The 72089-nt window shown below is 43.6% G+C and overlaps 2 protein-coding genes and 1 long non-coding RNA gene across 3 annotated transcripts; 2 read left to right on the top strand and 1 right to left on the bottom strand.

The window, feature by feature from the left end:
• Positions 1 to 34028: 34028 nt before the first annotated feature.
• On the top strand, positions 34029 to 35662 carry LOC124658433. The gene is made up of 3 exons (XR_006989192.1): positions 34029 to 34128; positions 35077 to 35191; positions 35600 to 35662. It is a non-coding gene; the product is annotated as an uncharacterized LOC124658433 (long non-coding RNA).
• A 7699-nt stretch (positions 35663 to 43361) lies between these two features.
• LOC124652837 (serine/arginine-rich SC35-like splicing factor SCL30) lies at positions 43362 to 47748 on the bottom strand. The gene is made up of 8 exons (XM_047191879.1): positions 47709 to 47748; positions 46629 to 46875; positions 46463 to 46540; positions 45350 to 45514; positions 45228 to 45274; positions 44453 to 44519; positions 44162 to 44341; positions 43362 to 43673 (listed from the first exon to the last, which is right to left on the bottom strand). The coding sequence occupies exons 2-8, from the start codon at positions 46865 to 46867 to the stop codon at positions 43550 to 43552; spliced, it is 900 nt and encodes a 299-aa protein (XP_047047835.1). The 5' UTR covers positions 46868 to 46875; positions 47709 to 47748; the 3' UTR covers positions 43362 to 43549.
• A 13737-nt stretch (positions 47749 to 61485) lies between these two features.
• Positions 61486 to 62421, top strand: LOC124655984. The gene has a single exon (XM_047194802.1). The coding sequence runs from the start codon at positions 61486 to 61488 to the stop codon at positions 62419 to 62421; it is 936 nt and encodes a 311-aa protein (XP_047050758.1).
• The last annotated feature ends 9668 nt before the right edge of the window (positions 62422 to 72089 follow it).

The following is a 72089-nucleotide window of genomic DNA, read 5'->3' as shown; positions in this document are numbered from 1 at the left end:
CCAAGTTGATACTTGTGACTCAAAGAGGGAGTATTTATGCTCGATAGTGGGTTCATGCCTCCATTAAATCTGGGACGGTGACGAGAAAGTTCTAAGGTTGTGGATGTGCTGTTGCCACTAGGGATAAAACATCGATGCTTTGTCTAAGGATATTTGTGTTGATTACATTACGCACCATACTTAATGCAATTGTCCGTTGTTTACAACTTAATACTGGAGGGGTTCGGATGATAACTCTGAAGGTGGACTTTTTAGGCATAGATGCATGTTTGGATAGCGGTCTATGTACTTTGTCATGTAATGCCACGATTAAATCTCATAGTACTCATCATGATATATGTATGTGCATTGTTATGCCTTCTTTATTTGTCAATTGCCCAACCGTAATTTGTTCACCCAACATCTGCTATCTTATGGGAGAGACACCGCTAGTGAGCTGTGGACCCCGGTCCTATTCTTTACATCCGAAATACAAACTGCTGCAATTGTTCTTTACTGTTCTTCGCAAACAACCATCATCATCCACACTATACATCTAATCCTTTGTTTACGAGCAAGCCGGTGAGATTGACAACCTCGCTGTTACGTTGGGGCAAAGTTCTGTGATTGTGTTGTGCGGGTTCCACGTTGGCGCCGGAATCCCTGGTGTTGCGCCGCACTACACTCCTCCGCCATCAACCTTCAACGTGCTTCTTGGCTCCTCCTGGTTCGATAAACCTTGGTTTCTTTTCGAGGGAAAACTTGCTGTTGTGCGCATCATACCTTCCTCTTGGGGTTCCCAACGGACGTGTTAACTACGCGCAATCAAGCTCTTTTACGCGCGCCGTTGCAGGGAGATCAAGACACGCTGCAAGGGGAGTCTCCACTTCCAATCTCTTTACTTTGTTTTTGTCTTGCTTTACTTTATTTACTACTCTGTTTGCTGCATTATATCAAAACACAAAAAAATTAGTTGCTAGTTTTACTTTATTACTGTCTTGTTCTATATATCAAAAACACAAAAAAATTAGTTACTTGCATTTACTTTATTTAGTTTGCTTTATTTACTACTGCTAAAATGGGTACTGTTGAGAATACTAAGTTGTGTGACTTCACTAGCACAAATAATAATGATTTCCTATGCACACCTATTGCTCCACCTGCTACTACAGCAGAATTCTTTGAAATTAAACCTGCTTTCTTGAATCTTGTTATGAGAGAGCAATTTTCCGGTGTTAGTTACGATGATGTTGCTGCCCATCTTAATAATTTTGTTGAACTATGTGAAATGCAAAAGTATAAGGATGTAGATGGTGACATTATAAAATTAAAATTGTTTCCTTTCTCCTTAAGAGGAAGAGCTAAAGATTGGTTGCTATCTCTGCCTAGAAATAGTATTGATTCTTGGACTAAATGTAAGGATGCTTTTATTGGTAGATATTATCCTCCCGCTAAAATTATATCTTTGAGAAGTAGCATAATGAATTTTAAGCAATTAGATAATGAACATGTTGCTCAAGCATGGGAGAGAATGAAATCTTTGGTAAAGAATTGCCCAACCCATGGATTGACTACTTGGATGATCATCCAAACCTTTTATGCAGGATTGAATTTTTCTTCGCGGAACCTATTGGATTCAGCTGCTGGAGGTACCTTTATGTCCATCACTTTGGGGGCGGCAACAAAGCTTCTTGATGATATGATGACAAATTACTCCGAATGGCACACGGAAAGAGCTCCACAAGGTAAGAAGGTAAATTACGTTGAAGAAACCTCCTCCTTGAGTGATAAGATTGATGCTATTATGTCTATGCTTGTGAATGGTAGATCTAATGTTGATCCTAATAATGTTCCTTTAGCTTCATTGGTTGCCCAAGAAGAACATGTTGATGTGAACTTCATTAAAAATAATAATTTCAACAACAATGCTTATAGGAATAATTCTGGTAACAACTATAGGCCATATCCTGCTGCTAATGGTAATAGTTATGGTAATTCTTATGGGAATTCTTACAACAATAATAGGAGTGTACCCCCTGGTCTTGAAGCCATGCTTAAAGAATTTATTAGTACACAAACTTCTTTTAACAAATCTGTTGAGGAAAAGCTCGATAAAATTGATATTCTCGCTTCTAAGGTTGATAGTCTTGCCTCTGATGTTGATCTTTTAAAATTGAAAGTTATGCCTAATAGGGATATTGATAATAAGATTGTTACTACAGCAAATGCCATCCAAGTTAGAATTAATGAGAATATTAGATTGATGGCTGAATTGCATGCTAGGTGGGAAAGAGAAGAAAACGAAAAACTTGCTAAAGAGAATAATGTAGCTAAAGTTTGGACTATTACCACCACTAGTAATGTTAATGATTCACATGTTGCTACACCTCCTACTATCAATGGTAAAATAATTGGTGTTGGCAATGTTACTACTCCTAGTGCAAAGCGTGCAAAATTGCTGAAACTGCTAAAGCTGCTGAAATTGATAAAACTCGCTGAAATTTTTCAAAATATTGGGGATAATGATCCCATTGCTGTAGATCATAATGGTTTAGACTTTGATGATTGTCACATCTCTGAAGTTATAAAGTTCTTACAAAAGCTTGCTAAAAGTCCCAATGCTAGTGCTATAAATTTGGCCTTTACAAAACATATTACAAATGCTCTCATAAAAGCTAGAGAGGAGAAACTAAAACTTGAAACTTCTATTCCTAGAAAGTTAGAAGATGGTTGGGAGCCCATCATTAAGATGAGGGTCAATGATTTTGATTGTAATGCTTTATGTGATCTTGGTGCAAGTATTTCGTTATGCCTAAGAAAATTTATGATATGCTTGACTTGCCACCATTGAAGAATTGTTATTTGGATGTTAATCTTGTTGATAATGCTATAAAGAAACCTTTGGGGAGGATTGATAATGTTCGTATTATGGTTAACAATAACCTTGTCCCCGTTGATTTTGTTGTCTTGGATATTGAATGCAATGCATCTTGTCCCATTATATTGGGAAGACCTTTTCTTCGAACCGTTGGTGCTACCATTGATATGAAGGAAGGTAATATTAAATATCAATTTCCTCTCAAGAAAGGTATGGAACACTTCCCTAGAAAGAGAATGAAGTTACCTTATGATTCTATTATTAGAACAAATTATGATGTTGATGCTTCGTCTCTTGATGTTACTTGATACACACTTTCTGCGCCTAGGCCGAAAGGCGTTAAAAAAGCGCTTATGGGAGACAACCCATTATTTTACTTCTGCACTTTATTTTATATTTGAGTCTTGGAAGTTGTTTACTACTGTAGCAACCTCTCCTTATCTTTATTTTATTGCATTGTTGTGCCAAGTAAAGTCTTTGATAGTAAAGCCAATACTAGATTTGGATTGCTGCGCGAGAACAGATTTCTTGTCTGTCACGAATTTGGACAGTAGTCCCCGTAGAAAAATCAAAAAAATCTGCCAATTTACGTGCGTGATCCTCGGATATGTACGCAACTTTCATTCAATTTGGGCATTTTCATCTGAGCAAGTCTGGTGCCACTTTAAAATTTGTCTTTACGAACTGTTCTGTTTTGACAGATTCTGCCTTTTATTTCGCATTGCCTGTTTTGCTATGTTAGATGGATTTCTTTGTTCCATTAACTTTCAGTAGCTTTGTGCAATGTCCAGAAGTGTTAAGAATGATTATGTCACCTCTGAATATATGAATTATGCACTGACCCTCTAATGAGTTTGTTTCGAGTTTGGTGTGGAGGAAGTTTTCAAGGGTCAAGAGAGGAGGATGATACAATATGATCAAGAAGAGTGAAAAGTCAAAGCTTGGGGATGCCCCGTGGTTCATCCCTGCATATTTTAAGAAGACTCAAGCGTCTAAGCTTGGGGATGCCCAAGGCATCCCTTCTTCATCGACAACTTATCGGGTTCCTCTAGTGAAACTATATTTTTATTCCGTCACATCTTATGTGCTTTACTTGGAGCGTCTGTTTGTTTTTGTTTTTGTTTTTGTTTGAATAAATCGGATCCTAGCATTCTTTGTTTGGGAGAGAGACACGCTCCGCTGTTTCGTATGAACACATATGTTCTTAGCTTTATCTTTAATGTTCATTGCGAAATTTGAACTACTTCATTCATTGTTATATGGTTGGAAACGGAAAATGCCGCATGTGGTAAATGGTTTAATGTCTTGAATAATGTGATACTTGGCAATTGTTGTGCTCATATAGATCTTGTTTAAGCTCTTGCATCATGTACCTTGTACTCATTAATGAATAACTACATAGAGCTTGTTAAAATTTGGTTTGCATGATTGATCTCTAGAGTCTAGATATTTTCCGGTTGAGGTGTTTGAACAACAAGGAGACAATGTAAAGTCTTATAATAGCTACAATATGTTCATATGTGAGCTTTGCTGCACCTTTTATACTTGAGTTTGCTTCAAACAACCTTGCTAGCCTAGCCTTGTATTGAGAGGAATTCTTCTCGTGCATCCAAATCCTTGAGCCAATAACCATGCCATTTGTGTCCACCATACCTACCTACCACATGGTATTTCTCCGCCATTCCAAAGTAAATTACTTGAGTGCTACCTTTAAAATTTCTATTCTTTGCCTTTGCAATATATAGCTCATGGGACAAAATAGCCTTAAAAACTATCGTGGTGAAGAATATGTACTTATGTGTCTTATTTCTTAGTAAGTTGCTTGTTGAGCGGTAACCATGTTTTACGGGGACGCCATCAACTCTTTTACCTTTGTTGAATATCATGTGAGTTGCTATGCATGTTCGTCTTGTACTGAAGTAAGGGCGGTTTTCACAATCAAATGGTTTGAGTATGCATACTGTTAGAGAAGAACATTGGGCCGCTAACTAAAGCCATGATTCATGGTGGAAGTTTCAGTATGGACAGCTAATCCTCAATCTCTTATGAGAATATTAATTGTTGTTGAATGCTTATGCATTAAAGAGGAGTCCATTATCTGTTGTCTATGTTGTCCCGGTATGGATGTCTAAGTTGAGAATAATCAAAAGCGAGAAATCCAATGCGAGCTTTCTCCTTAGACCTTTGTACGAGCGGCATAGAGGTACCCCTTTAGTGACACTTGGTTGAAACATATGCTATGCAATGATAATCGGTGTTAACCCAAGCTAATTAGGACAAGGTGCGAGCACTATTAGTATACTATGCATGAGGCTTGCAACTTATAAGATGTCTTATACATAACTCATATGCTTTATTACTACCGTTGACAAAATTGTTTCTTGTTTTCAAAATGAAAAGCTCTAGCACAAATATAGTAATCAATGCTTCCCTCTGCGAAGGGCCTATCTTTTACTTTATTGTTGAGTCAGTTTGCCTATTCTTTCTATCCTAGAAGCAAACACTTGTGTCAACTGTGTGCATTGATTCTTACATGTTTACCTATTGCACTTGTTATATTATTTTGTGTTGACAACTATCATTGAGATATACATGTTACAAGTTGAAAGCAACCGCTGAAACTTTATCTTCCTTTGTGTTGCTTCAATGCCTTTACTTTGAATTTATTGCTTTATGAGTAACTCTTATGCAAGTCTTATTGATGCTTGTCTTGAAAGTATTATTCATGAAAAGTCTTTGCTATATGATTCATTTGTTTACTCATTATCTTCATCATTGCTTCGAATCGCTGCATTCATCTCATATGCTTTACAATAGTATGATCAAGATTATGATAGCATGTCACTTCAGAAATTATCTTTGTTATCGTTTACCTACTCGAGGGCGAGTAGGAACTAAGCTTGGGGATGCTTGATACGTCCCAAACGTATCTATAATTTCTTATGTTCCATGCTACTTTTATGATGATACTCACATGTTTTATACACATTATATGTCATATTTATGCATTTTCCGGCACTAACCTATTGACGAGATGCCGAAGAGCCGATTCTTGTTTTCTGCTGTTTTTGGTTTCGGAAATCCTAGTAAGGAAATATTCTCGGAATTGGACGAAATCAACGCCCGGGGTCCTATTTTTCCACGAAGCTTCCGGAAGACCGGAGGACTTACGAAGTGGGGCCACGAGGTGGCCGGACACTAGGCGGCGTGGCCCAGGGCCGCGCGGCCTAGCGTGTGGGCCCCCGTGGCGCCTCCTGACCTGCCCTTCCGCCTACTTAAAGCCTTCGTCGCGAAACCCCCAGAGAACCTTCCAGAGACGCCGCCGCCAATCCCATCTCGGGGGATACAGGAGATCGCCTCCGGTACCCTGCCGGAGAGGGGAATCATCTCCTGGAGGTCTCTTCATCGCCATGATCGCCTCCGGATCGATGTGTGAGTAGTTCACCCCTGGACTATGGGTCCATAGCGGTAGCTAGATGGTTGTCTTCTCCCCATTGTGCTATCATGTTAGATCTTGTGAGCTGCCTATCATGATCAAGATCATCTATTTGTAATCCTTCATGTTGTGTTTGTTGGGATCCGATGAATATTGAATACTATGTCAAGTTGATTATCAATCTATCATATATGTTATTTATGTTCTTGCATGCTCTCCGTTGCTAGTAGAGGCTCGGCCAAGTTGATACTTGTGACTCCAAGAGGGAGTATTTATGCTCGATAGTGGGTTCATGCCTCCATTAAATTCGGGACGGTGACGAGAAAGTTCTAAGGTTGTGGATGTGATGTTGCCACTAGGGATAAAACATCGATGCTTTGTCTAAGGATATTTGTGTTGATTACATTACGCACCATACTTAATGCAATTGTCTCGTTGTTTACAACTTAATACTTGGAGGGGTTCGGATGATAACTCTGAAGGTGGACTTTTTAGGCATAGATGCATGTCTGGATAGCGGTCTATGTACTTTGTCGTAATAATGCCCCGATTAAATCTCATAGTACTCATCATGATATATGTATGTGCATTGTTATGCCTTCTTTATTTGTCAATTGCCCAACCGTAATTTGTTCACCCAACATCTCGCTATCTTATGGGAGAGACACCGCTAGTGAACTGTGGACCCCGGTCCTATTCTTTACATCCGAAATACAAACTGCTGCAATTGTTCTTTACTTGTTCTTCGCAAACAACCATCATCATCCACACTATACATCTAATCCTTTGTTTACGAGCAAGCCGGTGAGATTGACAACCTCGCCGTTACGTTGGGGCAAAGTTCTGTGATTGTGTTGTGCAGGTTCCACGTTGGCGCCGGAATCCTTGGTGTTGCGCCGCACTACACTCCTCCGCCATCAACCTTCAACGTGCTTCTTGGCTCCTCCTGGTTCGATAAGCCTTGGTTTCTTTTTGAGGGAAAACTTGCTACTGTGCGCATCACATCTTCCTCTTAGGGTTCCCAACGGACATGTCAACTACACGCATCAAGCATTTTTTCTTGCGCCGTTGCCGGGGACGAAGAAAAGTTACACCGCAAAGATTTCTAACTCCCACGTCAACTACACGCCAGCATTTTTTCTGGCGCCATTGCCGGGGAGATCAAGACACGCTGCAAGGGGAGTCTCCACTTCCAATCTCTTTACTTTGTTTTTGTCTTGCTTTATTTTATTTACAACTTTGTTTGCTGCTCTATATCAAAAACACAAAAAAATTAGTTACTTGCATTTACTTTATTTAGTTTGTTTTCTTTACTACTGCTAAAATGGGTACTGTTGAGAATACTAAGTTGTGTGACTTCACTAGCACAAATAATAATGATTTCCTATGCACACCTATTGCTCCACCTGCTACTACAGTAGAATTCTTTGAAATTAAACCTGCTTTACTGAATCTTGTTATGAGAGAGCAATTTTCACGGTGTTAGTTCCGATGATGCTTGCTGCCCATCTTAATAATTTTGTTGAACTATGTGAAATGCAAAAGTATAAGGATGTAGATGGTGACATTATAAAATTAAAATTGTTTCCTTTCTCTTTAAGAGGAAGAGCTAAAGATTGGTTGCTATCTCTCGCCTAGAAATAGTATTGATTCTTGGACTAAATGTAAGGATGCTTTTATTGGTAGATATTATCCTCCCGCTAAAATTATATCTTTGAGAAGTAGCATAATGAATTTTAAGCAATTAGATAATGAACATGTTGCTCAAGCATGGGAGAGAATGAAATCTTTGGTAAAGAATTTCCCAACCCATGGATTGACTACTTGGATGATCATCCAAACCTTTTATGCAGGATTGAATTTTTCTTCGCGGAACCTATTGGATTCAGCTGCTGGAGGTACCTTTATGTCCATCACTTTGGGGGCGGCAACAAAGCTTCTTGATGATATGATGAAAAATTACTCTGAATGGCACACGGAAAGAGCTCCACAAGGTAAGAAGGTAAATTCTGTTGAAGAAACCTCCTCCTTGAGTGATAAGATTGATGCTATTATGTCTATGCTTGTGAATGGTAGATCTAATGTTGATCCTAATAATGGTCCTTTATCTTCATTGGTTGCCCAAGAAGAACATGTTGATGTGAACTTCATTAAAAATAATAATTTCAACAACAATGCTTATAGGAATAATTCTGGTAACAACTATAGGCCATATCCTGCTGCTAATGGTAATAGTTATGGTAATTCTTATGGGAGTTCTTACAACAATAATAGGAGTGTACCCCCTGGTCTTGAAGCTATGCTTAAAAAATTTATTAGTACACAAACTGCTTTTAACAAATCTGTTGAGGAAAAGCTCGATAAAATTGATATTCTTACTTCTAAGGTTGATAGTCTTGCCTTCGATGTTGATCTTTTAAAATTGAAAGTTATGCCTAATAAGGATATTGATAATAAGATTGTTACTACAGCAAATGCCATCCAAGTTCGAATTAATGAGAATAATAGATTGATGGCTGAATTGCATGCTAGGTGGGAAAGAGAAGAAAATGAAAAACTTGCTAAAGAGAATAATGTAGCTAAAGTTTGGACTATTACCACCACTAGTAATGTTAATGATTCACATGTTGCTACACCTCCTACTATCAATGGTAAAATAATTGGTGTTGGCAATGTTACTACTCCTAGTGCAAAGCGTGCAAAATTGCCCGAAACTGCTAAAACTGCTGAAATTGATAAAACTGCTAAAATTTTTCAAAATATTGGGGATAATGATCCCATTGCTGTAGATCATAATGGTTTAGACTTTGATGATTGTCACATCTCTGAAGTTATAAAGTTCTTACAAAAGCTTGCTAAAAGTCCCAATGCTAGTGCTATAAATTTGGCCTTTACAAAACATATTACAAATGCTCTCATAAAAGCTAGAGAGGAGAAACTAAAACTTGAAACTTCTATTCCTAGAAAGTTAGAAGATGGTTGGGAGCCTATCATTAAGATGAGGGTCAATGATTTTGATTGTAATGCTTTATGTGATCTTGGTGCAAGTATTTCTGTTATGCCTAAGAAAATTTATGATATGCTTGACTTGCCACCATTGAAGAATTGTTATTTGGATGTTAATCTTGTTGATAATGCTATAAAGAAACCTTTGGGAAGGATTGATAATGTTCGTATTATGGTTAACAATAACCTTGTCCCCGTTGATTTTGTTGTCTTGGATATTGAATGCAATGCATCTTGTCCCATTATATTGGGAAGACCTTTTCTTCGAACTGTTGGTGCTACCATTGATATGAAGGAAGGTAATATTAAGTATCAATTTTCTCTCAAGAAAGGTATGGAACACTTCCCTAGAAAGAGAATGAAGTTACCTTATGATTCTATTATTAGAACAAATTATGATGTTGATGCTTCGTCTCTTGATGTTACTTGATACACACTTTCTGCGCCTAGTCGAAAGGCGTTAAAGAAAAGCGCTTATGGGAAACAACCCATTATTTTACTTCGCACTTTATTTTATATTTGAGTCTTGGAAGTTGTTTACTACTGTAGCAACCTCTCCTTATCTTTATTTTGTTGCATTGTTGTGCCAAGTAAAGTCTTTGATAGTAAAGCCAATACTAGATTTGGATTACTGCGCAGGAACAGATTTCTTGCTGTCACGAATTTGGGCAGTAGTCCCTGTAGAAAAATCAAAAAATCTGCCAATTTACGTGCATAATCCTCAGATATGTACGCAACTTTCATTCAATTTGGACATTTTCATTTGAGCAAGTCTGCTACCTCAATAAAATTCGTCTTTACGAACTGTTCTGTTTTGACAGATTCTGCCTTTTATTTCGCATTGCCTATTTTGCTATGTTAGATGGATTTCTTTGTTCCATTAACTTTCAGTAGCTTTGTGCAAAGTCCAAAAGTGTTAAGAATGATTATGTCACCTCTGAATATATGAATTATGCACTGACCCTCTAATGAGTTTGTTTCGAGTTTGGTGTGGAGGAAGTTTTCAAGGGTCAAGAGAGGGGGATGATACAATATGATCAAGAAGAGTGAAAAGTCAAAGCTTGGGGATGCCCCCGTGGTTCATCCCTGCATATTTTAAGAAGACTCAAGCGTCTAAGCTTGGGGATGCCCAAGGCATCCCTTCTTCGTCGACAACTTATCAGGTTCCTCTAGTGAAACTATATTTTTATTCCATCACATCTTATGTGCTTTACTTGGAGCGTCTGTTTGTTTTTATTTTTGTTTTTGTTTGAATAAATCGGATCCTAGCATTCTTTGTTTGGGAGAGAGACACACTCTGTTTCGTATGAACACATGTGTTCTTAGCTTCATCTTTAATGTTCATTGCGAAAGTTGAACTATTTCATTCATTGTTATATGGTTGGAAACGGAAAATGCCGCATGTGGTAAATGGTCTAATGTCTTGAATAATGTGATATTTGGCAATTGTTGTGCTCATATAGATCTTGTTTAAGCTCTTGCATCATGTACCTTGTACTCATTAATGAATAACTACATAGAGCTTGTTAAAATTTGGTTTGCATGATTGATCTCTAGAGTCTAGATATTTTCTGGTTGAGGTGTTTGAACAACAAGGAGACAATGTAAAGTCTTATAATAGCTACAATACGTTCATATGTGAGCTTTGCTGCACCTTTTATACTTGAGTTTGCTTCAAACAACCTTGCTAGCCTAGCCTTGTATTGAGAGGAATTCTTCTCGTGCATCCAAATCCTTGAGCCAATACTATGCCATTCGTGTCCACCATACCTACCTACCACATGGTATTTCTCCGCCATTCCAAAGTACATTACTTGAGTGCTACCTTTAAAATTTCTATTCTTTGCCTTTGCAATATATAGCTCATGGGACAAATAGCTTAAAAACTATCGTGGTGAAGAATATGTACTTATGTGTATTATTTCTTAGTAAGTTGCTTGTTGAGCGGTAACCATGTTTTCTGGGGACGCCATCAACTCTTTTACCTTTGTTGAATATCATGTGAGTTGCTATGCATATTCGTTTTGTCTGAAGTAAGGGCGGTTTTCACAATCAAATGGTTTGAGTATGCATAATGTTAGAGAAGAACATTGGGCCGCTAACTAAAGCCATGATTCATGGTGGAAGTTTCAGTGTGGACAACTAATCCTCAATCTCTTATGAGAATAATAACTGTTGTTGAATGCTTATGCATTAAAGAGGAGTCCATTATCTGTTGTCTATGTTGTCCCGGTATGGATGTCTAAGTTGAGAATAATCAAAAGCGAGAAATCCAATGCGAGCTTTCTCCTTAGACCTTTGTAGAGGCGGCATAGAGGTACCCCTTTGTGACACTTGGTTAAAACATATGCTATGCAATGATAATCCGTGTTAACCCAAGCTAATTAGGACAAGGTGCGAGCACTATTAGTATACTATGCATGAGGCTTGCAACTTATAAGATATCTTATACATAACTCATATGCTTTATTACTACCGTTGACAAAATTGTTTCTTGTTTTCAAAATGAAAAGCTCTAGCACAAATATAGTAATCAATGCTTCCCTCTCGCAAAGGGCCTATCTTCTACTTTATTGTTGAGTCAGCTTGCCTATTCTTTCTATCTTAGAAGCAAACACTTGTATCAACTGTGTGCATTGATTCTTACATGTTTACTTATTGCACTTGTTATATTACTTTGTGTTGACAATTATCCATGAGATATACATGTTGAAGTTGAAAGCAACCGCTGAAACTTTATCTTCCTTTGAGTTGCTTCAATGCTTTTACTTTGAATTTATTGCTTTATGAGTAACTCTTATGCAAGTCTTATTGATGCTTGTCTTGAAAGTATTATTCATGAAAAGTCTTTGCTATATGATTCATTTGTTTACTCATTATCTTCATCATTGCTTCGAATCGCTGCATTCATCTCATATGCTTTACAATAGTATGATCAAGATTATGATAGCATGTCACTTCAGAAATTATTTTTGTTATCGTTTACCTACTCGAGGGCGAGTAGGAACTAAGCTTAGGGATGCTTGATACGTCCCAAACGTATCTATAATTTCTTATGTTCCATGCTACTTTTATGATGATACTCACATGTTTTATACACATTATATGTCATATTTATGCATTTTCCGGCACTAACCTATTGACGAGATGCCGAAGAGCCAGTTGCTGTTTTCTGCTGTTTTTGGTTTCAGAAATCCTAGTAAGAAATATTCTCGGAATTGGACGAAATCAACGCCTACGGTCCTATTTTTGCACGAAGCTTCCAGAAGACCGGAGGACTTACGAAGTGGGGCCACGACGTGGCCAGACACTAGGGCGGCGCGGCCCAGGTGCTGGCCGCGCGGCCCTAGCGTGTGGGCCCCTCGTGTGGCCCCCTGACCTGCCCTTCCGCCTACATATAGTCTTCGTCGCGAAACCCCCGTCATCGAGACCCACGATACGGAAAACCTTCCGGAGACGCCGCCGCCGCCAATCCCATCTCGGGGGATTCAGGAGATCGCCTCCGGCACCCCGCCGGAGAGGGGAATCATCTCCCGGAGGTCTCTTCATCGCCATGATCGCCTCCGGATCGATGTGTGAGTAGTTCACCCCTGGACTATGGGTCCATAGCAGTAGCTAGATGGTCGTCTTCTCCCCATTGTGCTATCATGTTAGATCTTGTGAGCTGCCTATCATGATCAAGATCATCTATTTGTAATCCTTCATGTTGTGTTTGTTGGGATCCGATGAATATTGAATACTATGTCAAGTTGATTATCAATCTATCATATATGTTATTTATGTTCTTGCATGCTCTCCGTTGCTAGTAGAGGCTCGGCCAAGTTGATACTTGTGACTCCAAGAGGGAGTATTTATGCTCGATAGTGGGTTCATGCCTCCATTAAATGCGGGACAGATGACGGAAAGTTCTAAGGTTGTGGATGTGCTTGTTGCCACTAGGGATAAAACATCGATGCTTTGTCTAAGGATATTTGTGTTGATTACATTACGCACCAGACTTAATGCAATTGTCCGTTGTTTACAACTTAATATCGGAGGGGTTCGGATGATAACCTCGAAGGTGGACTTTTAGGCATAGATGCATGCTTGGATAGCGATCTATGTACTTTGTCGTAATGCCCTGATTAAATCTCATAGTACTCATCATGATATATGTATGTGCATTGTTATGCCTTCTTTATTTGTCAATTGCCCAACCGTAATTTGTTCACCCAACATCTGCTATCTTATGGGAGAGACACCGCTAGTGATCTGTGGACCCCGGTCCTATTCTTTACATCTGAAATACAAACTACTGCAATTGTTCTTTACTGTTCTTCGCAAACAACCATCATCATCCACACTATACATCTAATCCTTTGTTTACGAGCAAGCCGGTGAGATTGACAACCTCGCTGTTACGTTGGGGCAAAGTTACGTGATTGTGTTGTGCGGGTTCCACGTTGGCGCCGGAATCCCTGGTGTTGCCCCGCACTACACTCCTCCGCCATCAACCTTCAATGTGCTTCTTGGCTCCTCCTGGTTCGATAAACCTTGGTTTCTTTCTGAGTGAAAACTTGCTACTGTGTGCATCACACCTTCCTCTTGGGGTTCCCAACGGATGTGTCAACTACACGCATCAGAACTCCATGAAGTTCTGGTCAACCTGTGAAGACTGACGGGCATAGTTTTCATAATAAAAGCAACCTTTTGAAGAAATGATTACAAAACATGCATTGACCTGCGATTTCCTGATCAATGGTCGTAGCTAGTGCATCAAACACCTTTTACTCTTTTAGAACTTGCTGAGTACCTCTGTACTCACTTTCTTTCGACTCCCTTGCTAGACTGTGATCCGGAAGTGGAGGCCATCAACGATGAAGCACCGGAAGGAAGCTACGAGCTGGTCTACGAGGAATCTGATCTTACCGGCGGAGTTGAAGGAGTAGACTATGGGATAGTCTACGGACCCGATGACACGGAGGTGGAGGAGTAGTGATGAACCCTAGCATCATAGAGCCGAGCAACGTAGAACTTACCTAAATAAGTTGTTGAGCTCTCTTTTATATATGTTTATAAGTTGTAATCGTACTTAAGTAGTATCTTAGGGTGTTCTCATAGGACCTGTGAGAATACCAACTTGTTAAGACAGTGTTTGTAATAATATATGGAGTGTTATGACCTGCAATGTTTCTGTTGTACCACTCTGAGGGATATGGCAATTTGTGAAGAAGTCCCTCCACAAAGATCATATCAACGACTTGTATACTACGACATGCAATGGTATGCTGGGTCACCGCACTAACCGCCACCATCTCAACAAGACTCGACGCTATGTCTGGTAGAGGCGGAGGCCGACCTCGCGGCCGTGGTCGTGGTCGTGGCCGCGGCCGCGGCAGAGCTGAACGCTCGCCGTCGCCTCCCACGCCGTCGTCTTCATCGTCGAAGACGGACGTGGAGCCGGACGTGTTGTTCGAGTTCATCCTCGTCCTCAAGGGCGACCCGCGCGGCATCCAGAGGTTGTCGGACTCCTTCGCCGACTACGTCGCCGTCGACGACCGCCCGCGCACGATGCATCTGCGGGAGGCTGTGTGCGGCTACTACCGGTGGATCGTTGACGTGATCTACGACGCGGGCGGCAAGATGTACCTCAACATCGGCTGGGAGAAGTTCGCGCGGCACCACAGCCTCGAAGCCGGCTTCATCCTCCTGTTCTCCTACATCGGCGACAGGGACATGAGCGTCAAGGTCTTCGACGAGGCGCGCTGCCGCCGGGACTACCACGGCGACAGCACCGACGAGGAGGACGACTGATGATGAAGAGTGTTGTTTCTTCGCAGCGAATACGTGCACGGAAGTTTTTGGATGTTCGCCGCATCAGTAGAACCAACAAGGGCACCATCCTCCCGCTGGATTTTCCAGTTTGGGTGACTGGGTGTGCCCTCGAGTGTTCTTTCTTAGCAGCGAACATAGGAAACCTTCGATGCACTGCCTAGTTAGGTTTAGTTTTTTTGCAAAATTTTATATTTGTGTCTACCATGGTTCAAACTATGTATTAGTTTGTGGAAAACCATGTTCCAAACTGTGTCTTCGTGTAAACCACGTTCCCAATTATGTATTAGTTTGTGAAAATTGAAATAAAAATGCCAAACAAAAGTATTTTAAATGTTTAGGGGAGACGTTTGGGGGACGCGGCTGGGGAGCGACGTCCTCCAGACATGGCACGAACAAAACATGTCCCCCAAACGCTCAATCCAGCGCGGTTTGGGGGACGGTTTGAGGAACGCGGCTGGAGATGCTCTTAGTCTATGCATGCAGAAAAAGTTGATCAGGTTCACCCGGAGAAGAGGAGTCTAGCAGTTCATGCATGCAACAAAATCAATCGCCTTTTCTTTCCCTCGCACATGCACTGGGTTACTCTCCCTCTCTTTAATTTTACAAGTGCTATTTACTCCCATATTTAAATAAAATTATGCCTACAAGATGAGGATTATGGAACAAATAGTTTTTAAGGTTGTGCCTTAAAAACTAGAACGGAGAGAGTACCTCTAATCCAGTAATCCGTGTGCGGAAGCTTGTTTCCTAAGTAAAGCCAAAACTCAGCGCACGCGTAGCCATATACCATGCATGGGACTTGCACTAGTGGAAAACAGGGCTTTTGTGGCGGGTGGTAAGGGCCTTTTGTCGTGGGCGGCCATCCGCGACAAGGAAGGCGCGATAAAAGGTTTACCTTTTGTCGCGGGTCGCTTACCACCCGCGACATATAGTCCACCACGTGGCCGGCGCGGGGCGCGCAGGGGACAGGCCCTTTTGTCGCGGGCGGTATTACCACCCGCGACAAAAGGCCCTCTACGTGGCGCGCGCACAACGCTGCTGCATTAGGGTTTGAGGGGTGCAACACACACACCCCCTCCCCGCCACCGACCCCCTTTTATTTCATTTTTTCATTCAAAAATAAAAGTTGCATATAATTTGTACGCTACTAGAAATGGTACACGTTCATTCATATATAGATCATCAAACAAATATTGGAAGCAAAAGTCGATTCCCCTTACATATTCGTAGATTCCCCTTACATATATATATACATGGAGCTCACGACTACCGGTACTAAAGACCGTCTATTTGGAGGGAGAGTGCCTATTTGGACTAAACAAGCCGTTGTTGTCTATTACTTCTCTAACCAAAAGTCCCGCCAGTTCCTCCGCAATTCCTAGTAGGTGTTCCTTTGGTTGGAGTGTGTCCCGCATGAAGTCGACCTATATACGAAAATGAGATGAGTATGACTATATCAATCTTGATAACGAAATATTGACGATAATAAATAAAGTTGTGAATGTTATTGCTTACGTTGAATTTATTATTGTTCTGCTTCTCAGTGGTTAACATGCGAATGGACTCGCAAACGTAGTATCCACATAGATTCGTCCCTTGTGGCTGCTGGGCGCACGGTACAGGAGTAAATGTTAGCCTCTCTGCCCAGGTACCCTTAGTATGGTTCCTGAAAGCTCTCCAAGCCCTGCCAGGCAAAAGAATGATTGAATGAGTGGATAATTAATTGATATCTCACGAAAAATATAGCGCGGTGATGAAGGAAATTACACTTGGAGCAACTTCTGCAAGTCGCGGAACCCGTCCACGCCTCTACTCATTGGGTCCCTTACTTCAACTATTCCCTTATCAACTTGAATGTCTAGTAGAATCCAGTGGAAGCTGCACATGTTATGTATATACGTCAGGAATTACACTTAACATCGAGTAAGAAAAATTGAATGTGCATAAAAGATCATTAAGACTCTCACTCGTAGTTGTAAGGAAACAAGTATTGAATCACGTAAATGTTGCTCCCCCAAAAACCTTAGTAGGTTTCCCCCCGTTTCTTCGCCTTTATGCTTTACCGTTTCAACATGTACTTTATCTGGGTCAACAAACCCAATATTGATAATATTATTACTTTTGCATTCACTGATCTTCAGTCCGCATAAGAGAACACATAAGATATAATGAGTATATGCAATGAAAACAAACATGAACTGAATGAAAATGAACTTATATGTAGTTAACAACTTACCAGCAATAGCAACTCATGAGAGATTTGTCGAGGGCTTCTAAATTGAATAACTGCCAGAGTTCATTCATCTCAATATGGATCTCCTCCTTTCGGTAGTAATATTAAAATGGTATATTCACCACGATGTACCTTATGTTCTCCTTGCATGCATCAAGGTACCACTGATGCAAATTCCGCATATGTGTTGGCAGTTTATGCAGCCGCTCTCTCCTGACCAAGTCGGCCCCGTAGACAAATTTAGGAGCTATATCAGCAGTGGGTAGTGCAGCATCTGCGGCACATAGCAATTCCTCCACGGTAACTCCACAGGTAGCCGCTAGCTTTGCAGCTTCTTCCATATCGATACCACCACCATGTTGCAGGTACACCTTGGGAACATCAAACACTTTGAGTACTGGGATCGATTGTTTGGGCTGTTCTCCGAGCAGGGGAACTTCCTTTCTTTTTTTGCCTTTTGTCGTTTGCTTGGCCTTGAGGGGTGCACTTGTTGAACTTGACTTCTTCCCGGCTACACTTGTAGCTGATGATTTGCTCGTGCTAGCAATATCCTTCTCCTTAGCCTTGTCATCCTTCCTCTCCTTAGCCTTGTCATCCTTCTTCTTCTTAGCCTTGTCATCAATTACCTTCGCAATGTAGCGTGTATAGTCATCCTTCTTCTCGTGTAAGTCATATTGCGATGGTGTGTTCAGAAAACTAAGAGCATATTCTTTTTGCTTCTCTGTGTATGGCTCTGGCGCTGGAGGTTTTGGCTTATGAAAATGATCATACGTGTGTTTCGCAACAATGGACTCATTTTCCTCGACAGTACGATCGTAAGGACGGGGGGGAGGAACCTTTGGTACTTTTGGGAGGGGCGACATCTTGCGGACAGGACTCTTGAAACGCTTTCGGTTGGGTGCATTCCGAGTCTTAGTGGGCGGAGGCGGCGGCACTGGAGATGGAGATGGACTACAGATGCCGTGGTCGACGTCGTACCCATGGGGTGATGGTGGCGACATGTGATCGATAGGAGGAGGTGATGGTGGCCTGCGATCACCTGGAGGAGGTGATGGTGACCTGGGACGACTGGTACTAGGGGCTACCCAGCCTGGCAGCCTGATGTTCTTCTTTTCCCATAGAATGATTTCTCCCAGCACCTCTCTGAGTGTAACCCCCTCATCACCTCCAGGGAACTGGAGCTCCAATGTCTCCCACGACGGTACAACTGAATCCACCCCGACACGAGCATAGCCAGCTGGAATCTCATTGCCATGCCATGTTGCCGGCTCACCTTCAGGTCCAAATGCAGGTAAGACATAGCCGACCGCCACCTTAACAGACATGTTCCTGAACACCTCATGGAGATCACAAGGTGTTTGCTCCTTGATTCCATCCACGGGGTCGCCAAGACCGCCATCTGTCATCCGTGTAGGAGGGGCCTCCGAGTCGGCCACGGTGCTGTCTCGTCGCTAAGATATGCCGGCGGTATTATCTGGCTGGCGCTGTCCTTTAAGTTCATTAATCTCCCGCTGCTGCTGCTGAATCTCCCGCTTCTGCTGGTCTAGTTGCCGTTGGAACTCAGCCATCCGGTCATTCTGCACCTCCAGGTCGCGTTGTTTTGCTCTCGCTCAGCTTCTATAAGTCTCCGCGTCATTCGGAAACCCAAGCGCCCACGGAACACTAGGGCCGAAGCCTCTTGTTCGTCCTCCCTTTTCAGGATTACCGAGGACAAGCGTCGACAAGTCTTTCTCTCTATCGGGAGCAAACTTCAGTTTTCCCGCTTTAATATCAGCAGTCACTTGAATCCATTTTTCCCTGGGTACCCTAAACTTGCTGTCACTTTCAACAAGGTTCCCTGTCTTCATGTCATACTCACAGCCATGCCCAAGGAATCAATTTCGAGCCCTAGTGTCCCATCCTTCTCGTTCTGGTTCTGGAGTGATCCCATTCAGCTTCATCTTAGCCTCTTGTGCATCCCACTTAGGCATGGCTACTTCGTAGCCCCCTCGCCCCGTATGATGGTGATATTTCTTTTCGCTTGCATTCTTCTTGTTTTTCTTTGACAGGTTCGCAGCCTCCTCTGATTCTTTGTACTTCACAAATTCTTCCCAGTTATGCTCCTGCTTCGCTAGATAGTTTTCGAATAATGGAGGCTTCTTCTCGGTCTTATAAGCTTTCCATAACCGGTTCTTATATGCCCGGAAAAGTTCCCCCATCTTCTTAAGAGCCCATTTCTTCACTAGCGCCCTCTGCTTGGCATTCTCAGACTCCGATCCCAAATCTGGCAAAGTGAAATGTGCCATGAGGTCGTCAAAAAGTGTGTCTTTGTACCTATCGGCAACCTGACTTTCGGACACCATTCTCTAATACTGATCGGGAGACGATCTCTAACCAAAACTCCGCACTGATTTTTAAATGTCACTCTGACACTCGCGGGTGCCACCGGTTGGCCTTTCGGTGATATAGCTTCAATTGTGAAGTGGTCTTTTTTGCCCAACTTCTTTGCTGGGCCTCGTTTCTCCAACTTATCTTCGGAGGCCTAAGAGAATAAAAATTAATTAATTTATATACATATGTACATATAGAATTCCATTAATGCCTCAACTGATCATATACCTCGTCATGACCGGAGCCGTCGGCTTCTCCATCACCGGAGCCGTCGGCTTCTGCATCACCGGAGCCGCGGTCTTCTCCAGCTCCGGACCCGTCGGCTTGTCCATTACCGGAGTCGCGCTCTTCTCGGCCGGCTTCTGGACCATAGCGGATTATGTCCTCGAATATGTCTTCCTGTTCCAAGTCTCGACGGATTTCGAATGGATCCATCGTTTCTGCAAAAAATTCAATCGATAAGTACATGTTCTAACCCTAACCAAACCCTAACCCTAATCAAACACTAACCAAACCCTAACCCTAACCCTAACTCAAGGAGGGGGCGGCGGCGTGGAGCAGAGAGAAGAGGGTGCGTCAGGTAGAGGATCAAGACAATGGTCACGTGTTTGTGAGAGGGAGAGGGTGTCGGCGACGCGTGTTTGCGAGAGGGAGAGGGTGTCGGTGACGCGTGTTTGCGAGAGGGAGAGGGTGTCGGAGACGCGTGTTTGAGAGAGGGAGAGGGTGTGGGCGACGCGTGTTTGCGAGAGGGAGAAGGTGTCCGTTGTTTGCGAGAGGGAGAGGGTGTCGGTGACGGGTTTTTGCGAGGAGGGAGGGTGTCGGCATCGGTTGTTTGCGAGAGGGAGAGGGTATCGGCGTCGGTTGTTTATGAGAGGGAGAGGGGTGTCGGCGATGGGTGTTTGCAAGAGGGAGAGGGCCGATATCGGCATCGGGTATATCTATCTTATCGGAATTGAAAATTCAACTAAATTACTAACTAAATACATACATATACTAAATTACTAACTACTAACTAAATATACTAACTAAACTAATTAACTAAACTAACTAACTAAATAAATACATAAACTAATTAACTAACTAAATACATACATATACTAACTAACTAACTAAATACATAACTAAACTAACTAACTAATTACATATCCTAATTAACAATTAAAAAACAAAAAAAAAGACCAAAACTAGGCCGGCCGGCGGCGGCTCGATCCAGGCCGGCGGCTACCTGAGCGGCGGGGCGGTCGACGCGTTGTCTCCAGGCACGGCGGAGCTCGAGGCGCAGCGGCGGCGGCGGAGCTCGAGGCGCAGCGCGCAAAGGAGGCAGGCGCGGCAGAGGAGGCAGGCGCGGCGGCGGTGGCGGCGGCGGAGCTCGAGGCGCGGCAGAGGAGAGGCTCGAGGCGCGGCGTCGGCGGCGCAATCCAGCAGCCTGGCGGCGTCTCAGATTAGGTCTGGCCTCTAGTCGTCGCGGGTCGTCGCTCAGCCCGCGACGCGTAGAGCTTTTATAGCATGCCCCTTTTGTCGCGGGTCGTGCTACGGCCCGTGACAAAAGGCCCCCCTTTTGTCGCGGGTGGTGGCACGACCCGCGACAAAAGGGGGGTCTTTTGTCGCGGGTCGTGCCACCACCCGCGACAAAAGGGGTTAGGGGCTGATCCGTGGGAAATCCATCCAACGGCTCCGGCCGTTTGAATCCAACGGCGTGGAGCTGTTGGACACGGATCAGTCTCCTTTTCCCAGAGTCCCTTTTCTGTTTATGTATTTTAAATTAATAAAACCTATTATTTTAATAACTTTTGAATGGTAACTCAAATGGAAATGTTTTACATATGAAAATTGATCAGAAAAATCCAATGAACATGAATATGACATCCATATACCTATTTCCATCTCGCATCATATCAAACGTTGATAGTCGTGTATCTTTCACCCCTAATGATATGCGGAGTGACACCGACTAAGGTTTCCCCGCTCCGTTTAACTTTGATCCGTTTATGTTTCTCTTCTACTGCGCATCGTCGGCCTGCCACACGTGTCGCTTCTCCGTGCCACGTGTCGCCGCCACTTCCATGTGCCTCGACCTGCCGCTGCCGGCGTGCGACGTGTGTAGCCGTGGTTTACACGTGCCATGCCCCGCGTGTGCTATATAGAGCGCCGCGTGCGCGCGCAGCCACACGTCGCCACCGCCTCCGCTCATTCATCTCCGGGATGCCGCCACGTCGTCGAGGGTCGTCCGGTTTCTGTGGCGTTCGAGCGCGTCCGAGCGGTAGGTTTTACGCCGAGATACGCGCCGGTGGCTTCCTAGTGTGCCTTTTCCAGTCAGCCTCCCCTCATACCGAGATTCAGGAACACCAATCGGCTTAAGGTCAGGAATAAAGTCAACACAAAACTCAATGACCTCCTCATTTCCGTAGCCCTTTGAGATACTTCCTTTCGGCCTAGCTCGGTTATGATCATATTTCTTTAAAACTCCCATGAACCTCTCGAAGGGGAACATATTGTGTAGAAATACAGGACCGAGAATTCTAATCTCTTCAACTATGTGAACGAGGAGGTGCGTCATAATATTGAAGAAGGATGGTGGGAACAACAACTCGAAGCCGACAAGACATTCGACCACATCTTCCCGTAATCCCGACAAAGTTTCGGATCCATTACCTTCTGAGAAATTGCGTTGAGGAATGCACATATCGTCACAATGGCTAGTCGAACATTTTCTGGTAGAAGTCCCCTCAATGCAACCGGAAGCAATTGTGTCATAAGCACGTGGCAGTCATGGGACTTTAGGTTCTGGAATTTTTTTCTCCTTCATATTTACTATCCCCTTTATATTCGACGAGAAACCAGACGGAACCTTGATACTGAATAGGGCTTCAAAAAAGATATCCTTCTCTTATTTGGTAAGAGCGTAGTTGGCAGGCCCTTCAAACTTCCCTGGATGATTGCCGTTTCGTCCTTTATGACGTTCCTGGTCGTCCCGTGCTTCTGTTGTATCTTTTGTCTTCCCATACACGCCCAAGAAATCTAGAATATTCACACAAAGATTCTTGGTCAGGTGCATCACGTCGATTGCAGAGCGGACTTCCAGGACTTTCCAATATTCTAGCTCCCAAAAAATAGATTTCTTCTTCCACATGGGCGCGTGTCCGTCAGCGTCTTTCGGAACAAGTCGACCGCTCGGACCCTTTCCAAAGATAACATTTAAATCCTTGACCATGTCAAATATATCAGCACCACTATGGGGGACAGGCTTCGGACGGTGGTCTGCCTCGCCATCGAAATGCTTGCCTTTTTTCCTTAAGGGATGCTTGCGCGGAAGGAAATGGCGATTGTACGGGTACACAACTTTTTTGCTTTTCCCCAAATATTTACCTTCAGTCTCATCTAAACAGTGTGTGCATGCATTGTATCCTTTGTTTGTATGTCCTGAAATGTTACTAAGAGCAGGCCAATCATTGATGGTTACGAATAGCAACGCTCGTAGGTCAAATTCTTGCTCGGTGTGCTCATCCCACACATGTACACCTGGTTTGGCCCAGAACTCCAAAAGTTTATCAACTAATGGTCTTAGGTACACATCAATGTCGTTGCCGGGTTGCTTTGGGCCTTGGATAAGCACTGGCATCATAATGAACTTCCGCTTCATGCACAACCAAGGAGGAAGGTTGTAGATACATAAAGTCACGGGCCAGGTGTTGTGACTGCAGCTCTGCTCCCCAAAAGGATTCATGCCATCTGTACTTAGACCAAACCATAAGTTTCTTGCCTCACCTGCAAAATCCGGGAACTCTCTCCTGATGTTTCTCCACTGCCGACCATCAGCGGGGTGTCTCAACATCGCGTCTTTCTTACGTTCTTCCATGTGCCATCGCAACAATTTGGCATGCTCTTTGTTTCTGAACAAACGTTTCAACCGTGGTATTATTGGAGCATACCACATCACCTTCGCAGGAACCCTCTTCCTGGGTGGCTCGCCCTCAACATCACCGGGGTCATCTTTTCGATCTTATACCGTAATGCACCGCATATCGGGCATTTATTCAAATTCTCGTACTTCTCACCGCGGTAGAGGATACAGTCATTAATGCATGCATGTATCTTCTGCACATCTAATCCTAGAGGGCAGACAAGCTTCTTTGCTTCATATGTACTGACGGGCAATTCGTTATTTCTTGGAAATAACTTCTTTAATATTATCATCAATTTTTCAAATCCCGAGTCAGTCACACCGACCTCTGTCTTCCATTTCAGCAATTCCAATATGCTACCCAGCTTTCTCTGTCCATCTTCACAACCTGGGTACAACAATTTGTGGTGGTCCTCTAACATCTTGTCGAACTGCAACCTCTCCTTATCCGTGCCACAGTCTCTTCTTGCATCAGAAATGGCCCGACGAAGATCATCATCAACAGGATCATCTGCTGCCTGTTCTTCACCTCCTTCTTCTTCATTGTCGTCCATTGAGGTATCATCGCATTCAGAGAACATAGATCGGTACTGGTCATCGTTATCTTCTTCTTCATTGTCGTCTTCCATCATAACCCCTTCTTCTCCGTGCTTGGTCCAAACATTATAGCTGGACATGAATCCAAACCGAAGCAGGTGGCTCTTAATGTCTCTTGAGCAAGAGTAATCCTTCTCGTTCTTACATTTTAGACATGGACAGCACATAAACCTTGCTTCGACTTGTTGGCCTCGGCCACAAGCAGAAAAGAATTCACGCCCTCTCTGAAAGCGGGAGCACATCGGTTACCGTACATCCATGGATGACTCATCTGCATCATAAGTAAAATTATGTATCAGATGCAATCACCTTGCTAAAATTAGTATTGTACAGACTATGTATATACGAGAAAATAGTTGCTAACCTTTTAGGATCAAAAAGAGGAGAAATCTTATCAAATAAAATCAAGTGGCATCCCTCACAAGCATTCCATCAAACACCTCTTGTGCACATGTAGAAAAAATGAGCTAGCATCCCTCCACCTTTCACCACCCAGGAAAAAAAAAGTAGGGACGTGGGGGGGGGGGAGCTAGCTGCGTGTATATATAGGCATGGCCCTTTTGTCGCGAGCCGTATTACGACCCGCGACAAAAGGGGTGCTGGCGGGGCCCGCCAAAGCTCAGACCCCTTTTGTCGCGGGTTGTGATACGGCCCGCGACAAAAGGGCGCGATAAAAGACCAGGCTTGCTCCGAATGGTTTCCAGGCGACGTGGTCACGTCATTTGTCGCGGGTGCAATCGCGCCCGCGACAAAAGGTTCACACGAAAGCCCTGTTTTCCACTAGTGTTGGAGAGACATTGGACTCAGTTTTGTTCCATGTTTTATAACGAGGGATAATAAGCGACACGACTAAGATTAGTTCACGTTTCTATACACGAAAGAGAGGAGTACGAAGAAGAACATGGTAACGAAGAACAAAGACTTGGTAAAACCTGATTTGTACTTGTGGCGGTGTAATTTGAAAGAGCGTAGTACGGCGCACACAGATTGTGTTCGATATTTGCAGCCCTTTGACGGGATAAGTGGGTTTACATAGAATGTGGCGTTTTAGACCCTTTATTTTCAAAGACTTAAATTTTATATTTTAAAATTTTAAAAAAAAATAAAACAAAATCCTAGAGGTAGCCAATGATGTATGCTATAAATGGTGCAAAATCTTAATGCAAACTGATTTGTATTATACGCTACACAAAATTGACAAAATCTTACAACATTAGTAGTCTTGAAATGGGCACTATTCACTATAAAATTTGTCAAAATGTGTCATTTTTGTGTATCCTAGAATATAAAGTAGTTTGTATTGAGATTTTACACCATTGTTGTACACATCATTGGCTATCTCCAAAATTTTGATTCAGATTTTTCAAAATTTTAAGATATGAATTCTGAGTGTTTGAAAATAAATGGCTACGTGTAGCTCGGCCTCCCTTTGAAGTTTTCCGGTTTACATCGTCCTATATATCAAAGTACACTTGTATTGCCAATTCTAAATTTTCTTTTCTCGATCGTGCCAGATCTCGTCCAACTTGGCCACTCTCACTCCTTTCTCCGGCGATATACGACGTTGATGTGGGTGAGGGTTTAGGTGTCTATGTTATGATTTGGCTTAACTTCATGCTTGTCGGAGTTGGAGAGCAATCGCTGCCCTTTTCGAGATGCACACATCGGCTTGGAGCAGTGCTCTTTATGGTCGTGGCAACGAGGTGTCGTGTGCAACCGGGCGGTGCAAAAACGGTGTCTTCATCCGTAAGCTCAAGTGATTATCTCGGTGGATTCGACAACGGCGGTTAAGAATCGAGATCCCCTCTTCTAACTCATCATGGAGATGAGGATGAAAGGGGGTTCGCTGAGTGCGGAAGCTGGTGGGCAAATATGCAGCAAGGGAGCGGTGAAGCTTCTCTTGGGATTGCATCCACCACATCGCTACTTCCACAGTTTTCCGGTGGCTGAAGGGGAAAATGTTCACCAAAATAAAAATAAAAATATTCGTGATTTTGAAAAAGCTCACGAATTTGAAAGTTGTTCACAAATTCCTCAACATTTTTTTAATTGTTCACAATAAAGGAACAAGTATCCATCTCCATCCAGCAAATTGGAAGCGAGTATGCATACATCCGAAAGCAACAAAGGGTGTTTTTTTTTCTAGTAGTGGTATTGTGTAAAGAAAAAGTGGTTGAACATTCTTTTATTGGATCTTGATATTTTGGGAGTAACATGTATATTTTGACGACATGCCTGCTGATAAATTTCACAAAGAAATAGCCGTTATTTGTGGTTTCCAGAAAACAAGCATGTAAATTATTTTCTAGTATCCACAATTTTTATGTGAAAATAATTATTTCTACATCGGAAACCAAAAATGTAATTCATTTTTTGGAAATTTCGTAACCAGCATTTTTGACCCCAATGACCATCACAAGCTCCAACGAATAAAACACAAGTACATTCCACCACCTTATACTAATTTACTACTCCATGATGCGGTTATGGAGCCCGAGCTCGAGGGAGCTATTTTTTTCCTTCAAGTAAACATTAAACTGTATTGAATTTTCAGGGAAACCTGATATGGCGCTATATAGACACAGTTATATTTGTTTAGGTGTGGGATATATTTGTTTAGGTAGGATATATATATGAAAAATTGAAAATTAGTTCTTTAGAAATATATACAGACGTCTATATATATGCACTCAAATTTTTCAGAATTGTTTTTTGAAAATAAGGTTTCTGGTTTTTTTTTCATAATAATACGGGTCTCCTTTTGGAGTTTCGTTTCCAAACGGTCCCAAATCGAATGCACGTTGCCACTCGATCCCGGGCGAGAAGACGGGTGCTCAGCCTAGCTAGGAGGAGCCTTGCACGACCATAATGGCGATGGAGATGAAACCCGGGCCATCGCATAGGTGCAGCATACCTGCGCACGCTGCGAGAAGATCTCGGTCGCTCAATCCCCTACTGCCTGTGGCCAAGAAAGAAAGAAAATGTTTGGCGTTTGGGTAAACATGACAGCATTTGGGAGCGGGGATCACAAGTTGCCCAGAGACGCAGGAGACGTCGGACGTAGTGGAAAGGAAGCCACGACCGTATAGGAGGAAGATGGAAGAAAAAATGGCATCCAACACGCAGGCAGAGGGCGGATGCGAGGCAGAAGAGCTGTGCTAGCCTACCCTTTGCGACGTGGCGATGGGTGGACCCCGCACTGTCTGGGCCTGGGCGGGGCCGCGCGTACATGTACCATCCAAATCCTCCATGCAGGAGGCTAGCCGGCCGATGGTCACGTGCATGAACCGTAGGTGCAACGGGCCGGCGGTGAAAACGAGCGGTATATATACATTGTACGTGTACATGATGAACAAGTTAACAAAGCTAGAAAATCCGGTTAGAGCGAGCGGTAACAAAAGGACCCATATCCATCTCTTGTAAATTCGATCGTGTCGTCGTTTTTGATGTTGCCAGGTTGAGGCAGCGACCATGCAGGGCCTATGCAGCCACCCTGAATTCGGGGAAGCAAGGGGGGAAATGAGGCGGAGAGGAGCAGTACCAGCACCTAGGCATAGCCTGGTAGAGGGGGGCCTCCTCCGGGGAGGAAGGAAAGAGTATTTGGAAGAGATCGCTGGCTGGCTGTCTCCCGTGGTAATAGGATGGTCCCGAGTCCCGTCCCCGTCCCGTCTCAGTGCGGCAGCCAGCGGCGGCAACGGGCAATGGCATAGTGCTCTGCCGTGGCAGTAGTGGCCAGGCTGGGGCTGGGGCTGGGGGACGACCCCTGACCGACTTGTGTCTGAGTGGCGTCTCGACCGATCGATCCCACGCGCGCGCGCACTGGCTGGGATGGCTGCCTCCTTGTCCTGTTGCCCATCCTCCTCTCCTTCCGTCCCTCCCGTGCATGCATGGGCGGCGCTGGGTGTATGCCCCTGTCTTCCATGGAATACCCAAAATTTTGATGGAAAAATAAATTGCAAGTGTTTGGCCCAGCCCAATACGCAGGAAGTCAAGAACCACCGTTCACCGAACCGGCCATCGCACGCACGAGACGCTCGCAGAGTCGCAGACTCGCAGCACGCACGCACGCGACGCGCCTGGCCTCGACGACCTAGACCTGCCCACGCCGCGTCGCCGCCCCACGACCGCCGCCGGCGATGCAGCCCGGAGCAGCAGCAGGCGACGGCCCCGCACCCGCCGCGGCGGCGCCCCGGCCCCGCGCCCCACCGTCGCCGCCGACCCGCGCCCTTGCCCCTCCTCCCGTCCGCGCCGCCCCATCCCCATCCCAGCGTCCCCGAGCAGCAGGCGACGGCCCCGCGCCCCGCAGACCCGCGCCCCAGCCCCTCCTCCCGTCCGCGCCGCCCCATCCCCATCCGAGCGTCCCCGAGCAGCGAATGTACTGCCCGTCTGCCCCCAATTTTGTTTCTTGTTATTACTTAATTGCTTGCTTCCTAGAGAAATTATCCACTCCTACTAGCTTCATAGAATCATAGATGCAAGATTTTAATTTTTTTCTTTATTGTTTTTTATTGTAGAAGAAGAAGAGTGGTATTGTTGGTAGTAGCATACATACAATGTGGGAAAACGCCGCAAAAACAAGGAAAATGAATGAATCATCCACACTGAATCAAACAACAACAAACAACAACTGCATCTAGTGTTGTTCATCTTGAGAGCAATTTGCATATGGTGTTATGGCAAGCACCGGAGAGTAGAGAAGAAACCTCAACACCTCATGTAGAAGTAGAAGATGATGAATCTATAGATGAAGATGATGAAATGATGCAACCAGATTTAGAGGCACTCGAACATGATCCTGGGAAGCGGATTCCCATCTCAATGTATGATGTCAATGATCAAGATAGAGTAAGAAGGAGATTTATTGAGATGGGGCCATGTCAACCAAAGAATCATAAATTTGAGTTTACAAATAAAGGTGGAAGAGAGCATCGCTTTTGCGCTGTTTGGTTTACAGATTTTCCATGGATTTAGTATAGTGTGGAAAAAGAAAGAGCTTTTTGCTTTGTTTGCTATTTATTCAAGGATAAAACAAGATGTCCCGGTGGAGATGCTTTTGTGAAGACGGGATTTAATAACTGGAACATGAAGAAGAGATTGAAGAAACATGAAGGTGAGGTTAGTAGTGCTCATGCTGAAGCTCAAGAGAAGTATGATAGGTTCAATTCACCACAAACATCAATTCGGGAGTCTATTGCTTCAAACACCACACAATACAAGGCTTTGTATAAACAGCGTTTGACATGGACACTCAAGTGTGTAGATATCTGTTGCACCAAGGCTTGGCATTTAGAGGACATGATGAAAGTGAAGACTCACTAAACAAAGGAAATTTTCTTGAGCTTCTAAATTGGCTAGCAGGAAATTTTGAAGAGGTTAACAGAGTTGTTCTCAAGAATGCTCCACGGAACCGCAGGATGATTCACCATGATATACAACAAGAGGTGATAGAATGTTGTGCAAAAGAGACTACTAAACTACTCATTGAAGAACTTGATGGTGGTCATTTTTCAATACTTGCAGATGAGTCTAGTGATGTGTATCAGAATGAGCAGTTGTTTGTTTGCTTGCGTTACATTGATAAGAAAGGAAGGGCGGTTGAAAGATTTCTTGGTCTTGCTCATGTTGAAGATACTACCTCTTTGACAATGAAAACTGCAATTCTGTAAGGGGTTGCAGTTTTCATTCTATAGACAACTATTGAGACACTCCAAAGTGTCACAAATAAGTTATCAAGAGGCAACCCGTGAGACACTTCGTTCTATGTATTTAATTTTTATCTAGAGACAATGTTTGAGGCATTTTGCTTGTTCTCTAGAGACATTTGTTCTATGTTTGGGTCATGGTGGATAATACTAATTAGAAATTTGTTCCAAGTATCAACATATACTTGTGAAAGGGTGAGATGGTTAATGGAATAAGTCTTAATCCCTAAGGTCATGAGTTCGAGTATCACTTTTCACATGGTTTCTTTTCATTTATTTACTCTAGAGACACAATATAATGCCTCTTATATGTCTTCTAAAATATAGAGACATTATTACTATTATCCTTACCACGTAGAGACACCGCCCGTAGTGACAGTTTTGAGACAATATGGAAAGTGCCTCTATAACTATGTAGGAGCAATTTAAGTGTCTCTACGGGACCAAAATAGTGTCTCTACATGCCAATTATCTTGTAGTGTGTACTTGATTCTTTCAGCAGCTTGCACACTTGTTAAATGCTCTTAGCATGTCTTGTAAAAGGATGAGATTGCTTCGGATAACTCAGGCTGAAGAACTCATTGCTTCATTGGAATTGGAAGAAGTAGAAACAGGGAGTGGGCTGAATCAGGAAATGGGTTTGGGAAGGCCATGTGATACACGTTGGGGCTCTCACTTCAAAACTGTGAACCATATCATCTCTATGTATAGTGCACTACGACGAGTCCTTCGCAAGATTGGAGACGAGTACAATAGTGCGGAGGCGCAAGCGACTCTAACCATAGAGACAACATTTCTATCATTTGAGTTTGTTTTCATGGCACACTTGATGCAAGAAATATTTGGATACACAGATGATTTGAGTAGAGCTTTACAAAAGCAAGATGAAGATATTGTTCATGCTATTCAAGTTCTCGATGACACAAAGTTCTACTTGGGGGCTTTGCGGTATGATGTTGGATGGGATGATTTTCTCACAAAGGTCACATCTTTTTGTACAAAGCATAAGATCAAAGTTGTTGATATGGAGGGTCCTTACTTCCCCGTTGGCCGGCCTAGAAGGGGTGTATGAATGGTGTGATCAATTACCACCGCTTCAAGGTAGATATGTTTGTGTCTGTCATTGATAGGAAAATTGGTGAGCTGAATGTCAGATTTGATGAGGTAAACACAGAGCTACTTATTTGCATGGCATCATTTAGTCCACTTCATCTATTTGTTGCTTATGATCAAGAGAAGTTGGTTAAGCTTGCTACAAAGTTTTATGCTTCTGATTTTACAAGAGATGAACTAGCAAGGCTTCCATGACAACTAAACATGTATGTTGCTAATTTGCGTAGAGATGAAAGATTTCAAAACTTGAAAAATCTGTCTGAGCTGGTATTGATTCTACCACTTGTCAAGACAAAGAAGCATGAACAATATCATATTGTTTACAAGCTTCTTAAGTTGGTATTGATTCTACCACTAGCCACTGCTAGTGTTGAAAGGATGTTCTCTTCAATGAGCTATTTGAAGAATAAGCTAAGGAACAAAATGGGTGATGACTATTTGAACTATTGTATTATTGTATGGTTACATTTGTTGAGAGAGATTTCTTCAAGCAAGTAAAGGATGAGGATGTCATCAATCTCTTTCAAAAAGGCAAGCGCAAAGTTATAATGTAAGATGGAACATCATAACTTTATCAATCAAAAGGTACCTATGTATTCATGTCGTTATGGGCTTATAAATTGAAATATTGCTATTGTTGTCATGCTAGTGTTGTTTTATTCATATATTGATAGTATTGTGGTGTTTGATTCATATACTACATTTAGAGTAAAAAAATAATATTTTGGGTGGAATACCCAGACGACATTTCCTGGCGCCGCCACTGCGTGCATGATCGCTGTCGCTGGCATCGCGGGCTGATGCGAAATCAGATGGCGCCTCAGTCAGGCCATGGGATGGAAGTTGCAGCTGGACGGCCGGCTGCTCATCCGCCACAAACCTCGCGTCCTTTTTCTCTTCCATCTGGCCATGTTGGGATAAATTTGCGAAATCACTTTCTGGACAAATTTTTTGTCCGGTTTGTGCAAGTTTTTTTTATCGACAACTACATCGCTGTAATACCACATGTATTTATATAATATATAATGACAAACGATACATGCGAGATATGTAATTATAAAATAATAATGTATGAAAGAAATAACTAAATTTTCAAACTCATTCTTCTTCCACGACACAATCATGTGCTTATCTATAGATAGCAGCAAATCATAGACTTATGAATACCAATGAAGGCAGTGGCGGACGCAGGATAAAATTGGAGGGGGGGCACACCTAAAAAAAAAAAATTTGCGTCGCCCCAATTGTGAATTTTTTTGAGTGAATTTTGTACACCCACACATGGGTGTGGGCATTTCCGTCACCATTCAAATTTATGCAAAGTTTGCAAAAATAAATAGTCCTAGATAAAAAAAAAATTCTAGCGAAGGTCGAAGGCATTGTCGGTGACCACCTCGAAAATACACTTTCAACATTCGTCATTTGCATCTCCAGTGACTTTTACAGTAGCCCGAGATCCCCTTTCAGCAGCGCGCGGCCGGCAGCGGCAGGGCGCTCCTCTGAATTGCAGCAACGCGACGGAAGGGAGCTCGGGATCGGAGGTAAGCGGCCGAGGGAGAGGTCCGCCGTGTAGCCGGGACCGACGACGCGCGGGATGGAGGCGGCTGCCGTCGCGGCGGATGATCCGGCGCCCCGCGGGATGGTGACCTACGGTCGTCGCGGGGAAGGAGGCGGCGGAGCGCTCCTTTGAGGCCGACCGTCGCGAGGAAAGGAGGCGGTGGCGTGCTCCGTAGAGGATGGTCGGCGCGGGGACGGACTCTGCTGTGTGCTCTGTTGTCGGCGGCAAGAAAGTTTGGAAGGATGAGGACGAAGGAAAATTAGATTAGATGGGAGGAGAGGTGGTGGGACCGGAACAAGCGTCACGCGCTCACGTCGGAGGCTGCCAGAGACAAGAACCTCCGGAGGAAATACAGCTTTTTCCATACCAAAACCATCTTGAACGAAGACGTACTCTGTTTTCTTTCAGATCTCGTGCGTAACAATGAATAAACAAGGCCGATGCACAATACTCCCTCCGTGCAGAAATGTAAGACGTCGGAGATTTCATGGTCAAAACTTTTAACGCTACGAAATGTTTGTAGTTTCCCTTTTTGCCCCTCCACCGAGTCGTGCACGGCAGTCACTCCACCCACACGCTCCACTCTCGACGCTCTCTCCCCTCGCTTCCCCAGCCATGGCGAAGTCTGGCTACCCACGCCGGCGCCTGCCCCAAACCAGACTCACGTCGGCGCCTGGCTCCCCTCACGCGCCCTACGACGCCGTTTGCTCCCCTCCCCCATGCCGCCTCGCTTAAACTTGGGTTTCCCCTTGGCGGATTCCGTCGGGTAAAGGTCAAAATTTTCCGTCGGTGTCTGTGAGCGGCGTTGCTCAATTCGTCGATGGTGCGGTTGGATCCTTCGATAGGAGTCTAGATCCACCTACGGCAGAGGATAAGGAGGCTAAAGGCGAAGGTGAAGGACGCCGGTGAAGGCGAAGGAGAAGGAGGCTTCGACCAGATCCGTCGCAGGTGGGCTGCTACCCCAAGGAGGTGGTCATGGTGGCCGTGGATGAGTGAATGAGAAAGCAGTCCGATTGTAATCCTTCTCCCATGTTAGAGCCTTCCCTTCTTTCCCTCCGTCTCCAATCCTCATTTTTTTTCCAGTGCTGCCACGAACTGTGATGTTTAATTGTTCATGTCCTGATCTTAGAACTTGAATATGGCATCAATCTCTTTTATACGGTGATGTTTATTGTGCATAGCTCAATTCAGATGTTCGGTCGAAAATGTAGATAAAATACCATAATGCATTCCCTATGCATGGATTTCTTAATTGTGTCAATTGAATCTTTAATTATGTGGTTTCTTTCATTCAAGTTTGTTTCTTTCCTTGTTATTTACTCTTAGATGGTGTCAATTTTCTGTCAGTACCTAGCACTTGAACAGTGAGTTTGGACTAATAGTATTCTACTCCCACGGTTTATGTTACAGTCAATCTCTATGCAATGTTCTTAGAATTCCGAAATCTCAATGCAGATAAGTTTAAGAAGGATGAAGATGTCTGAGGAGAACCTGGCCTCCAGGGCCAGCTCATGCTGAAACGGGAATTTGAGAGTTTGAAGGTAGGCAAACCATCTCAGTCTTCTGTAAAAATAATTCATCTCAGAAGATACTTCTATGAATTTGGCCCATGACAGTAAATTTGAGTTAGTAACATTTATCTGAATTTGTCCAAACTACCGGGATGCTCTGAATTTGTCCAAACAACCGAGATGAGTTAGTAATATCAACAAGTCTTGCTCTGAATTTGTTCACTTATTTGCCTTGTTTGCACGCTATTCTATGTCTTGAACTGAATCAAAGAATGACATTCTTTAGTTTTTGTTGATCTGTGTGAAAGCACGATCATAAACAAGTTGCGCATGATAACCTTGGAGATAGTTCTATGGAACAACTATATTTTCTTTCTCTTTTACCTGTCCTGGAAAATAGTCTGAAGCATAGTAGCAATTCATTTTATGCAACAGGGTTACCTCATGTCATATATCGAATGCACACCAAATATCTAATGATTGTGTCATATGCCAAACTTGGGAACTTTCATTTGTAGCGTTTGTGAGGGGAGAAGATTGTCTTATCGACACTAGCTCAACCGCAAAGGTGTTCAGTTGTTTGGTCCGACTTTGTTTGTGCTGCATAGCTTGGAACTTGGAAGTATAAACAGTTATCCCTGCACCCAATTCCTTGTATATAGTTAATCTGTTTCTTTTTCTTTGTTTGATGGACATTCCTCACTAGTCAGGCTTTCTTTTCTGCAAAAGAACACCCCACTCCTGAGAATATTTGTAACATTAACTGCTAACTCAACTGAATTTTAACCTGACATTTCTCACTATCAATGTTGTTAATTGCTTGTCCTACTGCAAAAGAACACCCCACTCATGATCTTAATCGCTTGTCCTACTCAAGATTATTTTGGGGAAGGGAAAATGGTTGCTTTCAATACAGACATTTGTGCTATGATTATTGTTACAGTAAAATACTCATGGAGTATCATCATGTCCTTGCAGCTATCATGGAGTACCATGGAACCAACATTAGTTTGCTGGTGTTTGTCAAAGGGCAGTTCACTGATGGTGAGTGGGCTGAGGAATAACATATGTCGAAAATGAGGATGACAATTAGGTAATTGTGCCTCGCTTATATCAGTTAATCTGTTGATTCCTCCAGCACTAGTATTGTTTGCACAAAAATACTCCAGCACTTATTTTGCTATAAGAACAAATGACACTAATTTTGCTAGAGTTGGAGCAAGTTTCAGTGCAATTCTAAATTAATCAACCTTAACAAAATTATTTTTTCTTAGGCTGAAGCAACACATAACATTGGTTTCAGGATATTAGTGCATTAGTTCTTGTTGTAGTGTTTCCAGTAGTGTAATGGAACTGATATCCTGTAACACATAACACTTCAGTATCCATTTTTCGACTGTATTTACTGTTTACAATCATAAAATTGCAAATACAATAGATAAATGGATACTGAAGTTGACAGTAATGTGATTTTGACGTGATATGTTGCCTTCCTCTTCAGGTGGAGAGAAGTTGAGGTCTGGAAGAACCATGGTGATATGTTGCGCTGTCGAGCGAGGAAGAAATTATATGTTGGGCACATGTCGGCGCTCTGTTAGGTGGGTGCTGGGCGCGCGTGGACCTGGAGCTGCTGGTGAGTTGGGTGGCGCAACCAGATGGTCCGTGGAGGAGGAAGCGCATGAGGAGGCAGTGCGCGCTCCGATCCCTGGTGACTCCTGGCCCTGGCGTCTCCTGGCGAAGCCTTGGACGAGGGGCGATGAGCTTCTACCTAAGGGGACGGCGGTCGGCTTCCTGGATTGATCGGACCTGGGACTCACTGGGCGGAGGAAAAGCATCTGCAGGCCAGAGGTGAGTCGCTGGGCGGAGGTGGAGCACCTGCTGGTCGCTAGGGTGGAAGAGAAACGGCTCCCATGCGAGGGATCGTCGGCCCTGGCATCTCCTGGCGAAGCCTTGGACGAGGTGCGATGAGCTTCTGCCTATGGGGACGGCGGCGGCTGCCGGGATCGATCAGACATGGGACTCGCTGGGCGGAGGAGAAGTCCGGAGGTGCAGTCGCTGCCGGAGGTGGAGTACCTGATGGTCGCTAGGGTGGAGGAGAAGCGGCTCCCAGACGAGGGATCTCCCAGACGAGGGAGGAGGACCTGGGCGAGACAGAGATCGCCATGGTCGCGATCTGATTGTAATTTCGAATCAAGGGTAGAAACGTCCTTTTACCGCTTTTCACCTGGTCGGAAATTCCGCCCGGACGTCTTATATTTCTGCACGGAGGGAGTACTTGACATCACGAGAAGAATAGCTCAGCGGCAAGCTTCGCTCTCCCACGACTGACGCCCGGGTTCGAATTCTGGCGGTGCTGTTTTTCACATTCCTTTTCAGCGCATGCGCCCAGCAATCGGGCCGGTCTTCAACTGCATGCTTAATTGGGCCGATCAGATTAGGGGTAGTCAAGTGTTTTCCAAATTTCTGGGTGGGCCACGGCCCCCCCGGCCCACCCGCTGCGTCCGCCCATGAATGAAGGTATCTCCTAATGTAATTTGATCCGCATCCATTCAAATAGTCAACCACTTATTATAGACGATAGCATCTTCATTGAGGCGAAGGCCAAACAAAAGACAGCTACAAAAGCACTAATCTAATCTCTTGAAAACGCTACTTTTATGAAGAAAAAAACTCCACTCATAGATCAGGTTTTCCACCTCTCGAGACACGGGCGAGGCCAATTGCAAAAGGGGAAACTGACCTATGGTAGAGGTGATGGTGGAGGTGGCGGTTGGGAGCAGAGAGATAAGCCGCGTGCCCAATTAATACCTACACTTTGTGGACGGTGGTACCGTTTCAGCGAAACTCCAAGGAGGCAACTTGGTTTCCAGGCCGCCTCCCGTCGACGCCGTCGACCTGCCCCAATTTTGTGACCTTCGGGCCATGGAGGCGGCGTGCATCTTGGCCCCCATCGGCGGGAGAACTCCTTTTTTCAGTTTTAGGGCTAAGGTTTGGTGTGGCAGCGCTTAGGTGGTGGCGGCAACGTCTTCTCGAATATCCTGGCTTCAGCCCCATCTCTATGGCAACGTCGAGAAACTTGTGGGAGTGGTGTGGTCCTCCAGGACTTCCTCTGGCTGGGGATCTTCGGATCTTCATGGAGTTTCATCGGCGGTTATTTCTTCTTGTTAGTCTCCGGGGCGGATATGGTTTTCTTGATCCATTCGGCGACCTCCTGTCTGCAAACAACAATATTAGGTCGACTCAAGGAGGAGCGGCTGTGGCGGCGCGCCGTCGACACGGTTTAGAGGCTGAAGACGAAGACCATCACAAGAATTTCATTGTAATTTTTGTTTTTTTTGTGTGTTTTGTATTGTTCGATGTTTCTCTTAATGCCCATGTTCTATTCGCAAAAAGGAAATACCACTTTTTTAGATTTCGATAGAGCCCATTTTAAAAAAATTGCACATGGCCCGCTGGCCCGGCCCTGCTTCTGAGTTGGCTCATTAAAACACGCTGCCAGTTCAGCAACCTCATACTGCGCCGGGAGCGTCTATTGACGGGTACCACTAGAAAAAGGCTGACCTTCTCAAAGGTCCGGTCCGTCCGCGAGCGTACGACACGTGGCCATCTGCTCGCGCGCAGCGTCCCGCACGACGTACTTCCTCGCTTCTCCCGGGCGTTGTTCGCATGCGTAGCAGCCGCAACCAACCCATCCCTGTACGTACTTCTCTGTGAGGCGTGCTTCCTCATGCGCGGGCGAATCGCTCCTTTTGCTAGCTGAATCACACAAGTACTTAGTGCATGCATCAGTAAATACGTATGTAGCACGTGCACGCGTCACTTAGCTAGCTTTTCCATAAACACTCCTTGATAAGATGACACGAGTACAGTTACATACAACACACGAGTACAGTTACATCTACCACACGAGTACAGTCGTGCACACGAACGAGTACAGGTACGATCGCGCACACGAGACAGATATAGTCGCACACACGAAGTAAGTACAGTCGCATACACGAGTGAATACAGGTACAGTCACGCATACGAGACAGGTACAGTCACACACACTGGTAAGTACAGTCGCATGCACGATCGAATACAGGTATAGTCACCCACATAAGACAGGTACAGTTGCACACGAGTACAGGTACAGTCACGCACACATACAAGTACAGTTACGCACACGAGTAAGTACAGTCGCCTACACGAGCGAGTACAGGTACAGTCATCCACATAAGACAGGTATAGTCGCGCACACGAACGAGTACAGATACAGTTGGTCACACGAGTAAAGGGAAAAATGCACCAAATACATTCAAAACAGAAGTACTTATCAGTTCATGCACAAGTACAGTTAGATACACAACACGAGTACAACCATAGTAGTATAGGAAGTACGAAAAAAATATCTCGAAACCTATCAACATGGGATCTAGTTTTGAAGATCTCGACGCGAGGATCTCAAAAGTGAAAACGGTTCGCAATTTGGACTTACGGTTCTCAAGATATTTCATTTTAAAAAAAGGAATCTAAAAGAAAAAGGAAAACTGACACAACCCAGTCTTCTCTCTCCTCCCCCATCCCCACCTTGCTTTCCCTTGCGACAGTGGCGAGCAGGAAGACCACTTCCCAGGGATTTTCTGGCACCACAGTGCGCCACTTGTCGTGTGTGGAGCGAGTTGCCTTCCCTTCGCGAAGGTTGGCCTTTTTTTAACGATTTCGCCTATTGACCGCTTGAAGCGGAGCGGATGAGTGGCTCCGCATACCTTTTTTTCAAGCGATCGGGTTTGATGGGCTCGGCCCATTTCAGCGTTGCTAATGTGTAGTACCTGTTCGCTAATGTGTCGCACGGTGTGTTTACAACTGTGAAACGGTGTCTCCCGATTTTGCTCCCCCACACGATACAACGTGACCATGTTGTCTTGCCTTAAATTTTCTCATTTCGTTATCTGTATTCGAACACGCGAAGTAGGAATATTTTGTGCAGTATAAAATGGTACACACATGCTTCACCATATATAACAGTATAAAATAGGCTCCCCCGCATGATTTTTCAAAGTGCAAATGAAACTACTGTTAAACATTCCGCAACTTCAGAGTACAACTTCACAGAGATTACAAAAGCCTGTAACAAACACTTTGAAAAAAAACATACTCCACCCATATTAATTGACTTCAATATGAATGTATCTAGAACTAAAATGTATCTAGATACGCCATATTAGAGTCAATTAATATGAACCGGAGGACAAAGTGCTTCCTTGGACATAAGAAATTTTTAGATGATGTAGTCTTCTGGCAAGCATCAGCGCTCCATTTTCCGAATATGATTATGTGGATAAGCAAAAATTGAAAGTTAATGTAAAGCATGCATTTATACAACAAAGTAAGAGTTTCAACTTCATCAGGCATTACAAGTAATAGAGTGCATAACTAGGAGCTTACCTTTTTCGCCTTGAACTGATTGCACCTTCTTCAATCGATTTTCGCCTTGAAACATAAATCGAAACATCATTTTTGAACCTTAAACATATATCTTCGGTTTCCCTCCATGAATAATTTTCGCCTTGAACGATTCCACCTTGAACAGATTTGCCGCCTTCAATGGATTCCACCTTTAACGGATTATCGCTTTGAGAATGTATTAAAAGTTGAACAGTTTAAACATTTATGTTAGTTGACAGAATTTCTGCCTTGAACGTACTTGAACAAACTTCCACCTTGAATGGATTTCGGCCTTGACCGGTTTTCCACCCATAAGCACTTATGAACGGTTTCCCTCCATAAACGGTTTCCACCTTGAACGGATTCCATGTTCAATGGATTTCCATCTTGAACGGATTCCACCTTTAACGATTTTTGCCTTGAACATCTATAAAAGATTTGAATGGTTTAAACAATTATGTTACTTGACCGGGAAATCCACCTTGAACGTATTTTCGTCTTGAACGTACTTGAACCGAATTCCACCTTGAATAGATTTCCACCTTGATCATTTTTAAAAAGAATTAAATCAATGGTTGAATATTTCTAAAGTTTGGAAATTTTTTTGAACCTTAAACATACATGAATGGTTTCCCTCCACGAACGATTTTTGCCTTGAACATTTATGAAAAAGAACAAAAATTCCATGGTTGAAATTTTTTAATATTGAAAACAATTGTTTTAAACCTTATACATTTATGAATGGTTTCTGTCCATGAACGATTTTCCGCCTTGAACGTTTAATAGGTACTTGAACCGAATCCCACCTTGAACGGATTTATGCCTTGAATATTTATGGAAAAGAACATATTCCATGGTTAAACATTTCTGAATGTTCAAAAAAATGTTTTGAACCTCAAACATTTATGAATAGTTTTACACCATGAACGGATTTTTTGCCTTGAAAATTTATATAAAGAGGTGAATGGTTTAAACATTTATGTTACTTGAAAGGGAATTCCACCTTGAACGGATTTCTCCCTTTAGCGTACTTGAACATAGTTCCATCTTGAACGGATTTCCGCCTTGAACTGATTCCACCTTCAACAAATTTTCTCCTTCAACATAAATCAGAACATCATTTTTGAACTTTAAATTTATATGAACGGTTTCCCTCCATGAACGATTTTTGCCTTGAACGGATTCCACCTTGAACGGATCCCACCTTGAAAGGATTTGCGGCCTTGAACGGATTCCACCTTTAACGGATTTTCTCCTTGAGAGTTTATTAAAAGATGAATGGTTTAAACATTTATGTTACTTGAACGGATTTCTACCTTGAACATACTTGAACGGAATTCCACCTTGAATGGATTTGTGCCTTGAACGGTTTTTCACCCCTAAGAATTTATGAACGGTTTCCCTCAATGAACGGTTTTCACATGAACGGATTCCCGCCTTCAATGGATTCCACCTTTAACAATTTTCGCCTTGAACATTTATAAAAGAGTTGAACGGTTCAAACAATTATGTTACTTGACCGGGAAATCAACCTTGAACGGATTTCTGCCTTGAACGTACTTGAACCGAATTCCCTCTTGAACAGATTTCCACCTTGAACATTTATAAAAAAGAATAAAATCCATGGTTGAACATTTTCTGAATTTTGAAAAAATGTTTTGAACCTTATATATACATGAACCATTTCCCTCCATGAACGATTTTCTCCTTAAACATTTAACAGGTACTTGAACAGAATTCCACCTTGAACCAAATTTTGAAAAAAAATGTTTTCAACCTTAAACATTCATGAACGGTTTTCCACCATTGAACGGATTTTTCGCCTTGAAATTTTGTAAAAAGAGGTGAACGATTTAAACATTTGTTTTACTTGAACGGTAATTCCACCTTCAACGGATTTCCGCCTTGAACATTTATGATAAAAGAACAATTTCCATCCTTGAACATTTCTGTATTTTGAAAAATGCATTTTTTCCATCCTCAAAAACATTTTTTTGAATTTTGAATAGTTTCCCTCCATGAACGAATTCCACCTTCAGCGGATTCCACTTTGAACGGATTTCCGTCTTTAGGGTACTTGAACAGAGTTCCATCTTGACCGGATTTCTGCCTTCAACTAATTTCACCTTCAACGGATTTTTGCCTTAAAAATTATAAAAGAGCTGAATGGTCTAAACATTTATGTTACTTGAACGGGAAAATCTACCTGAACGGATTTCCGCCTTAAATATACTTGAACCGAGTTTCACTTTGAACAGATTTCCGGCTTGGACATTTATGGAAAAGAACAATTTCCATGGTTGAACATTTCTAAATTTTGAAAAAATGTTTTCAACAGTAAACATTTATGAAAATATTTTCCACTTTTAACAATTATTTGGACATAACATTTGTTGAGATAAACATTTGTTTACTCGAAAGCAAAATTAGAAAAGTAAGAACATTTATGAAATTTGAATGCTTTCCCTCATTGAACATTTATCCGTGGGATTCGCTATCGCAGGTACAAGGGTTCGCCGTTCATCATTTTGTAAGAATCAACCCCAAAAATTTGAATTACTACATATGCTATTTTTTGGCATTCCAACTATCCATCATTCATACAATCAGTGCTGGGCTGTAGTGCGCATCGGTACTTCAGAGAAATTACAAAATATCTATTAGAATTTAGAAACAGTGTTTGGTGTTTGGTAATGTCTACTATAAAAATAGTGATGTGATGTAGGAGTAGTAAGCTGTTTCGAAAAAGAAAGCAGGCACGCCGCACGCAGCTTCACTAGAAACCATCTCAGAGTTATTCACTGTTTTTCTTGCGGTGCCCCGCCGCCAGAAGCGAACCAGGCAAGATTCTGACTAAAAGAGGCTCAAACAGTCTGGGAAGCTACCATGAAAAGTTTATGGGCCAGGCCCATACAACGCGGGGGTGCGCGGAGCGCCAGATTGCTCCCGCAGTAAGCGGAGAATAGCGATCGCCTGCTGCGCCAGTTTGAACGATGATAAGTTCTTTCCCTTACAAACTGGGCCACGGAACTGAGAGCTCGATCAAGGGGGCCAGCGGCAAAGATAGGCGTCCAATAAGATAGAGCATTTTGGTCTGGCCCATTTCTGTCGCCCGGGTTTTTCTTAGTTTTCCTGCAAACATAGAGCATTTTGGTCTGACCCATTTCTGTCGCCCGAGTTTTTCGTAGTGTTCCCGTTCGGTTTTTTATCTGTTTTCCTCGGTCAGCACTACTACCGTTCGCAGACGAAAGCTGGGAAACACAAAAAAAAAATGCAGGTGCGTGAAATTTACCAATCATTTGAACCACGCCCGAAGCCACATCGAGACATCGCATACGCGTACTTTCTCGGCCACAGTGCTTCGTTGCATAATATCAGCACATCAAGATAAAAGGAAAAACTCACGTCACCTACAACCAGGGGCATAAAAACAGAGAATAATTTCCACACCAAATGCAGCTCTAAGTCAATTTTACATAATCTATTTTAGGTTTTAAACAACCACGTAGGCAAGGATATCCATCCAATGATCCAAGTGCAAAGTGAAGGATATGAGATGGGATATGAATTATCCGAATGTTTCAGTAACCAGTTCAGCTATTCAATATATAAACCATTTCATGAATACTTTGTAAGGTTGAAAGATAGATCCCTCGAGTTTTAGCAGGAGTGCCTTGCAGCTGCATGTCAGCTGTTCAGACACCGTTCCAGCTTTTTCACTCCTTAGTACGCTTCAGTGTTGGATCAAATCACAAATCTTTTTCCAAACAAAGTCAATGGAAAATGGGTGCCTGAGACTCCAAAACCCGTACATAGACAAGACAGACACATGGAGCTAAAAGGTAATAAGGTTCAACCGTACAACAGCAACAAAGCCAGCATAGAACAGGCTAAAGGTCTATGACAGACAGCTACACTCAATACAACACACACAAAGGGTTTTACTGGAACCAAACAGGGTCTGATAACGGTAGAAGCTAGACAGAGGCACGAAATAAGAACTGCAGCTGGTGGCAACTTCTTATCAGTCACTGTGGGCGGGGGAGGCCTCAGGGGACCTAGAGCGGGATCCTGGAGGTGAACCTGAAGCTGGCCTGGCTGCCCTACGGCGTGAAGGGGAACCATCACTGTCTGGGGCTGGTGACCTCCTGTAGACATAAACCATTGTAAGGAGATTCACTATACAGTGACAATATTGCTTAATCTATGACATTTTACGAGACAAGTATTTGCATTTCCCAGAACTAATGGAGAATAAGATCCAAAGTATGCTTATATAAGGTGATATCCCATAACTAATGTAGAATAATGCTAAATGTACGTCAGCATTAGCGAGCAGAATGAAGGCACTACGAACTGCAACCATTCATTTCATATGTCTTCATTGACACTCTTCTGTCCTTAAGTCTTCAGTGTGCAGTATGAATATGTAACAGAACAAACTGGAGCATAAAAACAACCACGATAGAGATGGTATGAGGTTAAAACTCTTTTTGTAATACTACTAGTATATGTTAAGACTTACAATGAAGAAACGGCCATAGAGATAGGATAAGCAGCGAGAATTCGATATGCACAGCTGTCTAATGCAATGAAGGCACAGGAGCTTAGTGTCAACAATACGGCCATAACTTACTTATCATAACCATTATCAGCATCACGTTGGTCACCTTCCCCACCAGCAGGAGAATAGGATTTCCGCTTGTCTTCTCCATGCTCTTTTGGATGACGCACAGGAGATTTTGTGCGGTGAGAATCCCTTCCCCGTGGTGAAGCAGAGTAGTCATCTCGCCTTCTAGGAGCAGGAGAGTATGACCTTTTTTCAAAGAAAAACATTAAAACAATAAATGACTGAAGAATCAAAGTTGAATAGCTATAGGAATGTCAAATGCCAAGGGAAATTACTAAAAAAATGTTACTGGCCTACCTTGACCGAGCACGGCCACCGCCACGAGGGCCAGGGGAGAATGAGCGTGAACGCGAACGAGATCTCCCTGTAGGAAACATGAGAGGCTATAAGCAATTTGGCACACCGACAAGATAAGGTTGCACTGAATTTGAAATATAAAAACACCTCCATTCCATAATTCTTGTCACAGATTTGGATGTATCTACACACATTTTAAGCATAGATACATCCAAATCTGCGACAAGAATTATGGAAGGGAGGAGGTAGCAAGTTCATAGCAACTGCAGATTTCACACCTTCAAAAATCTAAAATAAGACGAACTTGTGTGCAATGAGTCTAGAGTAATCTCAACTTGAGACATTCATAGCACAGGAGTGGGAAGGTGTGCACATACGTATTAGTCTTAAGACAACTTTGATACTTATCAAGATTGCAAAGGTGCAAATAAACAAAGAATCCAATGCTATCTATATTCATTAGTTATACACCAAAAACCTGGAAGGTACATCAGGAATTCTAAAAATTTATCCTGGTAAAACGCAAAAACAAGGTTTCAGAATTATATATGTTGCATTTTTACGTTAAGAGAGACCTGAAGGTTTGGAATATCGACAAAGATTTAGCCATGGACAGGGGTGCGTGGAAGTTAGCTATCCACCTTCCGGAACCATGACTTGGCTTCGAGATCTTATGGGTTTCAACTCTAGCCTACCCCAACTTGTTTGGGACTGAAAGGCTTGGTTGTTGTTGTTGTTGTTTGTTTGTTGCATTTTTACAGGAAGAGGATATTACCATGGTGAGACGAACGGCGGCCTTCATGACCACCTCCAGAATACCCCCTGCAAAGTAACAGTCATTTCAGTTAAGCACAAGAGAAGACAAGGCAAATCTTCATACAGAATGGAAATGCATACCTGACTCTAGTTCTAGTACGCATATCCTCTGGCCTTTTCCGCGACTCAGCAGCAAGCACGACCGTTATCTCCCGGCCAAAAAATACCTGGCGATTCATGTGATATTGGGCCTCAGAGGCATCATAAGGGTCGACAAACTCCACAAACGCAAACCCTCGCGGCTCCCTGCACATGTAAATTTCATCAGACAAGTAGGTTAAGAAAAATTGATGAAACATCATATAAACAATAATTTTGAGTGTATCAAACGCTCATAAGTAGTGTGTATGCCTGTTATGTTACCATCGCAGTTAAAAAAATTCAGTATGTGCTCTTGGCAAAGCACAGTCAACAACTTACTAACATCTCCGTCAAAAGGGAAGCAAGAGCTGCAAAAGGCAGTTACACGTCCAGGCTCTAGTATCTTTGTTTCTTGTATAACAACTACGGTACGGCAATTGTCGTAAAGAGCATCGAGCATCTTCGTAAAAGCATTTGCTTCAGTTCCCCAATGTGAAAAGTCATGAAAGTACTTGAAATCAACTTCGCACCATTTTATCTTCTCATGGACCAACCACACAGTATAAGTCTCTTCCCTCCGTGAAATTAAATTTCTCTACCAATCAAGTCTTTGTCTTCGTAGAAGAACTTCTTGATTCACACAAGACTCTATCTTGCCAAGCAAATGAATTGTAGGATTATTAAAAAAGCATTCTTCAAGAAATCAAGGGCTTGTATTTACTTCAAACCAATACAACCCTGGGAATCATTTCAGAAAAAAATCACACAGGGCAAGGATGAATGAGTAGGACAAGTAATCTAAATATTACCAAATTAGGACATTATGTATTCTAGTGGCAGGAATAAACCAGTGGTGCACATCAGCATACTTAAAATGATTAGAGCATTTTTTTATGGAGCTTAAATGCACAAAGTGGTTGCAGAGAAGCTGGAAGATGCTCGCAAAGTCACAAGTTCCGTTAATGAAACAAAGGTTAATCAATAATTTTAGAGAAGCTTCTAAGCTCATGTGGCAACAATGCAGACAAGCTTTCAACCTTTGTACATTTGCCATCATCAAACACAGCAAAATAGTTTGGCAACTGCTAACCAATTTGACTTCATACAACTTACCCGCTGTAATAATCCTTTGGCAAGTAAACATCCCTAACGGGACCAAACCTTTCAAAGGGAACACGAAGATCCTCCGCTCTGTCAGAGTTGAGAGAAAAGTTTGTAAATCAAAGTATTGCTTCTTGAGTGGAAATTAAAAAAGGTATTGATGCCACAGTTTATGCACCTGGCGCTTAATGGGATGTTGCGGACCAAGAGACTCCCGGATCCCTGCTCCTTCCGTCCTCCATATCCACCCCTCCTAGGGGGACTTCTTCCTCTGCCACCATATCCCCTCCTCGGGGGGCTGCGGCCCCGTGGGGGGCTGCCTCCATATCCTCTCCTCGGGGGGCTACGGCCCCGTGGGGGGCTGCCGCCATATCCCCTCCTTGGGGGACTACGGTGTGGGGGACTGTACCTCCTCATAGTGTTGTCTGTAATCAAAATTACACGCAAGTGCGGGAAACGTTAACAACATGGCGACAGATTGAAATAAACAAGAAAACTTACTGGAATTATCAGCACATATCAGTTTATGAAAACACTTATCAATGGTTCCCAAATTTTTGGATAAGAAAAGGTGTAAATTCTGCTATTTTGGACTTATCAATCGGTAGACACAAGCACTTTGAAAGCATTCTTCTAGCACAAACATGGGACTATGCTACAGAGCATGAAGTCTTATATCAAAATTTGCATAATCAAGACAGAATCGACCATGCTAGATTGCGCATAGTTCACCAGATAAATCCTAAGACTATAAGCATCCCACCTAAAGCTCACGAGCTAACATCGAAATGCTAATTACTAATCATGGGAAGATGCAGCCTGCAAAGAGAACCAGATACCAGCATATGCATATTACCACATTCCACACAATCAATAAAACCTCTGAACAAAATATAAGCATGCCACCGGAGAGAGCGATTCACAGGTTGACATAGGGTTATGTGTGTCGACGGTCAACAGTCAGAAGGGTAGCATGTCAAAGACAGGAATTTTGACGCCAGAAGAAGTAAATGCACGCGACACACCAGATTTCCACCGCCATCTCTCGGGTCAGAGTTAGCTCAAGACTGGCACGATAACGAGGCTATACGGAAACAAGTAAGTGCTAAGCAAAGATTTCCGAAGTGCGCGTGGATCTGCGCGTATGGCGAAGACCTAGGGTTTGCGGAGGAAACAACACGCGAGAACACATGCACGTACGAACACGCTCGCAAGCACGCATAGATGGGGAGGGACGGTAGGGGAGAGAGGGAGTTACTGGGTTCGTCCGGTGAGCGCCCGTGAAGGCTCCGCCGCCGCCGCCGCCGCCGGCTCGAGGGTGCGAAGGGAATGGGGAAATGAGGGCAGGGAGAGGTCGAAGGCGCGATAGAGATAGACGGGTGGCCGGGTTTTATGGGCCTTCTACGATTTGGGCCTGTGGTTCACTGGGAGAGAGAAAAGGATGCCCACTGTTACTATTTTATTTTTTGAGAGGTTACTATTCGTTAGTTAGTTTTTAAAAACTATACTTTTGCTTGAAATACCGTAATTTCTAACAAAAAGTTCTTTTTAGAATTCTTAGAGCTTTATAGATTAACTGATAGGATTAAAATCACTCCGAAGAGTATCTGCGAGAAAACCTAGGTCATAGTTAATCTACATGCATCTTTTCCTATCAACACTAGCTTGATTAGCTCTAAGAATTCGTAAGTGGGCAGCTAAGTTTGCTTCACGCCCAACAAAAATAATGCTACAGCTAGAAAAAACTCTACCAATTTGTCTAACCTCCTGGCAAATACCCATGATTTTCGAGCGATTATGATCCCCTTCATTACAAATGTTAACAACCAGTTGAGAATCGCTCTCTATAATCACCTGGTTGTAGCCTCTCTCCACCGCACGTCTAGCTCCCACTCGAATGGCCAGCGTCTCCATGTTCGTACCAGAGAGATTGTGCTCTAATCATATTCGCCAAACGGGATGCTTCAAGGGTTTGCCGGTTGGTATTCATGTGTATTAAACTGGCCATCGCAATGCTTTTGCGTGATTCACATTAACCATCCCAATCTTATGTCTCTTAGAAGCTTAAGACCCATGTTTTCTACAATCAATCTAACATAGATAAGTTTTTTTTACATAAAACCACATAAATCATACCAAGTTCATTTCATAAGTTCATTTGGAAACCAATCTTGAATAATGGCATGGCACACCCAAGATATTATCTTTCTTTAAAATGCCATTTCTTGGCCTCACGCTAGATCGTGTTTTACCTCAAGAGAGAGCTTCTCATTATCATTTGCCTTGGTACTTAGCATCTTCCTGGCCTTCATGTCATCATATTCTTGAAAACATGATAATTCCAAGTGTGCAAGCATTAGATAGTAGTCATCTCTTGCAAAACAAAATGTGGCGACTCAACTAGGATAAGATTCACCCGATGTTGTTTGTTTAGCACAAACTGTAACAACCAGTCCTCTTTTAATTGGTCCTACGTGAGTTTTTTTTTTGAGAACGGGTCCTACCTGAGTTGGCTGTGCATCATTAAGAGTGTTCATAGGTTTGTGATTAGTTTTTTCCTAATTTTTTTATATTGGAGTTGGTTATAGGTCGTACAACGCGTTTGGTGAAGGAGATTTGGAGCATCCGGACCGTTCAATCACCCCTCAGCATCATCTCGTAACCGTGCATCGTCCGATGTCGTCTCCCACCACTTGTTAGTACTAATAAAGTGTTGTATCAAAGTCAAATAATTTCTTTCCTTTTAAGTTATCATGCTCTAAATCAATATTTTATTGTCTTGTTGGTAATTAACACACCACGTCACTCCATCTACTCCATCTCCTCAGGGGCGCCTCTTGTCCCCTGAAAACTCGGTTCTCTGACGAGACCACCAACGCCAAGCTCGTACCCCGTTGTCGATGACGCCACTTCCCCTCCTATAGTCCCCGCTGCTCACTCTTCTGCCCTCCTTGCCGCCGCGGCACCCAACGACGAAGATGACCATAGAGACAAGGTAGCAGCGCTTCCTCCCATGCCAAGTCCAACCGTAGAAGAGACGTCGCCGCCATCGCAGAAGTCTTCGCGCCCGACTACCCCACCCATAGAAGACGCCGCCGCGACAACCTCCGCTTGCCACCACCGCAGTCGCCGCGCTCGACTACCCGCCTGACGCCGCCGCTAGCTCGATCATTCCACCGTCAGCCGTCCTCGTCCGATCGTCCACTGCGAACTCGTCGCCAGGAGCCCACCTGTTTCACTCCATCGGGATACAGTGCATTGCTTGTTGATGATTGAAGCTCAACCACATCCGTAAAGGAAAAAAATTCACACATGAATTTCTACAAGAAACTGAATGACATAAGATGCTATATTGATGTTTTAATATGTCTCATATTCCTTGAGTTGTACCGGTGATGAACTTAGATGTATTTATAAGAATTGGTTTTGTCTTATTGAGAGCCTTCCAAGGTATATAAGAATTGCTTTTATCTGACACCAAAAGCATGCACATGAACTTTTACTGGAGCATGTCTTATGTACTTTTTGTGCAGGACACACACGACGAGGTCTTGACAATGAAAAGCAATGAGAATTAACCGAGTGAATTTTGTTGGATGATTAGGCATAATTTTCATGATTAATTCTAGAATATTAAACATGACGATAGCAACTACTAATATGTGAAACTTAAATATACTAGATGCATTAATTAACATTAGTAGTAGCAGCGCAAACAGATCGAGATATGTCGCACGTACCGATCTTGTGGAGGTGGCGGTGTTGGTGTAGCTGATGAAGTCGCAGCAGTAACGTTGTTGAAGACGGGTTGAAGCAGACGGTGTTGAAGACGATGGTAGGCAGCACCGCCGACTTGGATGGAAGATGACCCATGGTGAAGAGCTTGAGCAGTCGCGCAGAGCGCTTCCCAAAAACCTAATTCGCCCTCTCCCGTACAGGATCGCAAAACCGAGCGGTTCCGGAGATCTGCTCTCCCGTTCGTCGGTGCATGCCGGCGTGCGGGATGGAGTAGGCTACGATGGTGGCGCAAACAGAAAGAGGTGACAAATTTATTCACAAAGTCTTCACCAATATTTGCATCTAGAAATATGTTTATGAAAGTGGTATGTGCCCATAGATAATGAGCTTTTTTATTTATGAGTTTCTTAAATGGTTTCTCACGATAGATTTGTAAGAAAGTAAAAAAAAAACTAGTATGAAATTGCATGCTCTTGCCAATTCAGTACTTTCTCGAATGAGGCTAGGCAATTATATCTAGCACATCCCCTCGCGTTTGGGCGGCTTCTTTTTCTTTTTTAAGACGCGTAAGCCTCAGACGTGGATCGTTGTATCTTTTTTATAAGAGAAAAGCCGTAAATATTTATTTTTAATACTGCAAGGTTTGAGACTAGACAATTATATTCAACAAACACATGCATACTCATGTATGTTATTCCATTTTCTATTTATCTTTCCCATTGAGTTTTAAAGGATATTTTCATGGCATATTATCATTGTATATCTCATCATTTTTTCCCCAAGGTGTTTTTGGAGAAATTTCCAAAGCACCGTGTACATATGTCAAAACTGATAGATGAGGAATGTTACAAAAAAAACATGTGGTCAAATTTATTAAGTGAAATTAGCATTTAATTTTGTCTCCCCATATATAACAACTGCTACCTTTTGCTTTTTTCCAAACATTCTCCACCAATCTATTGATAATCATCTATAGCAGTATAAAAAATTTAAAGTAATAAAAATTACAACTAGGGTTTTGGACCACCTAGCAACTACTACAAATACTTGCACGAGTCAAAGGCACACTGTCGTCCTCGCCCCTCCATTAGCGGAACTGGGCAAAGCTAGTCGTGCTAGAACTTATAGCAGTAGACAAACAAAAAATCATCGTGCTAAGGATCTAAATGACCATTGCACCAGAGGATCAACCATCACCAAAGACGAAACTAGTAGATCGAAAGAACGGGACCTGAAACCACACCAGTGAATATGAAAACCGACTAGGAGATCCACATGACACACAACTCCATGTTCCTACCTGATGAGGACATCCCATCTATTGATACAACCGATGTACCTACAGCCGCACAAATACAAGGACCAATCACTCGAGCTCGTGTCAAACAACTTAAATATCAGGTACTTTCGTTTCTTGGAACTATTCCTCACATACATGAGAATATGATGCTACCTAAATCAGATATGTTTGTTACTCTTAGGAATGATGAACTTAGCATGGATGAGAAGGACAAGCATTGGAGCATGATCACACATGGAGGAGATGGCAGCAAACATGTGAGGATTGAAGAGGCCGTCCCAAGTGGAGATTTCAGAACTTTGAAGCCACCATAATGATGATTGAACACTTGGACGAAATATACAAGATTACACTTCATAATTTCGTCCACAACATAATATGGCTGCGTCACCTTTAATTTTGGGCCAGGCCCATGTCATTTTCGCAGGAATTAAGTCAGCCACTTTTTAGAGTGCGTATTGAAGGGGGAAATGTCTTCTAGGGTTTGGTTCAGACACCATACGTATGGCTGGCCGAAACCCCACATTTTCCTCATTTAAATACCCCCATAGCCATCATGTTTAGACTCGGATTTTGATTAGATTAAAAGTTAGCCATTGCTGCAACTCCCGTGTACTTCTTTTGAGGCCAACGGCCAGAACAAGACCGACTATTCGAAATCTCACCTTATTCAATAAAGTTTTCATCTTTCATCTGCAATATTCTGATTTCAATATTAGTTATTACTTGTTCTCGATTTTAGGTAGGAATTAAGACCCTCGCTGGTCAGGCTGATCGTGCATCCGCAAGATCAGTAACTCTCGGAGATTGTCCTAGCGATTGCATTGGCGCACGAGCTTTGCACGTGTAGTCGGATCGTCAAGCATGAACTCCACCAACAAATCGACGTTATCTTCATCTCATCGAAAGATCGGACACCTTTGCCTTATTACCACCGGAACGAGGATGACCTTATTCTGGTTTTAAAATGTAGCCACCGCCTCACCTTCTTAAAGAAACATTGTGAAAAGCCTAAATAAAAAACGAAAACCCTCCCGCCGGTGACAGATTGTGCGACTTTCTCCAACCCTCCAATCCTGTAAGGCCACTTGAGCCGGGCGAACCAGGTGACCGCCACGGTGAGGGGACAAAAGCCTATATGGGTTTTAGAGTTGCCTCATGCCTCTCTCCTCTTGCCTTTTGCGTTTTATTTATGTAGAACGAACAGTGCATGAATACAGAGATTAATCCATTCTCAGGTTTCCAATTCTTGTCTCACATTCACGTCTAGCATCATACTATACCGTAACACCCACCAACCATTTGTGCAAAAGACTGTGACCTACAAAAAGCTCGAGCATCTATCTCTTTACTGGTTGTCACTTCCCGCAAGCAAAGTATAAAACATGACAGTATCCCGCAAGGACCAGCCCTTCATTTCCTCTCTGCTCCACTAAGAGAGGGCTAAGGTTTCTGAAGTTGTACACATAGAAACAGCCACATTCCACCAGAGCCGCAATAAGTTGGAGGCATCCTGGGCTTTTCGTTACTCCGTAGGCAAAATTAATCGAATCATCAATCTATTCTGAGGTATGCATGCATTAAGATATTTGATTTTGATTTGTCGATCTCAATATTCCAGAGTTGCGTGCCAAACAAAAGGGAAGAGAAGTTATAACTGCACTCCCATATTCATCCAAGTTGAGAAAGAAAGTCACTCAAAATAAGTAAATAACGCTAAATAACTATTTTCTTCGTAAAATGGATATTTGTTTAGTCTTCGCAATAGTTTTTGTACAGTTATACGGAGTATGTAAAGCGCCGTCATACATTTGCGATAGGCTTTTGTGAATTGTATACTGAATTATGCCTATCAACTTCTATCGATGGCAGGAGCCGTGGCGGATCCGGGACTAACATAACAGGGGCCATCACATATGCAAAATCTAATCGGCAATGAAGACCTTGCTACAACTGTGGAATGAGTGGGAAATCCGCTTGCTGGTGCTGCTCAGCTTCACGCTGCAAGTGTTCCTCTTCTTTGCCGGCAGTTTCCGGCGGCGCAACAGAAATACCGTCATCAGGCTTTCCATCTGGTTCGCCTATTTAGGGGCGGACTTTGTAGCGATTTATGCCCTTGGATTCCTCTCCCGGCAGCCTGATAACACCATGTCAAGGGAGAAGACCCACCAGTTGGCATTTTTCTGGGCACCCTTCCTCCTCGTCCATCTCGGCGGACAGGATACCATCACTGCCTTCGCCATCGAGGACAACAATCTGTGGTTGAGGCATTTGCTGAATCTCATTGCCCATGTCACGCTAGCATCCTATGTCTTCTGGAAGTCCACTGGTTGGCACAACTTGCAGGTTCTGATCCCTGGCGTCTTCTTGTTTGTTTCGGGGATCATCAAGTACGGGGAGAGGACATGGGCGCTCAAGTGTGGGAGCCTCAAAAACACGGAGGGCCTCGTCGCTCCGGGTGATGATCAGACGCAGCCGGCGGGACTGAACGGGGATGACATCAACAACAGGGGCGTCGTCCGTTTTGCTCTGCGGTCTGCGCCGGTCGTCCGCAACTTCTTCGCAGGATGCAACCTGGTACAATTCATGGCGACCAACGTGGCTCAGATGTGCATGTTCGGTGAGCTCGGTGGACGCCACCAGTTGTTGCTGAAGATTGAGATTGACATGATGTACCATGACACTTACAGCAAAGCAATGGTTCTTCGGAAGAGGGCTGGGATCATACTCCGGTGCCTCTCTCAGGTATCATTTGTGGTTGCCTTCGTGCTATTCCTTGTACTAGTTGAGAAGAAAAGGTACACAAAAGCAGATATTGCGGTCACCTATGTGCTGTTCATCGGGGGTTTCTTGGTGGAGCTTTGTGCGACATCTCTGATCGTCATGTCGCCATGGACCTTGGGAATTCAGTGGCGGACCTACCGGGGGGGCGAGGAGGGACGGCCGCCCCGGGTCTCCCGGCGCGGAGGAGGGAACCCCAGCTCTGCATCTTGGTCGCCGCCTCGCCGGGGTCAGCCATCAGCAGCCATTGACGAACAGTCGAACAAGACCTTTCTCTGGTTTGTTTCAGCAACGAAGGGGTATGTTCGTGTAATCGTGTGGAGAAGAAATAAAAGACTGGGCTGGGCTATGACTAGACTATTGGGCTTAAGTAAAAAGGCTCAACCGTACATCTCCTCTGTCTACAGACACACTACACGAACGCACGGATGATGACGGATCCACAAACGTCGGCTTCTTCTCTATCGTTCCAACTTCCAATTGATCTCAAAAAATTCCCCTCTAATCCCTAGCGCCCTCTCTTGAAGTCCCGACCAGCAGCGCCGCCGATGGACTCGGATGAGGAGCCCGATTGGATTGCAATTGCGCAAGAACTGGAAGATGAGGAGGAGGAGGCGGCGGCAGCGGCGGCTGCTGCTTCGACCAAACGCAGGCGGACGGACCAGCCGCACAAGATTATGCCGGTGATTTTCCCTTCTCCAATCTTTGTGTCATGATTTCTCTATACACTTACTAAGGACTACGGTACCAATAATAATTAGAGAACTCAATTTTGCAATCAAATTTCATACTGTAGGACATTCAACCTGCATTTAATCCATTTTTTTCCAAACGACCCACCAGGGGATCGAATTTTCATTACCGGGGGAGATAACGAAAATACAGAGTTGTTGATGTTCACGAAAGAAAACAAAGGGCGAGGGGATCGCCGCCTAACGCTAGCGTTCATGATATAACTATTACAAACCAAGCATGAGTTTTAACTGCCAAGGCCATGGGACAACCAAAAACAAGCTTAGCTAGCTAGCCAAAACAGGGGGGTGCCATCTTCATCAACATCAGGTCTTCAGGAGGCAGCGCCATCTTCAGTATCATCAGGTTTCTTGTTCTCCAACTGGGGTAGATTACCTTGTCCAGGGTTCCCAGTAGCACCAGCTCCCGCCGCCGCAGCTAGGCGCATGAGTCCATCTGCTCCAGCTCGAAGCTCGGAGGCGTCTTGCTCACCATGTAAACCTGACCAATAATTCATAAACACAGCAGCGTAACTGATCAGGTCAAGAGGAGAGCTAATCAACTTGTTTTCAAAGCATGCTCTATTTCGAATTTTCCAGATGGCCCAACAGATAGCTGCCAGTCCAGCAATTTGGGTGTTACGACTGGCAGGAACAAATTGGGGAAACCACCAAAAGAATTGTGAAAAACTCCCAGGACGAGTGGGAGATTTGATAGCAGTAGCAACTGCACTCCAGACAAACTTGGCTGCAGAACAGCCAAAGAAGAGGTGGTTGATGGTTTCAAGATCATTGCAAAATTGGCAATGAGGTGCCCCAGACCAGTTGCGTTTGATAAGGTTGTCTTTTGTAGCAATAGCATTATGCCAGATCAACCAAAGCCATATTTTTATTTTCAGAGGAATTTTGCTCTTCCACAAATGTCTGAAAGATCTGTCTCTGCCACTCCCACAAATCTGTTTATACATAGATTTCACAGTGAAGCTGCCATTTTTTGACCATTTCCATCTGGGGAGATCATTTTCTTGAGACAGATTTGTCTGATTCATCAATTGGATCAAACCAGCTTCTTGTATGATGAGATCAGGAGTTAACCATCTTCTATATGAGAATCTCCATCCCATAACAGCAGCCTCAGCCACAGTAATTTTCTGTTCATTGCAAATGTCAAATAGCACAGGAAACATATCTTTGAGAGGACTTGTACTACACCAAGAGTCTCCCCAAAAGCTAGTCAGCATACCATTACCAACCTTCATTCTTCTTCCACAGAGATATAAGTCTCTAACTTTCATCATATCAGACCAAAGTGGAGAATCTCCAGGTCTTTTTTTTGCATAGTAAATGCCTTTTCCTCTAAGATATTTCATCCTCATAAAATCTTGCCATGGTCCAGTGTCATGTTCCAATTTCCACCACCACTTGCACATCAAGCTAATGTTGAATTTAAACAAGTTCTTGATTCCCAAACCACCTTTTTGCTTTGGTTTACAGATCCATCTCCACTTCACAAAATGATATTTTCTTTTATCAGCACTACCAGCCCAAAAGAAGGATCTGATAGGTTTGTCCATTTGTTCTATATTTGTTTTGTGTAAAAGTCTCAGAGACATCTGGTAAACTGCAGTATTGGCTAAACAAGCATCAATCTTCACCAACCTCCCTCCAATGGACATGGAGTTGCCAATCCATCCACACATTTTTTTCTTAGTTTTCTCACCCAGGAATTTCATGTCAGATACAGAAGCCCTTCTAGCACTTACTGGGGTTCCCAGATATTTGATGGGCCAGCTGCCTTTCTGACAATTGAACAGCTCAGCATAAAAATTCTGTTTAGTGTCATCATCCAGAATCATCATAACCTCACTTTTTTCAAAGTTAATTTTCAACCCAGACATGGATTCAAAAATATAAAGCAAGAGTTTCAAATTAACTGCTTGTTGAGCATCATCTTGCAACAGCAGAATGGTGTCATCAGCATACTGAAGGATCGCCACCCCATTCTGTATCAGATTATCAGCCAAGCCTGTAACCAGTCCACTGTTCTGTGCCAGATGAACCATTTTAGCTAAACTGTTAGCAGCCATATTAAAAAGGAAGGGGGCAAAAGGATCACCTTGCCTCACTCCCTTATGACTAGTAAAATATGGGCCCACTTTGTCATTAACTTTGACACTAAGGGTCCCACCAGCAACAGATTTCCTGATCCACTCCAACCAATTACTGCTGAAACCTTTCTGTTTGCAACAGTCAAACAGGAATCCCCAATTTACTTTATCATATGCTTTTTCAAAGTCAATCTTCAACACCACACCCTGTTTCTTTCTAAAATTATCTTCTTTCAAAATTTCCTGAAGTAACATCACACCATCAGAGATGTATCTCCCTTTGATGAAAGCAGTTTGGCATGGCAGTAACAGTTTACTCATCACAGGAGTTACTCTAGCAGTCAAAGCTTTTGTCACTATCTTGAAGAAAACTTGCAACAGACAAATGGGTCTGAATTTCTGAATGATATCAGCATCTGCAGACTTGGGAATTAAAGTGATAACTCCATAATTGATTCTATCCAAGTCAATTTTATGTTCAAACAGATCATTGAAGACATGCAGAATATCAAACTTAATAATATCCCAGCAGTGCTGATAGAATTCAATGGGAAAACCATCAGGGCCAGCTGCCTTGTTCTTCTCCATGTCATCAATAATATCTTTGATTTCTTCTAAAGTAAAACGTTTATCTAATTCAGAATTGTCCAAAGTATTAAGTTTCTCCTCATCTGTCCAGATATCATCTCTCAATCTGATCCCAGAATCAATCACTGGGCCAAATAAATCTTTATAAAATGCAGTAGCATGCTCCAACAAAGCAGCATCACCTTGGACAATTGTATCACCTTTTTTCAAGGAGAAAATGGTTCTCTTCCTTTTGCATCCATTGGCTGCTCTATGGAAGAAGGCAGAGTTACTGTCACCATGAAGAAGCCAATTCTCTCTTGATCTCTGTCTCCAGAAAGTTTCCTCATTGTCCAAAACATCCAGCATTTCCTGTTGAAGCAAACTTTTTCTTTCTCTTTGAGATGGAGATAAAGGACCTATCTCTTCCAGTTCCTCAAGCTCTTTCAATTCAATGGAAATATCTTTTTTCTTTTTAATGTCAGCCCCTCTCAGATTAGCACCCCACCCTTTCAATGCTTTCTTGACATTTTTTAATTTCTTCATTATTTTTCCAAGGCTGTCTTTGGCAAACACTTGTTGATCCCAGCATCTTTTAACTCTTTCCAGGAAATTTTCTTCTTTGAGCCATCTTTTTTCAAATCTGAAATCCCTCTTCTTCACCATGATATCAAGAGTGTCAAGAATGAGGGGATTATGATCAGATATGTCTCTCACTAGTTTGTGAACTGTCACAAGTGGGAAAAGATCTTCCCATGTGCTGCTCATTAAAAATCTGTCTAACTTCTCCAAGGTAGGATCACTGTGATTGTTAGACCAAGTATACTGACCACCAGCCATATGAATCTCTCTCAATGCACAGGTATTAATGATGGAATTGAAAATGTCTGACCATTTATTATGTGACATAGGTTTATTTTTTTCACTGGAAAACCTCATGAGGTTGAAATCACCACCTACCAAAATTGGTAGAGTTTGATTACTGCAGACATTACCAAGCTCCACCAAAAATTCCTCTTTATCAGAGGCTTGAGCAGCTCCATAGATGATAATCAAGCACCATTTAACATTTACTTTCAAATCAAGCAAAGTAACTTTGATGTGAAATTTACCCATAGAAGTATCACAGATGGTAAACCTGGATAGCCTAAAACCACCCAGGATACCCCCACTTCTGCCAATTGAACTGATCCATTTCCAGTCAAAATCCCCTGCAGGGTCAATTCTTCTGAAAAAAGCAGAAGAATAGTCTTTCTTAATGGTTTCCTGAAGACCAATAAAATCGAGCTGTTGGTCTCTTATCAAATCAGCCAAGAAAATGCTCATCCCTTTCTTTCCAACACCTCTGCAATTCAAGGAAGCACCTATCATAGATATTTTGGATTTTGTTTCCTTCTCCTGGTTCCAGCTACAATGCCACTCAAAGGGTGGTCATTGTTAGCTTTCACCTGGGCAGCACATGATTTTGATTGTGCTCCCAAAGTGGCATCACCTGATTTTGACTGTGAACCACTCCTTCCAATCTTACAAGCTGACTTCTTAGCTTTCCTCTTTCTTCTGGATATGACAGGAGTAAATTCGACTTCATCTACATCTCTATCACTTTCACTCTTATCATCACCAAGTCCCAGTAAGAGGATTTGATTTGATTCATCAGCACTGGTATTCACAGGAGCTTTTTGCACAGCAGCCATATTATGTCTAGCAATTTCTAAATCTTTCAAATAACTAATATTCTCAAGAGAAAAGGAAGCAGGGTTAACACCCATTTCAAGTGCCCTAGTTAAAATTTCCTCATCATCAAGTAAAGCAAAGGAGTTATGGGTATTTAAGTTTGTACCTGAGGTATTACTAGCTGCAGAATCCCCCATAGTCCTAGCACCAATCCTAGTGTTGTGGGTGCCCAAAGAAACAATTCTGGAGCTCATCCTGGGAGCAGGCTGCTGAGGATCACCACCAGAAGAGAGAGGGTTGCCATCACCTGGAATTTCAACATCAATGGATGGATTATCAACTTGAGAGAGGGGTTCTTCTTGGGAGTCAAGTTCAGGCTGAGAGCCATCAACAGGAATAACAACAGCAGTTCTTTCATCCCTAAGAGAAGGAGCAGCTAAGGCAAGGATCCCTTGTCCTTGTGTCAGGTAAGGAGTGTCAGAGGCCTGGGAGTTATCACTGCTATCATAATCAACCAACTCATCAGAAGGACCAATATCTTCATTCATATTTTCAGCAATGGGATCAAGGAGATGTTTGTATTCCTTCTGAATGGTGAAAGCTTTGTCACTACCAGATCTTGCCAGGGAAGTAAGAAACTGCTTGTAGGAATCAGCAGCCTTCTGTGAGGAAGAACTAGCAGCTGACTGAGATGGAAGAGATGCAAGAGCATCAACCACTTCCTTGTGAACTTCTGAAAGTGGAGAGGATACCACAGGTGCATAGCAGGGAGGGATCATGTTCTCAACAGGGTTACAAGTGGGTTCCAATTCAAACAGCTTTCTCTTACCAGTGTCTTTTCTTGAAAGAGGAGATGCATGTAGAGTTGCCTGTCTATGTGACCCAGTATAATTTCCAGAGACCTTAGGGGGGGCAGATTGAGAACCAGCATCTGAATCCTGCATGCCTACTCTCTGTCTTTTTGGAGTACCCTGATCCCCTCCATCACCAAGAGTATCCACAGGAACAGCAGGTTTGTTACCAGCATTGGAGGAGGGATCAAACAGCTCTCTAGAATAGTGGAATTCAAAGAAGCCTTTCTTAATCTCTCCAATTCTGGAATTGGGCACCAATGACAGATCTTGACTACCAATCTTCACTCTCACAAAAGCAAAGTGCCTGAGATAATTTTTATCAAGGGCAAGAGGTTTGCCAACAAGACTAGCAGCATAATAAGCAGTGGATTTGTTCCTAAATTTCATAGGAATGCCCTTTATTCTGAACCAGGCCTCCTGCATGATAGAGATAGGTTCAATGTCTCCAGCCCACTTCTCTAAACTGATTATAGCACCAGGCACTGTCCTCATAAATAATTTCCCAAAATGGGCAAGCTCTTCAATAGCCTTGGCAGAGGGGAATCTTGTTCTAAACTCTGTGGCTGAAACTTCTTTAGCAAAGAAACGCCAATTGATTTTCATTGACTCAGCCCAAACATTAAACTCATGCTCGATGTTCCTGCAATTTACTTCTCCTTTTTCAACAGTGATATGAGCATAATTGAGCTGTTCAATTGGGTAGTTATCTTCTTCAGGAACTGGAATAGAGTAAAAGCCAGAACCAAATTCTTCACTACCAAAGAAAGGGGCCTTATAATCCCACGGATCATTCTCTTGACAGACAGAGATGTGATGATCACCATTGCAGTTAAAGCATGAGAGGTTTCTGAGAGGAATCTCGGTCCTTCTGGACGGAGCAGGGGTGGAGGCAAGAACTGGTGGTGGTACAGAGGACCCCACCGGTTCCGGCAGAACCTGCATTTAATCCATGAACACCTACTCGTTTCAACTTTACTCTTTACCTCCTTCGAGAATATTATTATGGACTTATGGTTGACAAGGGCATCTCACGGGACTGAAATCAATGTTACAAGGTTTTAAGTGTATTTTGTGTCTTTTCATGTTATTCTGGTAGTTTTATTTCATTGATCATGACAGTTGAATTACGTTTACAATGTAACCCTATGAATTTTATCTAGTAAATTTGTGTTTTCGCATCAATTTTTTTCCCCCTAAATTGTTCGCCCCGGCAAACCAAAATTCCTGGGTCCGCCACTGCTTGGGATGGTTGGAAGCTCGGAAGTACAGGAAGCTGGCCGGCATGTCATGGTTTCTTCTCTCCAAGAACCTTATGAGGTTGGAAAAAGGAATGTTGTGGCCCAACTCCATGGGTCAGTACAGCATTGTGAGCTACATGGGTCTTGAGCTATCATGGCTGTCCAGACGAGTGACGACGTTGGTCACCAAGATGGCAAGCATGGTTGGCGCTGGAAAGGAGAGGCTCCTGTGGATCAGCAACTTAATGGACAGCAAGTGCATCGAAATCGACCGGGAAATCATGGAGAGTGTTGCACTGTATGTCGATGGCTTGCATTCTGAGCTAAGTAGTGATGGGTCGAGAAGACAGTGGCCGAATCTTCGTCCGGTGTTGGCGAAGATGCAATCGCTGTCCATGGCTGATTTTGGTCTGGTCCTTGTCTTCACGCACGCCTTGACAGAGGTACACTTGCGTACCTATTATGATGAGAAGAAGACTCCTGCAGAGCAAGACGAAACGCAGGAGGACGCATCATCACTGGTCGGCGAGTGCCGTAAGCTGTCCAACTACATGCTCTACCTTCTGGTCAGCCACCCTGAGATGCTGCCGGTCACCGGCAGCGTGGATACCACTCTGGAGTTCTTTGTTCGCAAGGTCGCCGAATACGAAGACGGCGGCGGCAAAGTCGATCTCATGTGCGGTACACGTAAGCTGCTGGAAGATCAGATCAGTTTGCACCTTGTCCAGCCAAGCAAAGAGACGCTGGAGGAGATCAGAGACTTTTGGCTGAGGCTCCTCTTGTATGCCGCCGGCAAGTCCCGAGGGGACACCCACGCCGCGCGGCTGGCCGGAGGTGGCGAGCTTCTCACCTTCGCTTGGTTGCTCATGGCCCACCTTGAAATCGGGGATTCCTGGCTCCGCAGGATTGAACTTGGCGATACAAGTGGTGGGGACATGAGGCCTGAGCTAGCCTATGTCTTCCCGGGTGGCCATGTTTGAGCTTGTGTAGTTTTGTTCTGTGTGCGCGGCTGCACGTAAGATTTTTTTGATAAAGAGAATATATTAATATCAGCAAATACCAATTATACTTTACAACAAGGGAAAAGTGCAACGAAGCACGTGCGCGGAGCGCACCCGTATCTCTGTCGTCGATGGTAGCTGGAGATTCGGTGTCGCTGTCCGACGTTGGCAAGTGATTAGCAGCCTTCCGCGCTAAGCATCTAGGAGCCATAGGGTACTGTAGTGTAGGGGTTGACTTATAAAAAAAAATGAAACAATGTCTAGGAGTAACTAGAACACTATTGATATAGTAGAAGCGGGACTTGGCGTGACAATTCCAAAATTCGTCCCTGACAGGGATCGAACTCTGGTCGTTAGGGTGCGCCACTGCGACCCTAACCACTAGGCTAAGCCCACGTCGTCAGGGGTTGACTTATCACATTTGTCCCGTTCCTGGGAGATGCATACTGCATGTTCTGCAAGGCCGGCCCCTCTCCTGCATCTGCAGTGCACCACAATGTTAGATGCTCTCGTGCCGCGCGGATAGGGGTGTCAACGAGCCGAACTCGAGCGAACACACTCTGGCTCGGCTCGAGCTCGACAGACACTTCGAGCCAAATTTTAGGTTCGAGCTCGGCTCGCGAGCTTGCAGCAAGGCTTGAGCTCGGCTCGCCGAATGCTCAACGAGCCCACCAGGCTCGCAAGCTTTTATATATTTTAATTTAATTATTTTTTCGCACGGGCTCCTAACCAGAAGAATTATGTCGTGCGTCTTCCGCTTGCCTTTCCCCGGAGGCTTGCTTTTATAGACACTGCTCCACCGTCACTTATCTATGGCAGTCGAGGTGGGACTAAATCCCATCTTGTTCTGCGCTGGGGTGCTGGGTAAAACAATGGGTGGTGCTTTTCCGTAAAAGGCTTTACTGGGCCGGTGCATGTGGATTAGTATCTCATACTTTAGAAAGAAAAAGTACTATAACAGGCCGTTCTCATACTTTAGATTTCAAGGGATGGGCCAGTCGTATACTCATGTTGGCACGTGAATGGCCCTAGTGTATTGATCACCCAATCACGTTTCTATTAATGTCGCTCATGATAACAGGACATAACATTTTCCTAACGAGCTTTAACAAACTGTTTCGAACCCGAGCTTTAAAGCTCGCGAGCTCTATATCAGGCTTGAGCTTGGTTTGATTAGTTCTCGAGTCGAACTCGAGTCGAGCCAATAACGAATCAAGCTCAAACTGTTTGTCGAGCCCGAATATTTTTGACAGCCCTACGCGCGGAGATAATATTTGACGTATCGTAGCTCATCTGCTGAAATATATTATTTTAATTACATGCACACAACACTTTAAGAAAAGCTATAGATGAAATGATCGAGATAGGTAGAAGAGATAGGAACAAAAAGTTGTGCCCAACCGTAGTATTATTCTTAGGAAAACAGAGCCCGAATAGGAGTTGAAAGATGTCTGAATTTCATGTTTCCAGTGCCAGTTTCACAGATATTTCACTAGATGTTAGGATCTTAGGCTGGTGCCATTGGGGGCGGGAGTGGGAGCGCTATCGCCCGGCGTGGGGCGGGAGAGAGGCGGGAGCGAGGCGAGACGGTAGCGTCGGGCGGTGGCGCGGGCGCCCGGCGTTAGGGCGCGGTACCGCCCGCCTATAGCCCGCGTTGGAGGCGAGAGCGGGGCGAGAGGAAGGCGATAGCGGTGCTAGTGGGGGCGGTAGGGAGGCGGTAGGGAGGCGGTAGGGAGGAGAGAGAAGTGAGAGCTGACACTATAGCCCGTGCACTGGCACCGTGGGGTGAGAGTGAGGTGAGAGTGGGGTGAGAGTAAGGAAAAAGCTGACGTGGCGAGGCTATAGTGGGATGATGCATTGGCACCAGCCTTAGATATGGGGGGTGTTGATTATAATGATTACATTTAGTTGACATTTAAAAAATAGTTGTGAGCAATAAAATATTAATAAAAGAATTTGTTTTGAACAGATGGGTGCTCACCTTGTCATTGTATGCAGAAGAAATCTGACCCAGCAGGTGAACATGGACACATAGTCACAGAGGACAAAAGTCAGAGAACAGTGCCCTACGAGGCCCATGTGGACTGAACCTAGACCACCACCGGACCATCATTAGCAACTCTGAATTAAGGTGCAAGACTGCCGAATAGCTTGTTCACGTGCGCCAGGATGTACGGTGCAGATACGCGTGCGCCTTGCGCACCTGCGCTGAAAAACCGCTCTCCAACAGCAACGCAACATTCTAATAGCAGCACGGATGCGTACAACTAAAAATAATAATTAAGAAATAAAAAGGTTTGCTACGGCATTCTAGCTATAGCAGCAACAATACAACCACCACCAATACAACACCTGAATTTCAGGCTCTTCAAAGGCGACGCCTTCAAGAAGGAAATAGTGCACTAACATGTCGCCCGATCAAAAGATCTCGGGTTTACACCCTGAAGATAGTCTCCGCTCTCAAAACAATGCCTTCAACAAGGCACAACCAATTAAAGTCGGACCTTGGATTTTCACCCTAAAAGGTAATGAATTTCAACTGTGTTGTCACTCCCGCTTACATACCGCCGTCGCGAAACCCGTAACACCAAAGCCAGTTCCTCAAACCACAGAGACTCGAACCTCCATTTACAGTCCTCGAAACCTGCCTTCATGATAGTCTCCACCTCTAATTTCACCATGTATCGGAATGTCATCTGATGGCAACACAGAATAGAACTTCGCGCCGCTCCCTCCAGAACCAAACGGCCGGAATAAAAACAATGGTGCTGCACACGACCGAATACCAACCGATCCAACAAACTCCAGGCATAATGTGCATTGTTACACTTGCTGGCGGAGCTTTCCGGAACTCACCATTCCGGGCAGAAAAAGAAGGACCGACCTCGGGAAAGTCACCATCTTCGCGGAAGAGGTACCAAGGGCAACCACCTTTATTAGGCGTAACGGCGAGCCCCCACGCCACCGCCCGTCGGAGGGGCCGCCACCGACCACAGACCCATCGACGAGACGTACGCCGCCAGCCCACACCGAAGAAGGCCAACATCGTGAGACGTCGGGGAGGATTGGCGCCGAAAGCCCGCAGACCACCGCCGAGCGTAGTCGCGGCGCCAGGGGTGATGGAGCAGCCCCGCACGAAGCTCACCATGAAGGGAGCCACCGCCTGAGCCCACCTCCCCGCCGCCATGGCAGGTTACCACGCCCAAGCAGGGCGCGCCGCCGAAACCACCTTCCCGGGGCCGCCGCCCAGGCGTCCGTGCCAGAGCAGGCCGCGCCGCCAAGCAGAAGACGTCGTTGCCACCCCAAGCGCCCGCCCTCACACCGCAACGTGAGACAAGATCCCCGCCGCTGCCCCACTACCAAGCGGGCTTTGCCCGTCGGAGCACCCATGCGGCGGCTGATGGCGCGTGACGGGGCTTGATGGAGTGTTGATTCCTCCCCAGTAACGGCGCCAAAAAAGCAGCTGCTTGTGACGGTAAAGCACACGTCCGTTGGGAACCCCAAGAGGAAGGTATGATGCGTACAGCAGCGAGTTTTCCCTCAGTAAGAAACCAAGGTTATCGAACCAGTAGGAGATGAAGGCCACGTGAAGGTTGTTGGTGAAGGAGTGTAGTGCGGCGCAACACCAAGGATTCCGGCGCCAACGTGGAACCTGCACAACACAATCAAAATACTTTGCCCCAACTTAACAGTGAGGTTGTCAATCTCACCGGCTTGCTGAAAACAAAGGATTAAACGTATGGTGTGTGGAGAATGATGTTTGCTTGCAAAGAATAACAGAGAACAATGATTGCAGTAGGTTGTATTTCAGATGTAAAAGAATGGACCGGGATCCATAGTTCACTAGTGGTGTCTCTCCAATAAGATAAATAACATGTTGGGTGAACAAATTACAGTTGGGCAATTGACAAATAGAGAGGGCATAACAATGCACATACATATCATGATGACTACTATGAGATTTACTTAGGGCATTACGACAAAGAACATAGACCGCTATCCAGCATGCATCTATGCCTAAAAAGTCCACCTTCGGGTTAGCATCCGCACCCCTTCCGAGTATTAAGTTGCAAACAACGGACAATTGCATTAAGTACCGTGCGTAATGTAAACAATACAAATATCCTTAGACAAAGCATTGATGTTTTATCTCTAGTGGCAACAAGACATCCACAACCTTAGAACTTTCTCGTCATCGTCCCGCATTCAATGGAGGCATGGACCCACTATTTAGCATAAATACCCCCTCTTGGAGTTACAAGTATCAACTTGGCCAGAGCCTCTACTAGCAACGGAGAGCATGCAAGATCATAAACAACACAGATATGATAGATCGATAATCAACTTGGCATAGTATGCCATATTCATCGGATCCCAACAAACACAACATGGAGCATTACAAATAGATGATCTTGATCATGATAGGCAGCTCACAAGATCTAAACATGATGGCATAATAGGAGAAGACAACCATCTAGCTACTGCTATGGACCCATAGTCCAAGGATGAACTACTCACGCATCAGTCCGGAGGCGGGCATGGTGATGTAGAGCCCTCCGGTGATGATTCCCCTCTCCGGCAGGGTGCCGGAGGAGATCTTCAGAACCCCCCGAGATGGGGTTGACGGCGGCGGCGTCTCTGGAACTGTTCTCGTAATTTGGCTCTCGGTACTAGGGTTTTCCGATACGAAGGAGTATATAGGCGAAGAGGCAGCATCGGGGGAGCCAGGGGTGGCCTCCCCATAGGCCGGCGCGCCTGGGGGCCTAGCCGCGCCGCCCTGTGGGGTGGGCCCTGAAGGAGATATGCCCTAGAGGCAATAATAAAGTGGTTATTATTTATATCTTTATGTTTATGATAAATGTTTATATATCATGCTATAATTGTATTAACCGAAACATTAGTACATGTGTGATTTGTAGACAAACAAAGAGTCCCTAGTATGCCTCTTAACTAGCTTGTTGATTAATGGATGATTAGTTTCATAATCATGAACATTGGATGTTATTAATAACAAGGTTATATCATTGTATGAATGATGTAATGGACACACCCAATTAAGCGTAGCATAAGATCTCGTTATTAAGTTATTTGCTATAAGCTTTCGATACATAGTTACCTAGTCCTTATGACCATGAGATCATGTAAATCACTTATACCGGAAAGGTACTTTGATTACATCAAACGCCACTGCGTAAATGGGTGGTTATAAAGGTGGGATTAAGTATCCGGAAAGTATGAGTTGAGGCATATGGATCAACAAGTGGGATTTGTCCATCCCGATGACGGATAGATATACTCTGGGCCCTCTCGGTGGAATGTCGTCTAATGTCTTGCAAGCATATGAATAAGTTCATAAGAGACCACATACCACGGTACGAGTAAAGAGTACTTGTCGGAGACGAGGTTGAACAAGGTATAGAGTGATACCGAAGATCAAACCTCGGACAAGTAAAATATCGCGTGACAAAGGGAATTGGTATCGTATGTGAATGGTTCATTCGATCACTAAAGTCATCGTTGAATATGTGGGAGCCATTATGGATCTCCAGATCCCGCTATTGGTTATTGGTCGGAGTGAGTACTCAACCATGTCCGCATAGTTCACGAACCGTAGGGTGACACACTTAAAGTTGGATGTTGAAATGGTAGAACTTGAATATGGAATGGAGTTCGAATATTTGTTCGAGTCCCGGATGAGATCCCGGACATCACGAGGAGTTCCGGAATGGTCCGGAGAATAAGATTCATATATAGGAAGTCATATTCCAAGTTTGGAAATGATCCGGTGCATTTATGGCAGGTTCTAGAAGGTTCTAGAAAAGTCCGGAAGAAATCACCATGGAAAGTAGAGTCCCCGAGGGACTCCACCTTGCATGACCAGCCAACCCTAAAGGGGAGGAGTCCAAGGTGGACTCCCCTAGGGTGGCCGGCCAATCCACCTCAAGGAAAGGTGGGAGTCCCACCTTGGGTAGGACTCCCTCCTTGAGTAGGTTTCCCACATATGGGAGGTTTTCGTATTGGGGTCTTATTCGAAGACTTGGACTAGAACTCTTGGTGCTTCCACCTATATAATGAGGGGCATAGGAGAGGGGGCTGATCACTTCAAGCCTCAGCCTTGGCCGCACCCCTTAGAGGGCCGGCGCCCAACCCCCTCTCTCCCCAAACCCTAGCGGTCTCTCTCCTCCACCACATCCCGCACGCTTAAGCGAAGCTCCGCCGGATTTCTCCACCACCACCGACACCACGCCGTCGTGTTGTCGAATTCAAAAGGAGCTACTACTTCCGCTGCCCGCTGGAACGGGGAGGTGGACGTCGTCTTCATCAACAATCGAACGTGTGACCGAGTACGGAGGTGCTGCCCATTCGTGGCGCCGGAAGCGATCGTGATCAAGATCTTCTACGCGCTTTTGCAAGCGGCAAGTGAACGTCTACCGCAGCAACAAGAGCCTCATCTTGTAGGCTTTGGAATCTCTTCAAGGGTGAGACTCGATACCCCCTCGTTGCTACCATCTTCTAGATTGCATCTTGGCTTAGATTGCGTGTTCGCGGTAGGAAAATTTTTGTTTTCTATGCAACGTTATCCTACAGTGGTATCAGAGCCGTGTCTATGCATAGATGGTTGCACGAGTAGAACACAATGGTTTTGTGGGCGTTGATGCTCTTGTTATCTTTAGTTTGAGTACTTTGCATCTTTGTGGCATAGTAGGATGAAGCGGCTCGGACTAACTTTACATGACCGCGTTCATGAGACTTGTTCCTCGTTTGACATGCAACTTGTATTGCATAAGAGGCTTTGCGGGTGTCTGTCTCTCCTACTATAGTGAAGATTCAATTTACTCTTCTATTGACAACACTAGTATCACCGTTGTGGTTCATGTTCGTAGGTAGATTAGATCTTACTCGAAAACCCTAAACCACGTAAAATATGCAAATCAAATTAGAGACGTCTAACTTGTTTTTGCGGGGTTTGGTGATGTGATATGGCCATAATGTGATGATGAATATGTATGAGATGATCATTATTGTATTGTGGCAACCGGCAGGAGCCTTATGGTTGTCTTTAATTTCATGTTGAGTAGTATTTCAAAGTAGTTGTAATAGTTGCTACATGAGGTGAACAACCATGAAGACGGCGCCATGAACCTTGACGCTACGCCGACGATGATGGAGATCATGCCCGTTGATGATGGAGATCATGTCCGTGCTTTAGAGATGAAGATCGAAGGCGCAAAGACAAAAGGGCCATATCATATCACATATGAACCGCATGTGATGTTAATCCTTTTATGCATCTTATTTTGCTTAGATCGCGACGGTAGCATTATAAGATGATCCCTCACATTAATATCAAGATAATAAAGTGTTCTCCCCTAGTATGCACCGTTGTACAGTTCGTCGTTTCGAAGCATCTCGTGATGATCGGATGTGATAGATTCAACGTTCATATACAACGGGTGTAAGCCATGTTGCACACGCGGAATACTTGGGTTTGCTTGACGAGCCTAGCATGTACAGACATGGCCTCGGGACAACGGAAACCGAAAGGTTGAACACGAGTCATATGGATGATATGATCAACATGTTGATGTTCACCATTGAAGCTACATCATCTCACGTGATGATCGGTTTTGGTGTAGTGGATTTGGATCGTGTACCACTTAACAACTATGAGGGATGTTGTATTAAGTGGGAGTTCATTAGTAATAAGATTAGAACATGAACTAATTATCATAAACATAGTCTGAGTAGTATTTTGAATTAATTTTTGTAGTATTGGCATCCGTTTTTCTACTATGCGCTAGTCTTGTTATTGAGATAGAAATACTGTTAAAATCTGATAAGAAACTTTACGGATTGGTACCGTATTGTTAATGAATCAAGAAATGATTAAGTCCTATTGCAAACTTTTAGTAAACCTCACATTTTTGATTCAAAGAGCTATGGTTTCAATTAGTACCTAAAGTTATCTTGTCTCCGTCAAACTTGAAGTTCAACTCTGTTTGAAAAGTAAGGAGCTGAAAATTTAGTTTTCAGAAATAATCAAGGTATGAGATATATGTGATATCTAAGACCTTATTGCAAGATGATAGAATATAATTTGGTGAGACTACATGAACTCATAAGTTTTATGGGAATGTACGAAGGTTGAAGACACAAGGCGTCACAATCCTCCAACTATTGGGGCACTAACGATATTCGCATATCCATGAAGTGACCATCCTTAATATGCACCGTTGCTAAGACTCGTCGTTTCGAAGCATCACGTGATGATCGGGTGTGATAGATTCTACGTGTGCATACAACGGGTGCAAGCTAGATTTGCACATGCAAATACCAAGGTTAAAACTTTACGAGCCTAGCATGTACAAACATGGTCTCGGAAAGTCGTCATGATATGATGGATAAAATTATGAGTGAAATTGTTCATCATATTACAAGGTTACTAATAGTGAAATCCGGAACACTTATCATATGATGATCAACTTCAAAGTAAGAACCTCAAGGTTATTGGTATTTGACCAACAAACCTAGAAGTTAATGATGTTGAAGTGTTTTCTCGAATAATGAGGAAAGCTAAAAGAGAAACCGCAAAAGATATTTTGGCAAAAAGAAAAGAAAAGACTAGAAAGTCTAGCTCAGGTGTATATAAATGATATACATGTTATGGTTGTATTCCTAGTTAAGTCACACTATGAAATTCTTGGGTATTAGTACTATATTGGTTGGTATGAAGTGTCATACAAAACAACGCAATACAAGAATACAATGGCCTAAGTGATCGACAAGGAATATGATAGGAATGCACGTCCGGAACAAAATAAAGTGTTATTATGTTCGTCGTTGGCATTCTATCTAGCCCTTAGAATTTATAATAAAGAACTTAATAATTGTTATTTTGCTCTGGTCAAATGAAAACAATGAGTTGTTCAAATTATGACATTACTCCATGTACGATGGATAAGTTATTATAAATCTTAATGGTGAAACACACATACATAACACTGACGCTAAAATGCCATAAGGCAAATGATTTGAATTCCACTTATTTGTGGAACCGCCATTTAGGTCATGTTAGAAAGAAACGCATGAAGGAACTCCATGTAAATGGATTTTTGGAGTCATCTGATTTTTTGAATCGTTTGGCGCTTGCAAATCTTTTCTAAAAGAGAATGACTAAAATACCGTTCATAGGCCAAGAGTTGAACGGGCAACTAACTTAGTGGAAACATACATGATGATGTATGTAGTTCATCGGGCATAGTTGTGTGCGGGAGATTCTTCTACTTCATGAAAACTTCCAACAATGAATTGAGTATATAAATGTGGATATATTCGATAAGGAAGAAGTTTGAAACATTTGAATGGATTCAAATAAAATTCAGCATGAAGTGGAAATCATCGTAATAGAAAAGTCAAATATCTATGATTGGATCATGGTGGAAATATTTGAATTACGAGTTTTAGCGAACATCTAAGAGAGTTATGAAATTATTCTACAACTCACGTTTCTTGGAGTATCATAGTGATGATGAAGTATCCGAGAGATGTATCCAAACCTTGTTGGGTCAATGATGAGATAAAATATTGATGCCATTATATTTTTGTGAATTATGCTTTAGTGACTACCGCTTTTACACTAAATAGAG

Source organism: Lolium rigidum, chromosome 5 (genome assembly GCF_022539505.1).
Source record: "Lolium rigidum isolate FL_2022 chromosome 5, APGP_CSIRO_Lrig_0.1, whole genome shotgun sequence".
Lineage (NCBI taxonomy): Eukaryota > Viridiplantae > Streptophyta > Magnoliopsida > Poales > Poaceae > Lolium > Lolium rigidum.
This window is presented reverse-complemented; position numbering and strand designations above follow the sequence as displayed.

Bases quoted from the DNA above. Each gene is read 5' to 3' on its own strand.
- LOC124652837 (XM_047191879.1), bottom strand. From the start codon at position 46,867: ATGAGGAGGTACAGTCCCCCACACCGTAGTCCCCCAAGGAGGGGATAT. The intron at 45,515-46,462 runs GTAAGTTGTATG...TTACATGTGCAG, and splicing joins CCAAAGGATTATTACAGCGG to GGAGCCGCGAGGGTTTGCGT. The intron at 44,520-45,227 runs GTAATATCCTCT...TGTTTCCTACAG, and splicing joins CCGCCGTTCGTCTCACCATG to GGAGATCTCGTTCGCGTTCA.
- LOC124655984 (XM_047194802.1), top strand. From the start codon at position 61,486: ATGTCATGGTTTCTTCTCTCCAAGAACCTTATGAGGTTGGAAAAAGGA.